We start from the raw sequence: 70888 nt of genomic DNA, 5'->3' as shown, positions 1-70888 counted from the left end.
ATACCTGCCCTCAACGCCTATATGAAGGTAACAGAGGGGCCAGGCCAGGTGGCCCCTGGGAGGGCCCAGGATGCTGAGGACTGGGCGGGGCCCAGGTACCATCCCTGGGCATGGCTTTGGGAACTAGGGCTGGCTCTCCTGCTCTGATGGTCCCCATCTTCAATCCTTAAAGGCCAAGCCTAGGGAGAGAAACAGGATGTGTTCTCAGGGTTCCGGGGGATGGGACAAGAGCAATGGAGAAAGTTCAGAGAGCCACACTTTGAACTGACAAATCTAATGGCTGTGCCGGGTGTCCTGGTACAGAGGAGAATAGGATCCAGTGCCTGCCCCAGGGTCCCCGCTGTCCAGGGGGAATACAGACAGGTGGGTCATGAAACCATAAAGGGATACGGTCTGTATAACAAGGGCACGGCGGACCAAGGCCCCGGCTTTCTCACGTAGCACCTTTGTATGAACAGGCCACAGGCTGGATTTTAGTTGCATCCAGGGGCCTTGGATGGATGCCCTTGTGTATTCCCCAACCTGTGAACTGTCTACCTCCTTAGAAGACGGGAACACAGAGGAAGGAACATCTTAAAGGCAGAGAGCCAGGCTGGTCAGGAAAGGCCTTCCACCAATTAGAGCTGGGCAAGAGAGGGATAGTTTTCCTCATGAGGTAGTGAGCACCCTGTCACTAGAGGCATGCAAACCTTGGCTTGATGGCAACCTTAGGAAACTGGGGAGAGAAGCCTCTTCATAGCCCAGAGGCATCCTCACAGACAGTGAGGCCTCCCTGTTCTACTCTTATGGGAAAAGAGCACCGAGCTAAGTGCTCTGGTCTTTGCTCTGACATTGAGTGGGTGATTTAGGGCTATTTGCTCATTCTGTCTAGGACTTGGTTTTCTTACCTATGAAATGGAGCCGTGCCCCCAGCTCTCCAGTCTCACAGGAGGGGAGTGATGTTGGGATCTATTGAGAAAAGGACAGGAAGGTGCTTTGTAAACTGTGAACCTGCTTCCAGAATGTGAGAGAGCATGACTCCTAGTGGAATGAGGGGGCAGGAGGAGTATAAAGGGGGTGGGGGAGGGAGGAGGTGGCCGGCCTGCCCTCCCCAGTGGCTGCAGGAATCCTGGGCTCTGGGCAGAGGAGAGGTAGGGTGGGAAAGCCCGTGGGCTCCAGTACTGGAGGCATCTCCCCTCCAGGCGGCGCTGTGACAGCTGCTCCTTCTGGGCAGCTGGCGGCTCCACTCTACTCCAGCCGGGCTGGAAGGAGGGAGGAGGGGCTGTGGAGCTGGAGCTCTTCCATCCACGCCTGGTCTTGGCAACCAGCAGCCTGAAGGATCTCATCTCTGCCTGTCTGTGTCTGAGTGGGTTCCTCGAAGCTCAGAGGTCAATCAGTGCTATGGTAACCTCACCCTGGGCTTGAAACATTCAGAAATGGGGAGCTCACTACCACTCTCCCCTGACCCAGGCTGCTCTTCCATTGTTGGACAGCTGTTAGAAAAGCCCGACTCCCTGTGACTTCTACCCACTGGTCTCACCTCTGTCCTCATGAAGAATAGGGCTCACGTGGTAATGACAATTGCCTAGAACTATGTGGAGTGCTCTGACTGGCAACAAGGAGGCTCTTGATATACATTTATTGGATAAATAAATAGGCTTATTTAATTCCCTCAATAACCTGTGAGTTCAATACTCTTATCCTTATTTTAAAGTGAGGAAATGGAGGCACAGAGAGGTAGAGTCACTCACTCAGTGTCACAGAGCAGTTAGGTAGGTAGGATGGGATTTGAACCCACATCTCTGTGACTCCAGGGTTGTGCTCTTACCCACTGTGCTGTATTGTAATAAAAGTAACAGCAACAATGCTAATATCCAACTTGGATAGGGCCCTTGCTAGATGCCCGATGCTGCTCTAAGTGTTCTGCGCGTATTCACTTATTTAATCTTTACACAATTCCACGGGGGATATAATATCACCTCCATTGTATTAATGAACATACAGAGGCACCCTTGCTCCAGGTCACCCAGATGAGCGGGATTCTATCCCGGGCATCGCCTGGCTCTCTCTCTCTGTGCCCTTGAACCCATCTCTGGGCTGGCCCCCTGCCCTCCCTATAGGACAACCGTGTCTTTTCCAGGCTCTGCGTTCCCAGTTCCTCTGGAGTGGAGTTCCCAGCCCCTCCCCATCCCGCTGCCCCCACGGAATTCTCTGAGGGGGTCTGGGTGCCTCTGGAGCTGTAGCACTCAAAGCCAATCACAGTGCTCCTGGGGACCCGTGCAGTGGGCAGCTTGGGGGGATGACCCTGGCAGGTCCTGGGCGCTCTGCATCCTCACAGCCTGAGGGTCGTTGCATTGTGGTGGGTGTAACCAGCATCTGATTGAGAGTCCCGGCCCCACCACTTCCTAGCTCTGCCCACCGGCCCGGGCACTTTCTCACTCTGAGCCTCAGTTTCCCCAACTGTGATATCAGATAAAGTATCAGGAAGCATTTTTTTAGGCTGTAATTCCACTAACTGTTGTTAATTTGGGTTATCTGGGGAATACTTCCCCCACCATTGTCTCGTTTTGATCTAAAGGATGAGCCTTGGTGGCAGATGGCTCTGGGTGTCACTCGCTAGGCTGCGTGGCCCTGGGCAGGTCCCTTCACCTTTCTGACCCTCGCTCCCAGGTTACTGTTAGGTGGAGCGAGGTCACACCGTGGGGCACTCAGTGCAGGGCCAGGACAGTCACCACCACATCACGTGACCTGTCGTCACCATTACCGTCGTGTCTGAAGGCCTTTGGGTCTTTTCCAAATGAACTGTTCTCGAGCAAGTTGGCCCCCTCCTGACCTTGAACCCGGGGGCAAATCTTGTGACGTGCTACCCTCAGCCTATTGAGATTTTAACATACGTCTTACTTGTTATCAGGCAGAGAACACGTTAGTGGAGAGAGGCGGGCGCAGCATGGGGGGCGGGGATGGAGCAGCTCGGCTGGGATGTCGAGAGCTTTCTGCTGACCACCCCGCCTGTCCTGCACCCTCCCCAAACGCAGCACCTCCTCAGCCTGCCCATCTGGGTGCTGATGGATGAGGACGTCCGGATCTTCTTCTACCAGTCGTCCTATGACGCGGAGCAGGTGCCCCAGGCGCTCCGCCGGCTCCGCCCGCGCACCCGGAAAGTGTAAGTGACCGGTCCCTGCGCCCCCATCAGCTAGAGCCCTGGGCCGCTTGCTCCTAATCAGGCGCTCTGTCCCAGAGGCCTCTGCTGCAAAGGCCCTTATTTTCCCTGAAAGAAGCAAGGAGTAGAGACCAGGTCTATATCTAAGCACTCCAGGGTGGTTTGGCTTGTTAGGTGAGCTTGGAAAATCAAGCGTAGGGCCTAGAGGACAGAAAGTGTGTTTGACAGTAAGGGCTGGAGGACAGGGGCTGGTGGGCCATTGACGGGGGAGAGCTTGGCGCCTCAGCAAACACTGGGGATGGTCCGAGGGCTTTGGGTGCCTGGGGAGAGTAGGGAGTGGGGAAGGGAGGAGGAATCGTTCTGTCTGCAAACACTCCTCCCAGGATCTCCTGGGATGCCTTGTCCCTGGTTAGTTTTAGTTCCATGGGGCCGGCTGTGGCGCCTGGTGTATCACACTGGCCCCCAGGGGGCGCTGCTGCTCACTCCCTTATTCCAAAGGGCCCGCAGCTCCCTCCAGCCCCTCCTAAGCTGGAAAAAGTCTTCAAAAATCCAAGCCACCGAAATAGGGTTGGGCTTCCAAACGAGAGGCTGCTGCTGCTGCTTTGGCTGCTGCTGCTAAGAATTCCAGGACAGGGCTCCTGAGCCCCGCTCTTCCACACAACTCCTCCCTCCTCCCTCTGGCCAGTATCTCTGAGTGTCCTCTCTGTGTGGTGCCTGGCCATCTCCCCTGTGCACCCAGGCAGGTGTGCTCTGAATTCCAGCTGTGCCCCACAGCAACCCTGTGTCCTGGAGTGGAGCTCAGCACTTCTTGAAGACCATTTCCTCAGCTGAAAAATTAGAGGTTGAGTGTGGGAGTAATGTGAAAGGGTTGGCAAGCTATGGCACTAAGCAAATGTATACCTGAGCCTATGCCTCCTGGTCCACAGAGGGGGATGCAATCCCTCCTCCAGGGCAGTGAAAGCTGTGGGGAGTGTGCTGGTCCAGAGGAGCAATTGTAGCTGTGTCTTTAACACCCTCTCCCTCCCCTGCCTTTCCTGCCTCTGCTGAGGGTCTCCTCTGGGCACAGAAGCAGGAGAGGTGACAAGCCCCTCTTCTCTCTCCACAGAAAGAGCGCCTCCCCACAAGGCGCCGGCTTTGACCGTATGGCAGCTCCACGAGCAGAGGTACCTCACCACTGGGCAGCAGCCTCGCTTCACCCTTCAGCCACTGAGCCCGTCCTGCTGGCGCCCGCTGTGTGCCCAGGATGGGGCTGGGTATTGGGGGGGTGGAAGGACCCACAGCCGCGGCCTTGGACACCTGAGGACTCCCAGCCAGCTGAGGGGAGGGCATGTGAGGAGCACACAGAGGCAAAGGGGAATCCATCCATCCATCATTCATTCAGCAAGCTCTTCTGGGTCAGCCCTGCCTTGGGGACTGAAGCTTCAGAGGTGACTCAGACCAGGCCCTGTCCTCAAGGGGCTCACAGCTCCCCAGGGATGCACCCTTAGAAATGGGCATTTCAAAACCAGTGTGGTCAATGCCCTGGGGGTTATGGGGGCACTGGAGTCCCCAGTGAGGCCTGGGGGATGGGGAGTTGCCCAGTCCACGGAGTTTGGCCCCTTCCCTCTCATGCTTATCCTGGCAGGCCTGGAAGGAGCACCATTCTGGAGTCAGGGAGACATGGGTTCTAAACCCGGCTCCTCCGCTAACAAATAGAGTGGCCTCAGACAAGTCACTTATCCTCCCTGAGCCTCAGTTTCCTCATCTGTTAAATGGGACACTGAAGTATGTAAAGCACTTTAGTAGGAACTCAGTGAATGTTTCCTCCCTCCCTCCTTACTCCACCTTCTCCCCAGGCCCTGTTTGACTTCACTGGGAACAGCAAACTGGAGCTGAATTTCAAAGTTGGAGATGTGATCTTCCTTCTCAGTCGGATCAATAAAGACTGGCTGGAGGTAAGGTTGGAAGTGAGGATGGAGGTGAGGATGGAGGTGAGGATGGAGGTGAGGTTGGAGGTGAGGATGGAGGTGAGGTTGGAGGTGAGGCTGGAGGTGAGGTGGAAGTTAAGTTGGAGGTGAGGTCACTTCAAGTCTGTGAGGGGATCAGAGAACACGGAGGGATCTGCGAAGGCCCTAGGGAAGAGATGCTGTCCAAAGATAGTCCTGGCGATCTGGGCAGGTGGATCGGGGAAGCCTGAGGAAATACAGTTGTGTGTGGCTGCAGCAGCAGATTCTGAGCCTACACTTGCCTTTGGTACTGACCCCAACCAACGGTCACTTTAAGCAAGTCAGTTAACCTTCTGAGTTGAATTTCTTGGTCTATAACAGGGTATCTCAGCCTGTTCACTATTGGCATTTGGGGCCAGGCAGTCCTCTGTTGGGGGGGTTGACCTGTGCACTGTGGGGTGTTTAGCGGCGTCCTTGGCCTCCATCCACTAGGTGCCAGTAGCACCCCTCCAGCTGCAACAATCAAATGTGTCCCCAGACCTCTGGTCCTGGGGGGCAGAATCACGCCCAGTTGAGATGCACTGTCCGTAATCTGGGGTAACGTTACTCACCACGCAGGGAGTGAGTGAAGGTGACGAGGGAGGCTTGAGCTCCAGAGTCTGGCGTGACATCCTAGCTCTGTTTTTAACTAGCTTTGCAACTTCGGGAAACTTACTCAACCCCGTGGTTTCCTTTCACATAAATGGAGATAACTAACAGTGGCCGTTTCTTCACAGGTTTCCGGGAAGGGTTGAAGGAGGCGCAGCTGTTCAGGGCTTGGCCCATAGGGAGCCTGGGTGTGTGGCATCTTGGCCATGCTTTGTCCCTGCACGCGGCAAGCGTGATCCATACAAGGGTTCATAGCACGATTGGAGATGGGGGGTGGGGGTCACCGGGTGGGAGGCCCTGGCCTGGTGCCAGCCTTTTGGATTAAGTCCTATAGTTATGAAAGACTCTCTTTTCTCGGGGCTCCTGGGGGGTGGGGTGTGAAGGAGGTCATGGCACAGGAGGCAGGGCCAGCCCCCGGGGGTCCTGGAACCATTGAGGGAAGGGGAGGGTCCCTGGCATCCAGGGGCTGGAGAGGAGTGTAGACCAACCGTTGGTCTCGCAACTTGGCGGTTTTGATTTTACGCCAGTCCCGGAGCTCTGTCTCAGGCAGTCTACAAGCTGTTACAACTGAGGGGTATTGCTGGGTCATTCTCCAGAAACAGGAAATGTTTGTTGACTTCTTGTTTTCTAGAAAGTTCTATGAGTCGGTATGCTGGCCGACTTCTGGCCTCAGATGGAAGGGAGGGTTAGGGGAAGAGCGAGGGTAGTACTTCAGCCTCGGTTTATACGTCTGTAAAAGGGGACGGAAACAATATGTCTTCCATAGTGTTGCGAAGATTAAGAGAACAGGTGACAAAGCACAGGCAGTGGCTGGGTCTTGGATGGAGTTTAGAAGAGAGGCCTGGCTGGAGGGAGATTTCTGGCTGTCTGGTCTAGAGCAGGTGGAATCCGTGGACAAATGAGTGAATGGGCCCCACCCCTCCCTCCTCCCTCCCCCCCCAATTTTCTTCCTGAACGCCTACCACCACCTGAGTCCCCGTGAGGTTCACCTGTTTACCTGTGCATTGTCTGTCGCCCTCCATCACAGTGGAAGCTCCAGGAGGGAGGGCAGGGATTTTCATCTCTTCTGAGTGCCCAGAGCCTGTTCCGTAGCTGGCACTCGAGAAGCCTTTGAATGAATGACTGAGTGAATAAATGAATGAGGTGAAAGCAGCTTTCCAGATGAATTCAGGTCTTAACTTGTTCTAAAATGGACGCCTTGGGGTGAACAGCTTGGTGACCTTACCCACTTTTTCTCCTCCCTCTGCCTAAGGGGACCCAGAGCTCGTCCGCCTGTCCTGTCATTATAAAGGGGCGGGTCCCCGGGGCATGGCCCCGCTACCTCTGCTGGTACTGGACAGGGCAGTGCCTTCTCCCCCCTTCCCCCCCCCTCAGGGCACTTTCCGGGGAACCACAGGCATCTTCCCGGTGTCCTTTGTGAAGATCCTCAAGGACTTCCCGGAGGAGGATGACCCCACCAACTGGCTACGCTGCTACTACTATGAGGACACCATCAGCACCATCAAGTTAGTGGCCTGCTGGGAGGGAGGGGCCTGTCCAGCCTCCCTGCCCCTCCCCCCCCCCACATCCATATCACACTCTGGGCTCTAAGACCCAAACCAGATCGCATGTCCCCCCCCAAACACACACACTTAAAAGCCCGCAGGGGCTCCCAGCGCCCTCCAGATAAGCCAAAAGTCTGTCACAGGATGTCAAGGTCCGGCGTGACCTGGCCAGCCTCATCCCCCTGTCCCCCTTCCAGCCTGCTGCCTCCCCACCCCTGCCCCTTGTCCCCTTAGGGACATTGCAGTGGAGGAAGACCTCAAGAGCACCCCACTCTTCAAGGACTTGCTGGAGCTCATGAGGTGAGGGGCTGGGGTGGGAGGCGCTGGGGGCGTCAGACACCCTGGAGGAGAGAACAGACGGGGAAACAGTGCATTCAGGGGCTGGGCGTTTTGCCTCTATTTCGCCTTCTTGTTTTATCCACAGCCCAGCCCTGAGGGGTGGGTATCGCCTGTCCACATTAGAGATGAGTGGGGGGCTGCAGAGAGGTAAAGGGGCTTACAGTTTGTGGGCCTGGATTTGCTAAAGCCTCTCTAGGTTCAAAACCTTGGACTTGGACCCTCCACCCTCAGGGAACCACCACCACCCAAGATCCAGTTGAGTTATGAACAGTCATTTTACAGAATGGAAATAGCATTGTTATATTCCTGACGGTAAAAGCAATATCTATTCATTATTTTTTTTAAAAGAATGTCAGAAATCACAGAAAACATAAAGAGGTGAAATCCCCTCATATTTTACTCCTCTCATTATCTGATATGCATTCAGATGTCTTCAGCGCACACCCCACCTGCACCCCACTCCCCCTTAAATATTATTTAATTGGCTACACAGCATCATTCTGTGGATGCACCATAACTAACGTAGCCATCCCCTTTTGTTGGCCATTTAAGTTATCTTCCACTTTTTTACTACCGTGAATAGTGTTGGGATTCACATATTTGGTGACTTGCCTGATTATTTCCTTAGGATGATTTTCTAGAAGTGAGATTTGGAGATCAAGGTGTTTGCAAGTCTGATAGGGCTTCTGACCCATTTTGTCAGATTACCTATGGAAAATTGGATGGCTTTTCGCCCATCTACCTGCACCCCAGGTCAGACGGTTCCAATCCTTAAAAGGTTCATAGCCACACACAGGGGCTGTCGCAGGGGCTTTTTTCTGCTCTACTCTGCGCCCGGCAAAACCCACTCCTCTTCCCTACGACAGTTCTTAAGTCTTCAGCACATTTATGCACAAGACATTTCAAGCTGCACCACTAATTTGTTGTGAAAGTCCCGTCTCCCCTGGAGGTCTCAGTTTCCCCATCTGTATAGTAGGAGGTTGGACCACTCGGATGATAGGGCTGGTGTCCAGCTCTGACCTCTTCTGATTTTTTAGATCCTGGCCCTAAAACTCCCTCTGTCCCCTCTCCCTGCCCCCACGCTTAGGCCTAAGGCCACTGGACCTTTCCTGAACCCTGATCTCTCCCACCCAGGCGGGAGTTCCGGAGGGAGGACATCGCCCTCAATTATCAGGATGCCGAGGGCGATCTGGTTCGGCTGCTATCAGACGAGGATGTGAGGCTCATGGTGAAGTGGGCCCAAGGTCTCCCCTCCCAGAAGCACCTCTTCCCCTGGAAGCTGCATATCACCCAGGAGGACAACTACAAGGTCTACAACACGGTCCCCTGAGCCAGCGGCATCCCTGGGGCAGTGAGGGGGCACCTAGCAAAGAGCCCTCGGAGAGGATTAGGACCAAGAAAGGCTGGGAGCACGGGACAGACTTCCTGGTTCTGAATCAGATGGACCTACTGGTCTTGGCTTGTACCATCTCTACATTTGGTCTCTGAATTAAATGAACCATTTCATCTCAAAGTGCTGGACTGAGGAAGATAGTGTCTTTTGAGGAAAGAGAGGAGAGGGAGGAAAATACCCTTTCATGAGCATCACTGAAGGGTCATGTATATACAGAAGGGGGCCCTGGCTTTGGGCCGCTGATCCAGCTGCCCCGTTCCCTCGCCCTGTGCCCAGGTGTGGAGAAACCCAGCAACACTCGTGTCCCTTCTGGTCACTCCCTTTTACGCCCTTTCCCAGGAGTGGCCGCCTGCCTCACGGAAGTCATACTCCCCCGGGAGCCCTCTGGGTCAGGCCGACACCAAGCCCTCTGCATGACCAGGGCCGAGGGCTTCCTCTGCCCTCTTATCCCTGCTGCTCTGCAGAGGGGGCAGAGACCTGGGTCGTGGTGTTGGTGGTCTCCATTGTAAGTAGGGGGTGAGCGGAGGGAAGACCCTGGCCCCACTAGGGAGGAAGAGGAAGCAGAATGACGGGCTCTTCCTCTGTGAGCTGGATAAGCTTTTTCTCTCCTAAGCAGCTAAAATGGCAAGAGCTATCACCTCCGGAATGGCTGCAGGAGGAGCTTGGTGGACGCCCCTCCCCAGTGAAACAACCACTTAACTGATGAAAAATACTAAAAACCAACCATTGAAAGTTTCTGGAAATTGTTCTGAGGGCATACAGCAAATGGAGAAGCATTTATTCTAGAAAAGCCTACTAAGTCTCAGTAAGAACAATGAGTCTGTGGCATCTGAGCCTCAGTGTGCTCCCCTCCCTTCCCCACCCCCTGCTCCATGGGATGGAAACTCGGCTCCAGATGCACGATTCTGAGTGGATGCAGCCAAGAAGATGGGGGACCCCTCTCCCCTCAGCTCCCCGTCTTTTGCCATTTCAGCCCCAGAAAGGCAGGCTGCCAGTGCCTCTCATCCCCACAGCCCTGTGCTGTGGAAGCGCTATTCCAGGCCATCACGGCCCCCTACATCTGTGTGCTGGGGCCGCCATAACAAAGTACCACAGGGACTTCCCTGGTGGTCCAGTGGTTAAGACTCCACGCTTCCACTGCAGGGGGCACAGGTTCGATCCCTGGTCGGGGAACTAAGATCCCACATGCCGCCCAGCGAGGCCAAAAATAAAATAAATAAATACACAAATAACAACAAACGGATGGCTTTCACAACAGAAATTTATTGTCTCACAGTTCTAGAGGCTAGAAGACTGAAATCAAGGTGTCTGCAGGGCCATGCTTCCAATGAAGCCTGTTGGGAAATCCTTCTTTGCCTCTTCTTAGCTGCTGGTAGTTTTCTGGCGTTCTTTGCCATCCCTTAGCGTGTAGACACCTCACTCTAATCCTCCATCTTCATGTGTGTCTTCGCATTTTTCTTCCCTCTGTGAGTGACTGTCTCTGTGTCCAAATTTCCCCTTTTTATAAGGACAACAGTCATATTGGATTACAGCCTACCCTGATCATTTTATTTTGACTTAATAACCTCTGTCCAGACCCTATCTCCATGTAAGGTCACATTCTGAGTCACTGGGGGTTCATATCTTTTGGGGGAATACAATTCAATCGTAAGAATGCACTAGAAAACATCTGTTTAAGAATCATTAAACAGACCATGCAAAGGATGTACTGCAAATTCAATTGTTTGACTTCTAACATGTTGCCTGACCAGACTCGCTGAGGGACCCTGCTGCTGCAAAGCATCGAGACCCTAGATAGCACACACTCTTCAAAGAATCATGAGCCCGATAAGAAGTAGCGGGGTTCTCCAATGACCCTCCCACCCCACCACCCACCCCCACTGAAAAAAAATCCCATGATGAGAGCTGGGGCCAGAACCCACAGCATCTGGGAGGTTGTTCTGAAATGCAAAGGCATTGCTGCTGTTAGAATGCTGAGCCCCAGGGGAGGCCGTGACATGGGGAACCTGGACCAGGGGCTCTTGTGCTAGGTCAAGGCCTGGGGATAAGGGCTGAAGTGACCCTGAGAGAGTGGTGTCCCCGCCTCCAAGCAGAAGCAGAAGAAAGTCCCCTCTGGAGTAAAGTGTCCCCAGTTGAGGCTAACAGGAGTCACTCAGATTAACATGAAGCAAAAAGGGGACTTCCCTGGTGGTCCAGTGGATAAGACTCCGCGCTCCCAATGCAGGGGGCCCGGGTTCGATCCCTGGTCAGGGAACTAGATCCTGCATGCATACCGCAACTAAGAGTCTGCATACCACAACTAAGAATTCCCCGCACCACAGCTACAGAGGATCCCGCACACCACAACTAAAGATCCTGAGTGCTGCAATTAAGACCTGGCACAGCCAAAATAAATAAATATATAAGTAAATAATAATTTTAAAAAAAAAGATGGGGACTTCTCTGGTGGCGCAGTGGTTGAGAATCCGCCTGCCAATGAAGGGGACATGGGTTCAAGCTCTGGTTGGGGAAGATCCCACATGCCGCGGAGCAACTAAGCCCGTGGGCCACAACTACTGAGCCTGTGCTCTAGAGCCCGCGAGCCACAACTACTGAGTCCATGTGCCACAACTACTGAAGCCTGAGTGCCTAGAGCCTGTGCTCCTCAACAAGAGAAGCCACCGCAATGAGAAGCCCGCGCACCGCAGCGAAGGGTAGCCCCCGCTCAGCGCAACTAGAGAAAGCCCGCGCGCAGCAACAAAGACCCAACGCAGCCAAAAAAAATAAATAAATTTATTTTTAAAAAAAAAAGATGAAGCAAAAAGCTCCTAGTCAAAGATCACTGAATCTCTGTGAGCGACAATAGGCAGTGACAATAAATAATAGCTTTAGACCCCCAGGGTCTATAGATTATTGAACTGCGTGACTAAAATGTTTAAAGAAATGAAGGATTAAATCATAAAAATGAATGAGCTAAAGTGAATGACCAGGCAGATTTGCAAAAGAAAGATGGCATATATATTGTACTTGTACATATACCTATGTATAGGAGTATGTGTGTGTGTACATCTGTTGAAACAGAAAACCCAGTGGATGAGTTGGATAGTATTATATATTACACACAGGTGATGAGAAAATTAGTGAATTGAAAGATAAAATCAGAAATTACCCAGAATATAACACAGAGAAACAAGTAGTTGGAGAGTATGAAAATGGAGTTAAGCGATAGGAACAGTAGAATGAGATTTTTAAAAAAATCAGAATCTCAGAAAGAGAAAATACAAAGAATGGCAAAGAGGCAACATTTAAATAGATGGCAGATGCAGTATTTCAAAACTGATGAAAAACTTAAACCTATGGATACAAGAAGCATGTCTGGATAAGTAGGATAAATTAAAAGTGGTCACATCTGGCTACAATATTTCAAAACTACAGAACATGGAAGTGCAAGGGAAGATCTTAAAAGCAGTCAGAGAACGGGGCGATCACTACAAAATAACAACAGTTAGAATGAGAAGCGGACTTTTCAACAACATCAATGGAAGCCAAAGCCAATATAATTGTACCTTCAGATTTTGGAGACAAAATAACTTTCAATCTAGAATTCTATGCTCAGTAAAACTCTCTTTCAGTAATGAAGGTGAAATGAAGTCAAGTATGGATACAAACTGAGAATCTGCCATCGAGATACCTGAACTATGCTGTACATCAGAAGTTAACACAACATTGTAAATCAACTATACTTCAATTAAAAAAAAAAAAAGATACCTGAACTAAAAGTATCTTTAAAGTACATGCTTTGAGAAGAAGGAAAATGGCCCTAGAGGGATAGTCTGAGATGCAAGAACAAATGATAAACAAAAAGGTGAACATAATTTTTGGACTTGTGTTGACTTAGCTAAGCTGGAGCTATATTTCCAAGAATTTCCTTCCCTGCGTGGATCCAGGTTAGCATGGGCCAGAAGAGACATTTTGCAAGAGACTTTTAGAAAGCAAATGTGAAGCAGCAGCCAACGTCTTTTTAGTTCTAATAAGAAGTGCTGTCCAGACTAACCAGACAGCATGGGTAACCAGAGAAATATCTTCTGACTGATTAGCAACTGCTTTGTGCCAGTGGTGCATATTCAGTGCAGGGACGGGGGAAAACAAACAAACAAACAAACAAAAAAAACCCACTGGTGAGATGTTATCATCCTTCCTGGAAAACTGCTATGCACACCCCCTTCCTGAACTTCTAATGAAAAGCAGTGTTTCAGTTTTTATTTCTCCCTAGTGGGATTTGTGTATTACAGTCCGTGTCCAAAGAATTTTTGAGCAAGGTTAAACATATTTTTTTCCGACTCTGTGCTTGCTACAATCACAGAGCCTAAGACTCCTTCACTCTTGAAAGTGTTCAGTCTTAAGGATGTCATTTACATAATTGCCAAGGTTGCTGGTAAATCAACATTCACAAATGCTGAAGCAGGCTCTGTCTGCAGTGATGTCAGTTCTCCCCACTCACCCACAGGGATCCACGAGTGTAATCCAATGAGAAAATACACTCCAATAATTGTTTTGGTTTTGTTTTTTTGTTTAGAGTTTCATAAACTTATTCTAGAATTGATATGAGAAGAGTAAAGGACTTGGAATAGTCAATGTACTCCTGAAGAAAATAAAGTGACGAGGCATGCCCTCTGGAGAGCAAGACTTATTGTAAAGCGATGGAAAAGAAAATGGTGTGATATTGGGACAGTGATTGACAATCTAGCAACGGAGCAGAACAGAGAGCCCAGGAATACCATGCATACAAGGTATTTGATGTATGATAGAAGTAGCTTTGCAGATCTGTAGGGGAAAGGAGGAAGAAAATCAAAGAATGGTACTTGGGCAAATTGCTAAACCGTATGGAACCCCAAACAAATGAGGCTGAATCCCTAAGTCAAACAATTCCCAAAAGCAGTTTTGGATATATTAGGTTGTAGGAAAGAAAAGCAATGCTTTGAGAAGATATATAGAATACTACCAACCTAATCTTGGAGTAGGGAAGAAATTCTTAAATAAAACAAAAATAAATATTAATACATTTGACTATGTTAAACATACAAAGTTCTGTTCATCAAAAGATGCATGGGAAAAGATAAGCCAAAAACTAAAAGATATTTGCAAGATATATTAATGACAAAAGATTAGTATCTAAAATATTAAAGAATTCCCACATCTAGGAAAGAAAAATACAAACAATTCTATAATATTTAAAATGAGCAACAAACATGAATATGTATTCCACCAGGGAGGAGAAAATACAGGGTGAATGAATATATGAAAAGATGCTCAGTAATAATAAGAGTAAAGTAAAGTAAATTATAATTCAGTTTCTTTGGAAAACCATTTTCCATTATTTTGGAGAGTTGAACATTCGTGTATTTTATGACCCAAGAATGAACTCTTGCATGGGACCAGGAGACGGCAGCTCTCTTTGCACTAACCCCCAACAAAGGTTATCCATCCAAACACTCGTCCAGAGAATAGTAGGTTCATTCATTGATTAGAGCACAATGGTGAAACACACAACAATACGAATGATTTTTAGAAACATAACTGAATGAAAAAAATCAAGTCTCAGAAGATAGGATTCTATTTTTATAAAGCTCAAAAACTATGAAGAAAAAATAGCAAACACAAAATTCAGGATAGCAGTTGCTTCCGGGAGGGAGGCAGGGAATACATAGGGGAGGAAGACAGGTGGATACAGATGGTGGGTAATGTGTTATAGTCCTCAGGGTGTGAGTGGTAGGTTCACAGCTGTTTGTTATACTTTGTAGCTTACATACATGTTACACATGTTCTTTTCTATGTATCACTAAGACATTAAGGATATACTAGAGGTTAAAAATTTAAGAGGGGGAGGGATAAATTAGGAGGTTGGGATTAACATATACACACTACTATATATAAAATAGGGAACCAACAAGGACCTACTGTAGAGCACAGGGAACAATACTCAATATTTTGTAATAACCTCTAAGGGAAACAAATCTGAAAAAGAATATATATATTCACCTGAAACTTTGCTGTACTCACACAACATTGTAAATGAACTATACTTCAATTAAAAAAACGTTTAAAATCAGTTTCCATGGGAGATTCATATTCTCCAGTCTTCAGAACTTTGGGTTCATTTTGTGTTAATTATTTGATCTATTATGCTAAGAGAGCATTGGCTCCCTCCCTTGTGTCATTTTGTACATTTTTGGACATGAAGTGACACTGATCAATTCTTTCTCTGCCGGCTCCAGAATGGGCATGGCAGGACTGAGGGCTGACATTTCCTGTCTCTATAATAATTGGAGGATGCTGATTTTCTGGGAGGGAGTGACTTCTATTCTTTGCAGTGCCCAAGACTGCAGTCCGTGAATGTGACCTTAATATGTTTTCTCGACTCTTCTGGCTGACGGACGTGATAGAAATGGGGTTTTCCGGGATGAGGGTGTGGATTTGTGAGCCTGGCCTTGGAGAAGAAAGACCAAGGCAGGAATCCAAGTAAGCACTGTTGTGGTGAGAGACTTGGAACCCTCTTCCCAGGCTGTAGACTTTGGGACTTTCCTCTGAAATTCTGGCTAATGTTCCATTTCCCCGGAAGCTGGTGCAGTAAACCCTCACAATAGCCTTGGTTTGGAGCTTTGTCTTTAGGAGCAACAAGGAATGGACAAAAGGAAGGCAGGGGGGCCAACTGGGAAGGGCAGAGGGGGAGGGGGAGGAAAGTGAAGCAGCTGCCAGCTGGGGGGAGGCTGTGAAGAGAGTGAAAGCAGGGGAGGCGCCTGGCTCAGTGAGTGAAAACATGGGTCCTGTCTCCATCACTTCCTAGCTGGGTAACTTGGGTAAGAGACTCAGTTTCCTCCTGTATAAAATGGGCTCACGATAATAGTACCTCCCTTTGTCATAGGGTTTGTGAAAATAAGGAAATATATCTTGTACATTCCCTGGCATACAGCACCCACCCAAAAAATGCAGACTTAATAAAAAGAAGACCACCTAAAAAAAGTCACTAAGCTTTAACACAAACTCTGAGCATTTGAGCTGGGGCCCATGGTCCAGCGGGGAATTGGGGTGCAGTGCAGGCTGGCTGGAGTCTGGAGGGAATCGCAGACACTTTGATCATATTTTCCCACCCCACTCCACCTACCCCGTCCCATGACAATTCCCTCAAGGAAGAAAGATGCCCTTATAAACACGAAACCATCCAAGCACTGTGCTGGTGACGTGGTTATTACTGTTAAGTGGACTTTTATGAGCCATGTCCTTTTCCTCTCATGCCTGTCCAGAATACATCAGGAGGTTTCAGGTAAGGCTGGTTTGACTTTTTCACCCATTTGACATTAAACAGTGTACACTTGGACCCAAATAACACCTGTTGGGATGTTTGGTGACGTTGGTCCGGGGCTTATGTCCTTCCTGTTTGGAAACTGGGACCTTTCAGAAGCAACATTAGCTCTTGTGGATGCTGAAGTCTTATAACCTCAGAAACCTGGGCGACTGGAATCCTGGAATCCCCATGACTGAGTCACAGAACCTCTGAAGATCAGGGTGGTGTTTGGAAGAGGCGGGTGGGGCAGAGGCTTCCCAAACAACAAACCAACGTGGGACGGGTGAGATCAAAGTCGTACAGAAAGGACAAAACATTTCTGCAACCTGAAGCCAAAAGATACCTGGTGATGGCCCATCATTGGTGCTACCTGCCCCCTTGTCCCAGGGAAAGCAGAGGTCATCTGGTAGAAGCCACTGCTGCCAGCCTTCTGTGAATGGGTGGCCAGAGGATGAAGCCAGATGAAGCCAGACTTTCCTCTGAATATCTCGTCAAGGCTGTTGGCAACTGTCCTGCAGAGTTAAGGAAAGATGTAAAGGAAGTCAATGAAAGTTTGCAAGTCAGAAATTATCAACAGCTGGAAAGTGTTAAGATCTCTTGCCAAAGGGGAAAAGTAAAGTTCTTTTGGAAAAATATAATTTTTTTTTTGGTAATAAGTAAATAAAAATTAGTAAAATATTTTTTCTATGCACTGAAAGCATCCACTTCTATCAGGTGAATGGTTCAAAGATTAAAATATACTTGAGGAATAGCAAACGATTTGCTTGACTTAATTAATCTGACCATACGGAAGAGGTAAAATTGCTCCCAGTCAAAAACATCCAGGATTTGGACCTAGAGATTATCACACTAAGTGAAGTAAATCAGACAGAGAAAGACAAATACCATATGATATCACTTATATATGGAATCTAAAATATGACACAAATGAACTCATTTACAAAACAGAAACAGACTCACAGACATAGAAAACGAATTTATGGTTACCAAAGGGGAAAGGGAGTGGGGGAGGGATAAATTAGGAGTTTCGGACTAGCAGATACAAACTACTGTATATGAAATAGATAAACAACAAGGTCCTACTGTATAGCACAGAGAACTATATTCAATATCCTATAATAAATCACAATGGAAAAGAATATGAAAAAGAATATATATATGTGTATATATATATATATGTAACTGAATCACTTTGCTGTACACCAGAAACTAAAACAACATTGGAAATCAACTATACTTCAATTTTAAAAAGGCTGTACTAAGATATACACTCAAAAACAGTATAGACAGATCAAAATTAAATTAGAGAAAATTCTAGAATGTGACCTACAGAAAAGGAAGGAAGAAAAAAGACAGAGAAACAAAAAATAAAATAAAACAAAACCAAAAACATCCATTGGGTGGGATCATATATTGAGCACGTACTTCTGCCCAGGGCCAGCTCTAAGCACATTCCATGGATCATCCCACTGAACTTTCAAAGTGGTCCTGTGTAAAAAGGAAAATAGCATCCCCAGTTCGGAAACGAGGAAACAGAGGTATGGAGAGACTGAGTAACTTGTTTGAAGTCCCGCTGACAGTAGGATTTGGACCCAGGCAGTCTGTCTCATTCCTTTAAACACTCCTGATCGCACCACGAGAGCATCTGCCTTTATTTTTGGAATCCAATTCTTTGAATGCTTCAGTTCCTTCCAATATTTTCCCTTAATTTTTGAAACATCATATTTTCTCCTGTCAAACTCAAGGACTGCACCATTCCTGGGTTTCTTGACATTGTGATGGGGTTAGAGAGAGGTCCACTGTAATTCCTCTAATGTTGAGTTGCGGATGTTTGCCGTGTTTGGAACAAGTTCGAGATGTTGTTTTTACCTCTGGTCTAGTGTCAGAATCTCCTTGGTTAGGCAGATGAGGCTACTGGCTTCAAATCCACACCAAATGTGCTCTCATGGGGAATGACATCGCAAAAGGGCTTCCTCCAATTGTTCCTTGGAGTTGTTGCATTTGAAGATCATGAAATTTAAAGAATATCTCGACCCCTGGGCTTTCAGTAGTGTGTCAGAGAATAAACTTACCTCCAAATACTTTTCCTGATCTCTGCATGCAGACACCCAGAAGCCAGGTGGCCCTTCTGGTGGCCCATGGGTCTGTTGTAGGAACAGAAAGAAACTGGAGAAATAATGATCACAATGACCATTTATTGAACTTTTACTATGTGCCTGACGCTGATCTAAGCGCTTACCATCCATCAGCACCTTCCCTCTTTGTGACACCCCATGAAGTTCAAGAATTGGAGATATAGGGGGCTGTTAGGAGTTTTGCCCCCAGTCTCAAGCTGGGGAACAAATGGCTCCAGGAGAAGAACGTTTCTCCTTTGTGATCCAGTGTTTCTTTCTGTCTTAGAGTTCTGAGAATTTATTCTTTTGCTTAGAGGATGAGGTTACATTACCTTGGGGAATAAACTTGTCTTTGATGACAACTCCAGGCAGTGGCTGGAACTTGCTACTTCCTAGGGGCCCGAGGTCTTCCATTAACTAGCCCACGTGGTGGCCTCACGGGTCAGGGCAGAGAGCAGTGGCCCTGAGAGCCAGAAGCTTCAGGCCAGACCACGCTCCCTTCCCCCTCCTCGTCACCTCGGCTTATCAATTTACAGCAAGAAATATAATTGCAGGGGCACGAAACACTTGCAATCTCTATCCCCAGTTTGGAAACGAGGAAACAGAGGTATGGAGAGACTCTCTCCGAGCCATCCTGGGGAGATGAATTCTAATCCTCAAGGCCTGGAATGGGGAGATAAGTGGGTGATTAGCATGTTTAATGATTTAGCGTGATGGCTGATGGTGTCCATCTTACAGGAGAGATCTGTGCCTTAGTTTCCCCAGGGTCCCATCCTCTGAATAGGACTTGAATGGCTTTGGACTCCATAGCTGCCCTTGCCTGTCTGCCCTGCCAAGGGCTCTACACCTCCTTCCTGATGGGCCCAGCTGTCTTTAGATACATCAGCAGTTTCAGTGACCAGTAAGCTTTTGCTTGTCTTTTCCTGCCCTGTTCATAAATAATACATGTTGAGGGCTTCCCTGGTGGCGCAGTGGTTAAGAATCCGCCTGCCAATGCAGGGGACATGGGTTCGAGCCCTGGTCGGGGAAGATCCCACATGCTGCGGAGCAACTAAGCCCGTGTGCCACAACGACTGAGCCTGCGCTCTAGAGCCCTCGAGCCACAACCACTGAAGCCCGTGCGCCTAGAGCCCGTGCTCTGCAACAAGAGAAGCCACCGCAATGAGAAGCCCATGCACTGCAAGGAAGGGTAGCCCCCGCTCGCCTCAACTAGAGAAAGCCCGTGTGCAGCAACGAAGACCCAACGCAGCCAAAAATAAATAATAAAAACAAAAAATTTTAAAAAAATACATGTTGAAAAATTAGGAACTACAGCTAAGCAAAAGAAGTAAACAAAAATCACCCATAGTCCTATCCAGAGAAAAAAACTTTTGACATTTTTTGATGTATGCCCTTCCAGTCTTTTCCTTTTATATTTTTATATTTATATTTCCTTTTATGTTTGCAAAAATACATGATTTATAATTTGAGGACAAAAAGTATTATTTTTCAACCAGCATTTTCACTTAACAATACATTGAGAACATATTTTTATGGATGAGTAGGCACCATTATTGATTGACCTAATATTCTCATTTAATATTTAGGTGGTTTACTTTTTCTTTTTTTTTGCTATAAAAAGCACTTCAAAGAACTTCTTGGTACAGATCCATGCACTTCTCTCTAAGTAGCTCCTTCAAATAAATTCCCAGAAGTGAAATAGCTGGGTGAAGGGATATAAGTATTTTGATTTAAAGCTATTGATACTCATTAACAAGTAGCCCCATTGAAAGTTTAAAACAATTTACACTCTCACCAACAGTGTGTGAGAATTTGAGTTCCTCTTCTTTTACCGACTTTTGCAAACACTGTATGTTACTGTTCCATTCAATCTTTGTCCTTCTTATTGAGAAAATGGTATGGAGTTGCATCTTCTTGGTTAAACATTTTTTCACATTTATGGGGTATTTGCATTTCTTCCTTTAAGAATTACTGTTAATTGGTATGCTTATATTTTTCTTAGGTATTTGTAATATCTCTGTTCCTATGGAGATCAGCTCTGTGTCTAGCATGTTTTGCAAACTTTTGCCCTCAGTTTGTCACTTTCTTGCTGTCTTAGAAGGTGGCTGGCCACATCTTATCACTGTGCAATTGTACAGTTCAGCTCTGGGAGGTGTGATCTGCTTTTTAAATTCTGGACGAATGTCACTCAGCGGCTCTGAGAAAAAAACAAGGGCATAGATAACCAACAAGGACCTACTATCTAGCACAAGGAACTCTGCTCAATACTCTGTAATAACCTAAATGGGGAAAGAATTTGAAAAAGAATAGATACATGTATATGTATAACTGAATCACTTTGCTGTACACCTGAGACTAACACAATATTGTTAATCAAATCTACTCCAATATAAAATAAAAATTTTAAAAATAAATAAAATTTAAAAAATAAAATAAAATAAAAAAACAAGGGATTCCCTGATCAACTTAGCCATAGGAATTCAGTGTTGGGCTTTTTTTTGGTGGGGGGGGTGGTGGGGGGCAGGTAGGGAAGATTTTTAAAAATTGTATCTCCTTCAAATATACAATAAATATATAAAATATATAGGACATAACTTGCCATTATAAGTGCACAATTTATTGACATTAATATGAAATTCGTCTTTTGATTGGACAACCCAGCCCCTTCCCAACCCACCCTGCCACACACATTTCCTTATTTTCCTCCCATATCGATAACCTGCCTGTGCTGGTTATTAAGCTATTGTCTCTCAGCTCCAGATCAGTCCTTCTGTTCTCTGCTTTGCTGCCATTTTGAGCCTGGGACTCCCCAACCACATTTCTGCTTTTTCAGCTGGTACCCTCTTAGTGTCTGTTAACAGGGACCCAAGAGAGATGCTTTGAGGCTGGAGGAGGAAGAAATGACTTGCTCCTTCCTGCCTCCTAGCTGTTCTAATGAGCCTCACTCTGGGAACTCTACCTCACCCCAGCAGTGGCAATTCTTTCCTCTCCATTTTGTGGTTTTTCCAGCACTGGCAGTACCAGCTTCATTGGGCAACTCTGCCCCCCACCTCCCAAGACACTGGCACCAGCTGAACAATGTCCCTTCTTCAGATGTCTGAGCTTCACCTGAATGGGGTCCCTTCTCTCAATTTCTACGTTTTTATAATTCCAATCTCTTCCCTTTTTTCCCCCAGCCCTTGGGCTGCTAGCTACATTCTGCAGTTGCTACCTCCATGATACCTTAAAGTTCTCGCTCTCTCTTTTTAACCTTTTAGTTACCAAGTTAACAACTTTATACTTAACAATTATTTATGTCAGATTCTCTCTGGTCAAATAAATCGTGTAATTTCTTTTTTTTAAATTTATTTTAAACATTGTAAAACAACTATACTCCAATAAAAATTAATTAAAAAGTAAGAAAAATAAATAAAAATAAAGTTTATTCTATCGACGTATAGTTGATTTACAATGTTGTGTTCGTTTCTGCTACACAGTAAAGTTAAATATGTAATTTCTGTCTCTGGATCGGACCTTGACTTATACAATAAATATAAATTAATTTTATTTATTGCATTGTCATTTTCTGGGACTTAGAAAGTCTGTATTCCAGACCTGATTCTACCATTAGTGTATAAAGTAGTCAGTATATAAAGTATATAGCATATAAAGTAATTAAGTAAACAATTCCTCAGCTTGTCCTCTCACTCTGCTGTCATCCTCTTGGGATACAAAGTTCTACCTGCTAGACTGCTCTTATTTCCAGGCTATATTAATACTAATACTAATACTACTCATTTATTATGAGTTTTTTACGTGCCACATAGTTTCTTAGTTGAATGTTCTAATTTAGTCCTCAAAACAGCTTCATAAAGAAGACACTAGTCTTATCTTTACTTTATAAACAAAGACACTGATACACAGAGAGGTTAGAAGATGTGCCCAAGGACTCACAGTTCTAGGTGGCAGGGACGGAAATCAACCCCAGGTAGATGGACTCCAGAATCCAGGTACTTCACCTGTTGGCAGTGGGATTGTAGAAAAAAACAGGCTCTGAACCACAGCTCTGCCACTCATGTGATGAGTGACCAAGAGGCTGAGGTACTGGATGGATTGGATCTTGGAAATGATGCCCTAAGGAGTGGAGGGAAGGAGACAGCAAACCAGGTCCTCAAGCCATCAGTGATTGACAGGGGTCGACTGTAGCGTCAGCAGATGCCAGCAACATGGAAGGAAGCTGGGTAGAGTCTGATGCCGTGAACTTCAAATGAGCTGGGGATTTTAGAAGACAGGAATGGGCGAAAAAATCCTCTGCTGGAGAGAGCTGTAGAGGAAGCAAATGTCCTCAGGGGAGGGCAGGCTTGAGTCAGAGCTAGACGGCTGTCATAGTTTTCCGGGACTGCCTTAACACAGTAGCATAGACTGAGTGGCTCAACCAACAAAATCTGTCTTAGCTCTGGAGGCCAGAAGCCTAAAGTCAAGTTATTGGCAGGGCTGTTTCCTTCTAAGGACTGTGAAGGAAGGATCGTCCCTGGCCTCTCTCCTTGGCTTGTCGATGGCAGTGTTTATATTCACAGAGTGTTCTTTCTGTATGCATGCCTGTTTCCACATTTCCCCTTTTTATGAGGATACCAGTTCTATTGCCTTAGGGGTCCATTTTGACCTCCTTTGACCCCTAATGACCTCATTTTAACTTGATTACCTCTGTAAAGACTCTATCTCCAAATAAGGGCACATTCTGAGGTCCTGGTGGTTAGGACTTCAGCATATGAATGGGAGTGGGGGGTGGGGGATGCAATTCAACCCTTAACAGGAATTAAGGGAACAGTCAGAGAAGAGAGCCTGAGCTGTTGCTAGACTAGGAGTTCCCAGGAGTGCAGGGTAGGGTTTGGAAAGGCTGAGGGATCAGACAAGGGGTCCAATTAGGAAGCATACAGAGAACTTGGGAATGAATTTCTGGGTCACAGGGGAAGCCTTGGGAGCCTGGAATTCTGGCAGTGACTGGGGTGAATCAGAAAGTCAATGTGCTGGGCCTGGCCCTGATGGTCTCTTGGGGAAGATGGTAACCAGTTCCAGCTGGCCTGGGGCCACCAGACAGCTGACCTCTCTTCCATTCTTGACAGTTCAGGGCCAAGTTGGGAATGAAGGCCTCCTCAGGGCCCTCTCTCAGGCAGCGTTGAGGCTGGGTGAGGTTTCTCCTCCTAAAAACAAAAGGACAAGGGACCTTCCGCAAGGCCATCAAAGCCGAGATAACATCACTGAGCACCACTGACAATTCTGTGCAGAGGAATGTCCATGGAAGTTCCAGAACCTTTGTGACTTCCCTCGATGAGCCAGATTTATTACCCCTGTCAAGTTTTATCTTGTAATCAGCAGGGAAACAAAATCCTAAGAAGGTGGAACGCCCTTATGGCAGTTTTGAGGCCTCCTGCCCTAGTGGGTGTTGAGGGAGAAGGAGGCTGCAGAGGGAGTGGCCCCTTGAAGAGAGACAGTGATGCAGAGAATTTCTGAAGCCTACAGGAGAACCAACTGCAGGGAAAGCCACCCCACTGGCCAGGCTGGGAGGAAGGATCAGAGCTGGGGGTCAGGTCTTGGGGCAGCACCCAGATGGGAGAGGCCCTGATGGCCTTGTACCCCAGGGCTGATGAGCCCATGCAGTCTGAATCTACTCAGCTCTCCTCATCTGCCTTCCCACCAAACTCCAACAGCTCCCCCTTGCCTGAGACCGTCTGGTGTGAGAGAACCCATGTGTCCTGTCAGCGCCCCCATTCCCATGCTAATCACCCCAAAACACATGCTTACCATTTCCTCTGTCATACTCAAGAAACCATCAATTCAACAGAATCAAATTATGCAAGAGAGAGAGCAGTCTAGAGATAAGACTAACACCACAGTCTAGAGAGAAGCAGAATCTCATGCAGGACCCCGGGGAAGATGTGTCTGAATCTAGGAACAGAGTCTAAGCGCTCCCTGAGTCTTGGGCAGGTCCCTGCCAATGGTGGGGTTGGATGGCGGTCCCCAGGATGGGAAAAGGAGGCCATGTGAGCCTTGAACTCCCTCCCATCTCTCTGTTGGCTCCCTCAACCAGTGCCAGTGGCCCATGTTCCCCAAGGCTGTGCAGGATCCCAGCCTAGGCTGCCATCTCCGAGCCCAGCAGTCCACACCCACCTCTCCTGACTGTTCCATCAGACTTCTGCCTTCAGAATGCCCTCGATCAGAGGCAGCTTCATGCCTTGTGTCACACTCACAGGATCTGTTCGTCTAGGCCTCTCCCCAAGATGCCTCCCAGGGGTCCCTGCATTCTCTCCTGGAGCATGGCCTTTAACCTCACAGGACAGTGGTCTCAGAGATAGTCCCAGTTCCTCCTTTCCCCAAGGCTGAACTTCCTCACTCCCCAGCTGGAGGCTCAGATCCATCCTCAGCCCTAGAACCATTCCTAACCCACAAGAGGAGGGATGAACAGGGTCACAGCTGTTCCCCAACCCTCCTTGAGGCTCTGTTCTCACCTCTGGGTCCAGCCTTGTTTCTGAAAGCCAGGACTCACTTATGCCTGACAGCTGAATTCCTACGTTCCTCCCCATGACAGAGTCTCTAACCTAAAAAGCTCAAGATGATCCTCAACTTGATAAAGAATATCTACCAAAAGCCTACCACTAACATCACACTAATGGTGACAAACTCAAAGTTTTCCCACTAAGATCAGGTACAAGGAAAGGATATACCCTCTCACTACTTCTTTCCAACATTGCACTGGAAGTTCTAGGTTATGCAATAAGACAAGAAAAGGAAATAAAAAAGTATACAGCTTGGGAAGGAAGAAATAAAACTGTCTTTGTTCGCAAATGACATTATCGTCTATGCAGAAAAGCAAAAGAACTCACCAAAAAAAAATCTCCTGAAAATAATAAGCAATTACAACAAGGTTGCAAGATATAAGGTTAATATACAAAAGTCAAAAGTCAATCACTCTCCTGTATATCAGCAATGAAAATGTGGACTTTGAAATTAAAAACACAATATTGTTTACATTAGCACCCCCAAAATGAAATACTTAGGTACAAATCTAACAAAATATGTACAAGATCTATATGAGGAAAACTCTGATTAATAAAATCAAAGAACAAAGTAAACAGAGAGATATTCATGGATAGAAAGACTCAATATTGTCAAGATGTCAATTCTTCCCAACTTGATCTATAGAGTCAATGCAATCCCAATCAAAATCCCAGGAAGTTGTTTTGTGGATATCAACAAACTGATTCTAAAGCTAATATGGAGAAGCAAAAGACCCAGAATAGTCAGCACAATATTGAAGGAGAAGAACAAATTGGAGGATCGACACTACCCAACTTCAACTCACTGTAAAAACTACAGTAATCAAGACAGCACAGCATTGCTGAAAGAACAGACAAATAGATTAATACAACAGAATAGAGAGCGTAGAAATAGATCCATGGAAATATAGTCAATTGATCTCTGACAAAGGAGTAAATGCAATGCAATGGAGCAAAGATAGTCTTTTCACAAATGGTGCTGCACAAATTGAATCTAGACACAGACCTTCATCCTTCACAAAAATTGACTCAAAGTGGATCATAGACCTAAATATAAAATGCAAAACTATAAAATTCCTGGAAGGTAACACAGGAGAAATTCTAGATGACATTGGGTTTGGTGATGCCACCAAAGGCACAATCCATAAACGAAAAAATTGATAAGCTGGAAAATTAAAAAACGTCTGCTCTGGGAAAGACAATGTCAAGAGGATGAAAAGACAAGCCACAGAGTGGGAGAAAATATTTGCAAAAGACACACCTGATAAAGGACTATTATACAAAATATGCAAAGAACCCTTCAAACTCAACAATAAGAAAATGAACAACCTGATTAAAAAATGGGTCAAAGACCTTAACAGACACCTCATCAAAGAAGATATACGGACATCAAATAATATGTCATCGGGGAAATGCAAATTAAAAAAACAATGAGACATTATTACACACCTATTAGAATGGCCAAAATCCAGAACACTGACAACACCAAATGCTGGTGAAGATGTGGAACAGTAAGAATGTTTATTCATTGCTAATGGGAATGCAACATGGTACAGCCACTTAGGGAGACAGGCGGTTTCTTCCAAAGGAGTTGAAACCTTACGTTTACACGGAAACCTGCATATAGATGTTTATAGCAGCTTCATTTAGAGCTGCCAAAACTTGAAAGCAATCAAGATGCTCTTCAGTAAGTGAATGAATAAGTAAACTGGGATACATCCAGACAATGGAGTATCATTCAGTACTAAAAGAAAAAATGAGCTATCAAGATGTGAAAAGACATGGAAGAAACTTAAATGCATATTACTAAATGAAAGAAGCCGATCTGAAAAGGCTACATACTGTGTGATTCCAACTCTATGACATACTGGAAAAGGAAAAACTATGGAGACAGTAAAAAGATCAGTGATGGCCAGGGGTTAGGAGAGGGATGAATAGGCGGAGCACAGACGATTTTTCGGGCAGTGCAGCCGCTCTGTGTGATACTGTAATGATGGATACACATCTTTAGACATTTGTCCAAACCCAGGATGTACAACACCATGGAGTTTGGGTGATAATGATGTGTCAGTGTAGGTTCATCACTAGTGACTAAAGTCCCACTCTGATGCAGGAGGGTACCAGCAGAAAGGGCATGGCAGTTGCACTGCAGCCCCATTGAGGAGTGGTCTTGAAAGACCAATGAAAAATCCTCCCAATGGGCATTTTTGAGCAGAGCATTTGGCTATTTACTTAGTATGGAAAGAGAAGTGGCCCAGGGCTAGAATAAATATAGACTCATGTGTAGGCTGTGGTTGGGCCAGCCTCAGAGCTCAACTTCTGCTGCTATCCTGCTTCCTCTCCTTCCCTCTTACAGGCTTTGATCCCAAGGACAGATCTTAATAAACACCCCACAACACGCTAAACACCATCTCAGAGTCTGCCAAACAGGGAGCCCCGCCTAGGACATAGAGAGAGAAAGCAGGTGAGAGGGACCCTGCGATGGAAGAGCCCGTGGGAGCCATGAGTAATACAGGGAGTCGGGCTGAGGGTGCAAACAGGCAGGGACAGGAGGGAGGGGGCAGAAATAGAGGGGAGTGGTCACAGTGGTGGCAGGTGCTACTGCTCAACAGCTGACAATGTAACCAGTCCCTAGAGCTGTCTCAAATTCTCAGCCACATACAAGTCCCCATCTACTTTCCCAGTTCTGAGAAGCTTGGCTCTATGGGTTCCCGAGGATGCCCATCATCCTGCAGGGGGCAGAGACTGCGCGTTGTCCCCCAGTGTCTGTATTTCCCTTTTCCTAATAAAATAATTTGTGCTGGATACAGAGTGTAGTGGGTTCCCCAAAAGATATGTCTGCATCCCAACCCCCAAAACACGTGAATGTGACCTTATTTGGAAAAGGAGTCTTTGCAAATGTAATTAAGTTAAAGATCTTGAGATGAGACCATCCCGGAATATCCAAGTGGCCACTAAATCCAATGACAAGTGTCTTTATAAGAAGAAGGCAGAGGACAGACACAGAGAGAAGGGAAGACCATATGAAGACAGAGGCAGAGATTGGAGTTTTGCAGCCACGAGCCATGGAACGCCTGGAGCTGGAAGAGGCAAGGATGGATCCTCCCTAGAGCCTCCAGATGGAGCACAGCCCTATGACACAACAATTTTGGACTTTTGGCCTCTGAAATTGCAAGAGAAAAGATTTCTGTTATTGTAAGCCACGAAGTTTGTGCTCATTTGTAACCGCAACCCTGGGAAACTAACATACATAGTTGCCATGAATAAAGACTGAGTTTCCCAGTTTCCCTTGCAGCTGAGTGTGGCCATGAGACAAAGCCCCATCCGTGGGAATAAGCAGAAGCCATGTGTGCCTCTCCCAAGCTGTTTCTACCAGACGAGGCAGCTTTGAGAAACTTAGAATCCAGGAATAGAACAAAACTTACCTGCAGAGATACCCTCACAGGAAGAGGGTAGATAAACAAACTGTTCCCAAATTTGTGGCCCAGATCAAGCTTTCACCTGTCTGAAGTGTAATGGGGAAAATTAAAACAATTGTATTTAAAATTTATGACTATTTATTCTGAGATTATATCCTTTCCTTAAAAAAAACAACAACAACAAAAAACAAGATTCTTTCTCTAGTGAAATCAACAGTGGTAGGTGGTGTGGTGAGTGGTTTTGACTTTTTTAAATTCCATAGTTCCTTTTATTTACCTAACATTCCAGGAAGGGAACTAGAAAAAAGATGAACACCCCCAATGTAAGAATCAGGAATTGATGGCAAGCTACACGAGCAGCCTTGAAGAAAAAGGGAACTGACTGACCCGTGGCTGCTTTTGAAAATGTCCGTACCTAGCACTGCCCTTCCACCCAAATACTGGCAACCCTACGGTGGTCACTATAATAATCTGGGGAAAACTGGGATGGGAAACTTTACCGGTGTGTAACTTTTCAAAGTCTGAGACGTCTGAGGTAGAGCACAATGTAGGGCAGATGTCAAGGGCCCGACAACATCTTATTCAAAGAATCCATGCCCTTAGAGAAGAGACTTGTGATTGCCAAGAGGGAGGGATGGATTGGGAGTTTGGGGTTAGCAGATGCAAACCATTATATATAGAATGGATAAACAACAAGGTCCTACTGTATAGCACAGGGAACTATATTCAATATCCTGTAATACACCATAATGGAAAATAATTTTTAAAAGAATGTATGTATATATATATGTATAACTGAATCACTTTGCTGTACAGCAGAAATTAACACAACATTGTGAATCAACTATACTTCAATAAAAAAAACCCAAACAAACAAAGAATCCATGTTTCTGTGAGGGTTAAAGATGGGGAAAGCTGTCTGGGTGGGGAATTAAGGAAAGTTTCATGGAGAAATGGAATGAGTTTGAAATGGGTTTGAAATGAGCTTTAAGGATGAATAGAATTTATATTTTTTGTAAATATTTTGAATAGGTAATACAATCAAAAATTAAAATTATAAAATTATATTCAGTGAAGGTTCTCACTTGACCTCATAACAATCTCCTTCCCATCCGAGGTGATATTTAAAAATTGAGATTTATTGTAATTTTTAAATGATTATAAAAGTAGTACATCCCCACAGAAAAATTTGGAAAAGTCCATCTAGTTTATATCTTTCTACCTGTCTACCTACCTCCCCATTCAGTTTCTCCTTGGAGGGGAGAGAGAGTTTGTTTCTTCTCTGGAGACGTGGGAACCCAGGACCACTGTTCATGCCTCCACACAACACTGCCACGGTCACGAGGCCATGCTGGGTCCTAAGGTTCGGAAAGCCAATTTGCAACGCAGTGCTTTGTCCTTCAGGGGAAGAAAGCATGGAAAAAAGTGGATATCTGGGATCATATCAAAGTGAATGACAGGCTTATGATGCTGCCCATCTCGTGCAGTCCTGTCAAAGTTTCTCGGCTGGACATACTAAGTGATCAAGGAAAAGATACCCCCAATTCCTTGCAGACACACAGTTACTTCCTCATAACTTCTTGGCTGCCTGTACAGAAGAAAAAATTCCTGTTATTTTCTTTTCTTTTGTTTTCTTTTGTTTATTATATTTTCTGGCCACACCTTGAGACATGCAGGATCTTAGTTCCCCGACCAGGAATTGAATCCATGCCCCCTGCAGTGGAAGCACAGAGTCCTGACCACTGGACCGCCTGGGAGGTCCCTCCCGTTGTTTTCAGATTGTAAGGAAATTATGATCATAGCTGCTGCTTCATGGCAATGTTTATTACTGATCAGCTCAGGCATCATGCAAAAGAGCTGAATGCATGAAAAACTTCAGATACCAGAATCTCTTCAGGAATATCAAAGTAATACACAGAATTTCAGGGAAACATTTTCAAAACAAGTGAGTTTTAAAAAATGGTGTCCCTTGGGAAGACACTGGCCTGTAGTCATGTCTCACGGCACCTTTGCACAAGGCTGTGTGGGAGGCTGAGGTGCTGGAGGTCTGAGGCTCACAGATGGGGTTGCATCTGAGCACCAGACACGAAATACCAAAATGTTAGGGGGATGCATGGGGTATTGATCAAATGGCGCTGTCTATGATAGAAAGCAAGGAAAAGCATCAAGTTAAATAGGTAAATTCAGTGGTGTAAGTTAAACAGGCTTAAGTTAAGGAGTTTAAGTCATGCCTTTGCTCTGCAGTCTGATCTTGTGTGGAAAAAAAAAACAAAATGAGGCCAGAAAACAAGCAATCACTGAGGATCAGCTTACGTTCTTCTACCCTCAGGAGTGAGGGGCCCTGGAGCAGAGCTCCAGCCTAGGCTGGTAGAGTCAAGGAACTCAGGGCCACCCTGAACATGCTCCACTCTGGCTGCCCTGCCAGTGGTAACAGCGGCATTACAAGGAGAAAAGTTAAATATACATGAAAGAGACAAGTAGTCAAGGTGAGGCACCATCTGGAGTCATTCTTTACTCCTCAAGCTTTGATGCGCTTACACATCACCTGGAGAATCTCGTTAAAATATGGATTCTGGTTCACTGGATCTGCAGTGAAGCTTGAGATTCTGCTTTTCTGATAAGATGCCAGGTGATGCTGCTGCTGGTGGTCGAGGGACCACAGTTTGAGTCACAAGGACTTGGTTGACATCACTTTGGGGGAAGATCTGGGAGGGTTTGTGGAGCAAAGAAGGATGCCATGAATGGGGGAAGAATATATAGTATATAAAAGGGTGCAGCAAAGAGGGCCCCCTCAGGTGCAAGCAACCAAAAAACCACTGAAAGTAGCTGAGCAGTAAGACATGGTGCCTGAAGGGGGGACAGTACCGTGTGAGTCAGTGCAGGGTCTCGACCTCATCAGGAACCCATGTGCTTTCCCTCCTTCTGCTGTAACAGCTCAGAATGTGGGTGATGATGGCTGAGGTGGCTCCAGACATCATAGGCAGAGGACAATGTCAGGAGGTAGGAACGATGTCTTTCCTTGGAAGGCAAGGTTACCCTTCATGACTCTTTGGCCAGATTGAGTGCACATGCCTCTTCCCTAAGCCAATCTCTGGCAAGAGGAGAATTACCGTACATAATCAAGTTCTGCCTCCTTGGGACTTGGGACTGGGGACAAGAATATATCATATCCAAGATCTGATTATTCCAATATCTTTGGTTCTTGAGGGTCCGTATCTATTGTTTGTTGTTTCTGGCTCATTTCTTTGTGACTATGGTGATTGTTAATTACGGGCTTATGTGGCTAGGTGGAAAGTCAACATGGTTTGGCAAAAAAAATGGTGTCTTCTACAAACAGTCAACTAGAGCTTGGTGTCTGAGAGGCATTTGGGGTTCAGCTGTTCCATTGCTCCTCCTGGTCAAGTTGGTGTCATAATAAGTCACATGGTTCCATATCCACACTGCCACACCTGCTCCCTCTTTCATTATGGCTGCCCGGAGGGAAACCACAGAAAGCAAAAACCAAGGGCGGACAGAGCAGGATGTTCTTTCTTCTAACACCCTGTGCTGGGGTTCACAGCAATCTAGGCAACCTGCCTTTACCATGACTCCAGGGTTGGAACAGAACACACCACCGAAAATGGCCATTCAGACCCCAAGGAGCTCTCACTGGTGGTCTCTCTACTTGGGCTTCACTTGTGACCATATTTACAGGGTCTCTGCAGCCCACCACAAGCCTTCTCCTATTCCTCCTCTTACCCTAGACCATGGGCTCTAACCTAAATCCTCCACTGCCTTCTTCCTGCTCTGCCAGGGATCCTTCAGATTCCTGCAACTTAGTTATGCTCAGCAAGTTTCTGGCAAGAGGGCAAGGGCTTCACCTTTCCTAAACAGAAAGGAGCCTGTAGATTTCTCCAGAGTTCAGGGATAAAACAGATTTGGGTTTCTCAGCATGTTATATGGATGAAACTTTCTTGGGAAAGCAGCTTGAGCTGAGCCGAGGGCATGGATGGGCCTTGGAAACGCTATCACTTAAGGGGTGGGCAGAGAAAGAAGAGATGATGAAGGAGAAATAGAAGAAAATAGAAAAGCGTAGTGTTCCAAGGCCAAGGCACGAACTTGCATCAGGTACTGAGTGTTCCACAGTGTCCAAGCTCTATTTCCACAGTGAGGTGACCATGGATTTGGCAATGTGGAGGGCCTTGCTGGCCTTGTCAGAAGTAGTGTTTATGGAGCAGATTTCCCTGGGCTGAGGAGTAAGTGGGAGGTGAGAAGTGATGGTGGTGATTGTAGACAAGATTTTTAGAAATGGCAAGTGTCTCTTCTGCCCAAGGAGATGGACCCGACCATCACATTTAATGCTGCCAACTGCTCTTCCCTCACCCACCCAATCCCCTTACCCTGCTCCACCTATTTTTCCCATGGTTGCATTTATCCCCTTCAAAAATATTACATGCCTTTATCCTTCACTAACTTATGATCTTTGGTGAGTGTATCTCTCCCCTGTGAGACCAAAATGGTCCCGAAGACAGAGACCCTTGTCAGCTGTGTTCACTGACACATCCCAAGCGCCTAGAACAAAGGGTCGGCACCCAGTGGGTGTTCAAAAATATTGGTTAAATGAATGAAGATGGATGGAGATGGAGAAGGATGGTGATTGAGAGGGATGCTGGGGCAAAGGAGGGGGTTGTTTTTAAAGCTGGCAGCAGCCTGTTTATGTTTATGGCTTAGAGGACCAGTTTGAAAACACAGAAGAGAGAAGTGAGAAATAATGACTCAAGGTCTTAGAAATGATGAGTTTCAGAGTACACTTAGAGAGGACGGTCTGGTTGGGGGGAAGTTGCAAGTGGTGACATGTAAGTCTGGAAGGGTAGATCCATGGAGTGTTTTAAATTACTCCGATGGACTCAGAGTTAATGCCCTGGGTAGTGGAAATCCCGGGGTTGATGCTTTTTTTGAGCAAGGAGGTGACAGATTACTCTGGTGACCACTCGGGGTCACGGTGTTGCAATGTCTCAGGACATACCATTCCAAATCCCATACAGCGCAAGTGAATGGTGCCTTCTGGAGTTGTACAACATGGCAGCCCTGTGAGGAAGGGCTGGCACTGAGAGTGGTGCAAGGCAGGACTGTCTGATGGGAAACTCTTGGAGACATAATAAGGCCTGACTAAGGTGTGGCAGAGAGGCAGGTAGAAAGTTCCAGAAGGCTGAGTTTTTGCCAGAGCAGAATCAACGCAAATTCAGATCTACTAGCAGGTGGGAAGGCAAGAGGGTCAGAAGTACTGAATGTAAATTGTTTATGGAAAGACCTTCAGGACGGGCTGGCTGGACTGAGGAGATAATGAACTGAGGTTTTGGTAGTTGCAGTTGCTCAAGAAAGAAGAAGGAAGTCACTTAGATACCATAACATGTTTTGTTAAAAGTATGATGGTAGATAAATTCCCAGACAAAACCCACAAAGGGAATTTAGAACTTACCCAAAAAAGGACGATTGGAAGATCCTGTGACCTTTGAGATTGATGTAGGGAGGCCACCTATGTCCTACTGAGATCGTCTTTTGGTGCCTTTACTATTCTTATTTGATTCAATCCCATCCTGTCCCCTCTGTTTGATTTAACTACATTTTAGTCCATTCAATAGATGTTAATTGGGTATATACCAGTCCTTGGCATCAGAGTAAGAAATAAATGGCAAGAAATAAACGGTATGGTCCCTGCTCCTGACTGGCTGTCAGGCTTCCAAAGAAGACAGAAATGCAAGCAACTGCTGTAGACCGTGGACAATGCTAAAATGAAGATTCTGCAGGGATGGGGGAGGGCAGAGGCAGGAGAAGGTCGGGAGCATTATGGTTCCTCCTCACACTGAGTTTCCTAGTGAAGAGATGGGGCGATGTTGAGTTTTCCTTGGTCATCTTTCTTCCCGAGGCCCCAGGAGCTGGAGTGTGCAGTGGGAGGAAAGGGTATAGAAAGTTCAGGATTTCACGTTTGCTCCTGGGATCCCCTGACTCTCCTCAGAGTCATCAGAGGTAGCGTTGGCCTCCACTCAACCTCTAAGTAGCTCTGACCTTGGGGTGCCACTCATTGCCGGGGAGCCTGGAAGTGCGGGTGTGGACCCAGTCCTATGTGGAAGCCCTTTTGACTGCTTGGTGCCCTCCTAAGTGAGCCAGGTCAGTGAGTACACCCCAGAGACGATCAGTAAAAGCCTTCACCTCCAAGAAGCCTGCCTGGCAAGAGCCTCCATAAACTCCAAGATCTAGCTCTGTGGGCACCTCCTCTGTGGAGCCTTTTCTGATCTCTTAGGAGATGCATCTCCGGTTTCCACGTGCTTCCGCTGTGTGTGGGAGGTCCTCACAGTGCATAGGAGGGAGAGGTTTGCACAGGACCCTCCCTGGACTCTGAACTCCACGGGGCTAGGCAACAGCTTTTACTCATCTTCAATACCTAGCCCATGGCAGGTGCTCAGTGCTATTTGAATGGATGGATATGTGAATGAATGTCAAAACTTTACATCCTCCTTCACTCCGTTGTCACTGCCCCTGGAAGCCTTCCCTTGCCTCGCTGGGCAGAAGTCACCACTCCATCCCTCATACTCTCATCAGATGCTCTTTGACTATCTACTACAGAACAGGGGCTGGCAAAGTTTTTTTTTATAAAGGATCAGATAGTATATATGGCTTTGCAGGCCACACAATCTGTTTCAACTACTTAGCTTTCCTACTGGAGCACAAAAAGAGTGGAATAATTAAGAACATGGCCTCTGGAGACAGATGGGCCTGTATTCAAATTCTGATTCCAGACTCCCTCCCTCCCTTCCTTCCTTTTCAGTCAAAGTTACTAGCTGGCCTGATGAGGGTGGGAAGGCAGCCAGGACTCATGCAAGGAGGGTGAATTCCTTTCTTAGGGCTGCAGTAACGGAGTACCAAAACTGGGTAGCTCAAAACAACAGACATTTATTGTCTCACAGTTCTGGAGACTTGAAGTCCAAAATCAAGATGTCAGCGGGGCAGAGCTTACTCAGACGGCTCTAGGGGAGAATGCGTCCTTGCCTCGTCCAAATTTCCAGTGTTGGCTGACAATCCTTGACGTTCCTTTGCTTGGAGATGCATCACTACAGTCACATGGCCGTCTGCTCCCTGTGTGTCTATACATCTTCCCTCTGTGCGTATCTCTATGTCCACATTTCCCTTTTATAAGCAAGCCAGTCATATTGAATGAGAGTCCACCCTAATGACCTCGTTTTCACTTGATTACTTCTGTAAAGACCCTATTTCCAAGGAAGGTCACATTCTGAAGTACTAGGAGTTAAGACAGCAACATATCTTTTTTGAAGGGCCCAGTTCTACCCTGTAACAGTGGATGTCAGAGCAGGGTAACAGCCCGGCACAGAGGTGGGCTACACGTGGGCCGGTGAGCAAATAAGGATAATGAAAAAAGAAAGAGAAGAGAGAGGGAGGGAAGTTAGGAGAGAGAGTGTGTGACTACAGATTTTATCTCTTTCTTACACATATATTTTACGTCCAATATCTGATTATTCCAAAGTCTTTGTTTCTTAGGGGGTCTATATCTATTGTTGTTTCTACTTACTTTCTGCAGCTTCTTTTGGTGAGCTTGGTGATTGTTGATTGTGAGCTTATAGATGGGAAACCGAGATTGCTTTCCTCCAGAGAGATTTGCATTTGTTCCCGCCAGGAGGCAGAGGCTATCCTACCCTAGAATGGATTGCGGTCTCCTCCAGGGCTCTGAGTGTAAGGTGAGAATCTTGAGTTCAGCCTCCCCTGTTGTTGGGAGCCGAAGGCATCCATTCCAAATGGTCAGAGCAGTTAATCAGCATTTGCACTGATCGCAAACTCGACACCACATTTCCAGTTTGCTTAATACTCGGGTTTCAGCTCACTATTTTTGTTGAGTTTTGTTGTTGTTTTGGCTTTTGTTTGAAAAGCAGGGGGTGCCTTAGAGAATTCCTTCTCCCCTCAGGAGTCCAGCAGTGCTCTTAAAGACTAAGTGGACCCAGGATCTAGGGGTTTCGTTGTGAAAGGCACCCTCGTCATATCCAGAGCATCACACCAACTGAAGTCATAGATCTTGTGTTGTCTTTGGCTGTTTGACTCACTGTGGAATGTCACGTTGGAGCTGCAGAGGCTGGCCTGATTTTTCTTTTTGATCCTGTGCAGGTGGTATGCAGGAGCCTTGGGGGCCGTTCCCCAGATTTTTACGGGGTGTCTACTTTGCCCCTTGACCAGCTCCTCTCCACTTTGAAGGGCATTTCTGTTCAGATTTGCTGATTCACCCTCTTTCTCAGTATTGCTTCTGACTGAAGGGCCAGAGGAGCTTCCTGTGCTGGGTTGCTGGCCTCTTCGAGATTTCCTTGCTTCTATGTCATAAAATCGAGAGCAGAAGGTCACTTCCACATCCTCGATTGGTTGCTACTGGTACATTTCTGTCTGATTTTCATGTTCATTTTGATTAGCATCTGGGAGATATAATCTGTGGTTTTGCTTCACTCTCATTTTATCTGGAGGTCTGATATCTACATTTTCCACAGCACCTCAGAAGTTGCAGGTGGTCTTTAGACCAGAATTTGAGAGTCAGGGGTTGCCCATGGCATGAGCGAGTTAGAATGAATAAGCAGAACAGAGCAGGCTGTGGACGATTCTGGAGTCAGAAAGCTTTTGCCTACCACTTTGTTTAATTGAAGCAAGTAAGATGCAACTAAGCATAAAGTGATCCCATACAAGTGAAGTTCAAAAACAGGCACAATTCAGAATGGTAACTCCTCAATCATTTAAACAAAAGTACTATATGCTCATCAATTCCACTTCTGGGAATATTCTCAAAAGAGGTGAAAGCAGGGACTTGAACACATATGCGTGCATCAGTGTTCATAGCAACATTATTCACAATAATCTGAAAGGTAGAAACAACCCAGATGTCCATTGACAGATGATTGGATAAACAAAACATAGTCTATCCATACTATGGAATGTTATTCAGCCTTAAAAAAAAGGAATTCTGACACATGTTACAATGTGGATGAAGCATGAAGACATTATGGTAAGTGAAATAAGCCAGTCACAAAAGGATAAATATTGTATGATTCCACTTATATGAGGTACCAAGAATGGTCAGTTTCATAGAGACAGAAAGTAGAATGATGGTTGCCAGGGACTAGGGGGAGGTGGGAATGGGAAGTTATTGATTAATGGGGACAGACTTTCAATTCGGGATGATGAAAAAGTTCTGGAGATGGATGGTGGTGATGGTTGCCCAGCCATGTGAATGCACTTAATACCACTGAACTGTGCCAAGTGGTAAAAATGGCAAATTTTATGCTATGTATATTTCACTCCAATTAAGAAAAAAAAGACGACTAATTTGCAGTGAGAGAAATCAGAGTAATGGTTATCTTTGAGAGAGAGTGACGGGATGGAGGCACAAAGGAGCCTTCTGGGGTCTGGGAACGTTCTGTATTTGATCTAGTGATGGTTATAAGAGTGTATAGATGTATTAATAATCCCTAAACTGTACGTTCAGGATTTCTGCATTTTAGAGTACGGAACTTTAAAATATTTTAAATTCAGGGACTTCCCTGGTGGTGCAGTGGTTAAGAATCCGCCTGCCAATGCAGGGGACATGGGTTCAAGCCCTGGTCCGGGAAGATCCCACATGTTGTGGAGCAACTAAGCCCGTGCACCACAACTACTGAGCCTGCGCTCTAGAGCCCGCGAGCCACTACTGAGCCCAAGTGCCACAACTACTGAAGCCGTTGCACCTAGAGTCCGTGCTCTGCAACAAGAGAAGCCACCGCAACGAGAAGCCCACGCACCGCAACGAAGAGTAGCCCCCGCTCTCTGCAACTAGAGAAAGCCCTGCTCAGCAACAAAGACCCAACACAGCCATAAATAAATAAATAAAAATAATAAAAAAATGAACACAAACAGAAATGCAAATACAGTAGAGAATTTTTTTTTTTAATTCTACAAGCAAAACGTCTTAAGTCCCACCCAGAGAGGAGCTGGGCTCCACGACACTCATGGCAGTTGAGAAAAGAATCACAGAGTTGAGAAAAGCCAGCCTGCCTTGAACTGGGTGGGATGCGGGCATCCTCCACCCTCCCATCAGAAAAATGCTGAGTAACCACACGCCCCATCCTGCCCTCTGGGAGCTCACACTCACATCATAGCCACGCTTCAGCAACGTAATTAAGCTTCTCTTGGTTTATTTTTGCGTAACTTCTTGTTGTTGTTGCTTGTTGGTGTTTATATTATTGGCAACTTTATTTTTAGAAGTGGACCATTGTTAACCTCTGGTGTTCCATGCTCAGGCCACCTCCCTGCTGAGTCCTGGTCACACATTCCCATCAGTGAGTCCTCATCACACAGGGAGCCCCGAGGCTGAGGGGCACCTTTGCCCACTGAGGAAGGAGTGTGGCCTTTGTCGGGAGCTCAGCTGAGCGGGGAGAGGGAACTGGGCTGCCAGGTATCGGAGCGCTGATTACAACAACAAGCCGACGACTGAGAGAGTTAACCTTCATCACTTACTGCGGTGCTGTAAGATGCTATAAGATGGTATAAGCAAGATTGTAAAACTGGAGAAAGAGCCGACTCCCCCTTCCCCCATAGGGTCAGATGGATGCTCTCATTGTAGAGGGAGCCAGAACACAAGGCTCCAGCCCTTTTATGGACCTTGGGTTTGGGGGAGGACCAGGGCTAGGGCTTGGCGTGGAAAAGCACAGGGTTCTTAGTCAGAGGGGGGAGGTGTCCTCCCCTGCCCCCATAAGGAGGCCTCCACCCAAGGCTTCACCTAAGAAGCCTAGGAATGCAAAGATGCAAAAGAGCGTGACCGGCCAGGGTGCCTGAGTCCTTGACCTCAGCTCCCCCAGAGCCGGCCCTGCACTGCATGTACCCAGTCTGAGGCGGAGGGCAGCCAGGGAAAGCTTGGTGCTTGCCTGTGCTCAGGGCTGAAAAGCACACACAGCTTTTTAACCGGGAGCCAGACTTCTCCGCGGTGTGGGTCTGTTGCCCTCTCCAGGTAGGGGAAACAGGGTGGGGAGGTGTTAGGCCTTCCCCGAGGTGACAAATGGAGCCCCTCATGCTCCCTGGAGACCTGGAGAGCCCAGCGCGTGTTGATCCCAGGTCACAGAGCTCGGGCCAGTGAGCCCACACCACCTCGATTTCTGGAAGGGCCTATCTCCTCCCACTAGTGACCAGGCCTGGGGTGGCCCCTTCTGGGTGGGGTTCCCACCCCCCAGACCACAACGGAGGAGCACAGCCCATGCTTTCTCTGCCCCGTGGGGCATTCCAGGCACTTCCCGGCCAGGCCCTTCTTGGCAGAAGAAAAGCAAAGAACAATCAGGCCAGGAATCCAGTGGCCACAGGTTCTGGGCACTCCCCGCCCCTGGTCCCCACCCCTGCCCTGTATCCTCTTCCTTCATTTCTCTTCTCTCCTGTCACTCTGTCTCTGCTCAGGAGAAAAGGCACTGCTTCTTCCTCCTGCCAGACTCCAGCATGGCTCAGCCTGAACTGTCACCAAGCCTGTCGTCATTTAAAATTTTATATTTTGTTCATCATGGATTAAAAATTTTTTTTTACAATATTGTATTAAAATATTATCTTGATTACTGAGCATTTGGGTGTCTCCTGAAATTTTGCGCCCAAGGGAATGCCACACTCACTTGGCCTTAACCCCGGCCCTGCTGTGCTCAGGGAGTCATTCATTCATTCGTTCATTCATCCGTTCCACACACAGTCGCTAAGGGCCCCATCAGTGTCAGGGCACAAGCTGGGTACTGGGGAGAGAAAGGGAGCCCTACACGACAGTGTTGGGGAAAGACAGCTGTGCACCCCAAGGATTGTGGGACAGTGAGGGAGGGAGGTGCAAGGCAAAGGGACCCCAGGGGAATCAAAATCATAGCGGCTAACACTTAGGGTTATCGTGCCCCAGGCTCTGAGCTGAGGTCTTGCTCTGTGACATTTCAATGGCCCTTCGATGTTTGCAGATGCCTGTAAGTCACAGAGGCGGGTCCGGAGCCCTGGTGAAGTTACATGCAGGTAATTTGCACAAGGTCACACGCTGAGCAGGTGGCGGTGGGAGGCCAGGTCCCTGTGGCTCTGGGCTCTCACCTGCTGTGGGCACTGCAGCCGCTTCCCCCTGCATCCCCCTGGGGGTGTCAAGGAAGGCTGCACGGAGGACCTTTGCATTGAGCTGAGAGAGTATGCGTGGAAGTTTACAGGAAGACCAAGGATAGAAGGTAGAAGTACTTCTGGCAGAAGGAACAACGTTTGCAAAGTCAGTAAGGCTCAGAAAAAAAAATTGATATCTTGGTGTCCACAATTCTAAGAAGCTGGGCAATCTCCTGAAGAGTCACTTGTACAGAAAGAGGCCAGGGCCAGCACCGCTTCCTCTTTCAGCTTCTCTGTTTCCTAATGACGTCAGCATAAATAGGAAGACTGAGAGGCTGGCTGGCTGCCGCCTGGAGACTCCAGCAGAAGGTCCGTCTGTCCCGGCACAAAGAGGTACGGCCCGGCTTTGGGGGTAGGCTAAAGGGCAGGGTGGGGAGCAGGGGTAGCGTAGGAGTCTGGGATGGAAAGGACAGGGAGAGCCTGGGGGTGCTGAGCAGACAGGTGTCCTCTGGGGACTTGAGAGGTTAGGGCTTGGCCTCTTGGGAAGTCCTGAACCCAGACTCGTAGGCAGCCAGTGGACGAGGAGACAGTGAGGGCCGACCTGCCTGGGTTTTGTATGAAGGGCTTTGGGGAGGTCCAGGCCTCACTGGAGGATCCTACTGTCCTGGCAGCAGAGAAGATGCCTGGGGAGGTGGAGAGCTCAGGCCTGGGAGTCAGACCCCTGTGTACTGTTGTCTTTGCTTTGTCACTAAGGTGTCACGAAGGTGTTTGTGGCAGTGAGAATATCCTGCCCTGGGCTTCTGTCTCACGTCTGGAATGGGGAGAGCACTGATAGTTCCTGACATCCTGGTTCAGAAAGAGAGAGAGAGAGAGAGAGTGTGTGTGTGTGTGTGTGTGTGCGCGCGCGCGCGTGTGCATATGCATACGTGGATGTCCACAAGGATGGAGAGGTACTGGGAGACAGAGGATGAAGCCGGGATCCTTGCTGTGGCCAGGCCCAGAGCTTGATGCGGGTTGAGAAGCTCACTTTGGAAGATAAGAAGACGTCCAGTCCCTTACTTCCTTAGAGACTTGTCTTCCCCCCTCCAAGAATGTTTTCTTTACGGTGGCACTCCTCCCTGACACACTGTTGGTTAGTTGGGTTTGGGCCCAGGTGTGGATGCCCTGTACTGAAGTGTGTTGGCTGAGTGGGGGGCGTCTGGGGGTGTCTGCCTCCGGGTGTGTGCAGGTGTGTGCACTTGCCCTGTGGATGGGAGGGCAGGGGTTTCTGTGGGTCCCCGCTGGGGTACAAGCCTGTGGACACTCGCCAGACAGGCTCCAGCGACAAGTTGCAAATGTGTGATGTTAAGTCTTCAAAGGCCCCGCTGTTATACTTTTGTATAAACAGATTCTAATTTTCTCTACTTATCATCTTCCCTGTTTTCTAATGGTTTTATAATGAGTAAAACCTTTCCTATTAATTTTTGGTCACCCTTTTTTTCATTCATTAGTTTTACTTATGTTGTGCTATATCCACTAATACTACAGGATACTTCATGTGTTCTTTAATGAACGTATTTAATACTAACCAAGTAAATATATGGATATCTTCTTTGTTAAAAATTTAAAAATTGGGAGTACATAAATGAGATAATAACATACATATTGTTCTATGACCTAGTTTTCCACTTAATATTACATTTTGGACAACGTTCCAGAATAACACATGGAGATTTAACTCATAAATTAGCCCCAAGAGATGCATAGCATTTATTAGTATAGACACCCCACAGTTTACCCAATCCCATGTTGCTAGACCCTTAACGTGATTTCCAATTTTTCTGCACCTGTGCAAGTATTTCTGCAGCCCAGATTCCTAGAAGCAGAATTGCTGGGCAAGAGATTGCACGTTTAAAATAGTAATAGATATTGTCAAACCATCCTCAAAGTAGCTGAACTAACATACACCTCACAGTCGTGCATAAAAAAGCTGATTTCTCTTTAGGGAAACAATCTTTTAATTGTGTCCAATGTAATGGATGAAAATTATCTGGTTCTTGCTTGGATATGTCCTTTCCCTGATGATGGGTGCCATACCCTTCAATGTTCCCTTCAATTCCTCATTTGCCAAGGTTTATTTCTTTGCCAATGTTCCCTTCAATTCCTCATTTGCCAAGGTTTATTTCTTTGTTTAATCAGGAATGGCTTTTGTATTACCAAAAATTTAGGAGCAACTGTCAAGATAAACTTATCCTTTTTTTCCTTTTAATCTGTTGATCTATTACTTTTAATCATGAATAGAGTTGATGCATTCTTAAAGTCTTTGTCAGATTGTCCTATGAAATTGTTTTTGTCTGGAGTGAATTTGTGCTTTGATTTTTTTTTTCCTTTTCCAGTTTTTACTTTTATCATTAAATTTCTTCATGAGTTTGGGAATTTTTGTGTTACATGTTTATTTTATTTTGAGTGAGAAAGCTTTTGGCTTTTCTCACCTCTTTCTCCCTCTCCCTCCTTCTTCTTTGCCCCTCCCTATCATCCTCTTGCTCCCATGTTTACCCCTCACTCTAAGTGATTTTTAACCCTTACATTTTAAATACACATATTTAACTTATATTTTCCATCAGCATTTGGGCTTACTTAGAATATATACGCTCCTCCAAAACCAGACAAGATCCTTAGCAAGCTTTCAGTTCTCCTCTGCTTTTCACCCTTAACCTCACAGCCAACTCCCATGTTAAAATCATCTTAGTTTTACTTCAATATTGTTACCATACATTTATTTATTTTCACCTTATACAGTAACAATTCTTCTTTACTTAACTATAAGTCTTATTGGTTTCTTCTCTCAACACTGGTTCCAGTATCACATGCTATCTTTCTTTCCTAGTCTGAAATCCACACTAGACTAATTTTCTTAGAAAACATCTGAAAAGCTTTCATTGTCCTTACATTTCCAAAATGTTGTGGGTTTTTGCCCTTGAACTTCAAAATAAGCTTGACTTTTTAAGATTCTAGGTTCAAACATATTTTCCTCTCAGTATTTTCAAGACATTACTATCTGTTTAGAGTTCCAGGTCACTTGTGAGAGAATCTTGCCAACCTGATCTTTTTTCATTGAAAATAACTTGTTTACTTGTCTTTTTCCTTCTGGAAGCTTCTAGGATTACCCTTTTACTCTTTGATGACAGAAAGCTCATTAGCATGTGACTGAGTTTGGTGCTATTAAAAAAAATGAATCTTGCTTTTCACTTAGTGGATTATCGTCTCCTTTAAAGCCCTGTGAATTTTTCTTCTGTTTCCAAGTGTATCTCTTTGCTTGCACGTGGAAATCCCCAAATAACGGTGGCATAATAACATAGAAGTTTATTTTTTCCCTCACATAGCAGATGTTCAGAGGTAGGCAGTCTCAGACTGGTATGGTTACTCCACAGCGAGAAGAGGGATCGAGGTTCCTCTTTTTCTGTTGCATATGACTTCCACTCTCAAGATAACCTTATAATCCAAAATGGCTGCTGGAGCTCCAGCCATCATTTCCAAATTGCAGACTGGAGGAAAGAAAAAAAGCAGGAGGGCAAAAATGGATTCCTCCTACCTGAGCCAACTTCCTTTAAGCAGCCTTTCTTGGAAGACACACCCAATGATTCCACTCACATCTTCTTGGACAACATTGTGTCACATGACCACACTTAGCAATAGGAGAGTGTAGGAAATATAATCTTTTATTCTGTGCAGCAATAAACCTAGCTAAAACCTGAGCTTCTGTTACCAAGGAGGAAAGGGACAGCTAGGTAGCTGCCACTGTCTGCCATACCTGCCCTCAATTCTCTCTGTCTTCTGCTTCTAGGTGTTGGAACTCCTGGATTTCTTTTCTAGGTCTCAACTTTTCTCTAAGACTTTCCATCTCCTTGCTTATTTGCTGTCTTCAATACCTACCTTTGTAACATGACAGTTTATAGTGTTAATTCTGTGATTTAGCCCATTATTGAGTTGTGGTGTTTGTTTCTTTGTTTGTTCATTTGTTTTTTATGGATCTCATACCTTCAGATTCCAAGAACTCTGTTTATTTGTTCTTTGCATAGCAGTCTGTTCTTAAATGGCTATGATTTCTCAAATTTCCCTGAGGATGTTAATTAAGATGTTTTAAAGTTTTGTGTTGTCTTTGCTGTATCTGTGCATGTCTGTAGAAGTGTCTACTGGGTCAGTATATGTCAGAATAGACACATATGATACCAATAATTGGGAAATACCACCACTATTGGCATAGTGGTTAAGAACATAAACTTTAAAGCCAACCTGCTGTGGGCTTCAATGTCAGCCTGTTCCTTACTAGCTGTATGATCATGGACCCTATACTGATTTCCTCAACTACAAAGTGGAGATTTTAACCTACACATTGATGTATTAATATCTGTAAAGCCCTTAGTACAGTGCCTGGCTGATAGTAAGCATTTTATAATTGTTAGCCACTAATATGAATTCTCTGCATGTATGTGTCTTTTAGACGTGTGTCCTTTGATGCCATTAATTTGTTTGAACTATTTACAGTGTAAAGGTAGTCACCTGTTCTCCATACTTCTAACACATTTATTTTGCAATTTGTCCTCTGCTTTACGGTTCAGTTATTTTTATAAAATACAGAAGGGTTCACTTTTATGCACTTCTGTCAGCCTTTGTCTCTCTGATTTCTTCTAGTGCTTTGAAACTTAAATAGTTCAAAGATTCACTTCTACGGTTTGTAAGTTTCATATGATTTAACTACATACATTTCATTGACCTGATATGTGGAGAATGGTGTGAGGTAGGGATTTAGGCTGATATGTTTTATGTTGTTATTCAATTGCCTCAACACTTCTTATTATTCCATCACTTCACACTGATTTGTGGTTCCTCCTTTATCACAGAGTACATTCTCTGGTGAAATAGAGTTTGTCTGGTCAGTATGTCCATTGATTTATCGTGTGTGTGTGTGTGTGTGTGTGTGAAAACCCATTGCTTTACTTAGACCTTTGCAATAGATTTTGCCATTAGGTGGAGACTCATTATTTTTATTGAAGTACAGTTGATTTACAATATTTTGTAGGTTTCAGGTATACAGCAAAGTGATTTGTTGGGACATATATATGTATATATCTATATTTTTTTACTTTTGATTCTTTTCCATTATAGTTTATTACAAGATATTGAATATAGTTCCCTGTGCTATACAGTAAATCCTTGTTGTTTATCTATTTTATATATATATGGTAGTGTATATCTGTTAATCCCATACTCCCAATTTATCCCTCCCTCACTTGCCCTTTGGTAACCATAAGTTTGTTTTCTACGAGACTCCTTATTTTAAAAAATCTCATTAACTGTCCTCACATATATATGTTTTTTCTTCTGAGTTCCCACACACAAAAAAATCTTGTTAATTTTTGTTTAGAATTGTGTTAAACCTATAACTGACTTTCAGATGAATTGACCTCTTTACACGTGCAGTATTTACATTTGTGCTAAGACCCAAAGAGAAGCTCTGAGTTTTTAGGCAAGTTACAGGTAGGCAGAGCAAGCTGCACCAGCTCACACAGACTCTCCCAAGCCTGCCATGGCATTGCCCCCTGCAGGACCTAAAGTGGACAATACTGTCCCCCAGCTCCAGACAAACCCACTCTTCCTTCCTGAGCATTTCCTGGACTAACCACCCTGTAAACATCATTGAGTTTGGTTCTCCTCATGACCACCATGTGAGATACGTTGGGTTGTGCTTATTTTACAGATGCAGAGAGCAAGGTTCAGGGAGCATTGGTGAGTCAGCCAATGCATGGGAGGGGCACAGCCTGTGTTGAAAGTCAGTTTGGCTGAGCCCAGGGCCATGCTTTTCCCAGCAAGACAACTTCTGGTGTGCATGTGTACAGCTTGAGTGAAGTTTTAGACAATCTTATGGGCGGAAAAGGAGTCACAGTCGTCTCTGTTCTACTCTCCTGGTACTTCCCAGGGCTGGAAGAAATGAAAAGAGGAAATCCCCAATCTTCTGCGGAGAAAAGGGAACTGGCATTTCAGGGGGTGGTGTGGGAGGAATGAGGTAAATGGAAAAGGGCGGGGAGAGCCCCAGGCCCCTGCGTGTGTGTGAGTGAGTGTGTGTGAGCGTGCATGTGCTCACATCCAGAGGAGGATCACACTCCCAGCACCCAGTGACTCCCCCAAGCAGATGTGGGTCAGTCCCAGGGGGACCTGGGGACAAATCAAATACCAGGCCTCCCTCTTACATTTTTCTCAGCACCCGTGCACGGGGTACCCAATGTGCGATCCAGCAGGAACCCACATCTTCAGAGGCCATTAAGTGCATCTCCCTCACGGTCACGTCCCAGGCACTGAGGCTGAGGAGAAGGGACTGTCCCAGGCGCCAGGCTGAGGCAGCAGTGGGAGCTGGAGCCCAGGCATCAGGGCCACTCCTGGGTCCGCCCCACCACGTGGGCCGAGTCCCAAGGACTGACGCTTCCTTCCGCAGGCCTAGAAGAGGCAGGGTCCTGGAGAGAGGATCCCCAAGGGCAGAGGACATGGGCCTGGCCGGGGCCCCAGCTGGGGAAGAACACAAGATTCTAAAGCAGTGAGGAGCCCAGACCCTACCCAGACCTGGACCCACCTGAGCCAGCCTCCTGCTCTTCCAGAGCCGACTCCAGAGATGGCGCTGACCCGGGGGCTGCTCCCCCTCGCCCTGCTGGTGCTCTGCTGGGGGCCCTGCGTGGCAGGGGCCCAAGGTGAGCCCGATCGCTCCCTCCCCCTCTCCCTCCCCCTCCCCATTGCTGGGCCCCATCCCAGAGGAAGCTCCAGACCCTATGCTCCAGCCTTCCCTCCCTTCCTTCCTTGCCCCCCCGCAAGCCCTGCTGGTTCTCGTCTCTCCTGGTCATCCCTGGAGTCCCCTCTTCCCTCCTCCCACACTCCCGCTCATTCTTCTCTGGCCTCCTGTAAAGACCCTCTCCGGTCGTGTGGCTTCTCTGCCCACATTTCTCCCTGTGGCATTTGAGGCCTCTGACCTCCTGGCTGGCCGTTCCAGTCCTTTCTCTGACCCTCCTTCGCCCCCAGACACCAGCACCTAGACGGCCTTAACCAGTTCCCACCTGGGAGCCCTTGCTCCTGGGGACCCTCGGCCTGGGGGTCTCTCCTCCTGCCTGGAGGCCCTGCTGAGATGCTCCCCGGGCTCTTCAGGCCCGTGAACCCCCCTCCCCAAGGGCTCGCTGAGAACTTGGCTCCCCTGATAACCCTGCAGACCACGCTCCCTTTCCCAGCAGCTGACCACGAGAGCAGGGTGGGGACGTCCCAGAGTAGGGCCCTGCCACACTGCCCCTTAGGGGTGGGTCTGTGCCTCTGCTCCCAGGCTGCACCCACCCAGGGGCCCAGGGGCAGGGCCTGTGCCTGATGCATGTCCCCACCCTGGGGTGGGAGGGACCCTGTTCCAGGAGCACGGCAAGGCAGGGGCTCAGGACGTATACTGTGAATCAACTAGACTATGTGTTTCTGTGCAGACAGGAGGGTCCGCGGCTGGCACCCTCACAGCTGCAGAGCCCCCAGCCCCGCCCAGGGCTCCTGGGGACCTCTGTCTGGCCTCCAGGAGCCTCTACGGGACTCTGGGAGACGCCTCCCCAGTGCCACACACCAGGAGGGGCTGGGAGGGGCGGTGACAAGGGACATCTGGAGGGGAGAGGTGTGACCCCCTTTCCGCCTCCCCCTGTCAGGGACCTTCCCCCTGCAGACCCTGCGCTGCCATAACGACTACACCAGCCGCATCGTCTGCAGGTGGGCGGACACCCAGGACGCCCAGCGGCTGATCAACGTGACCCTCCACCGCAGGCTGAACAGGCGAGTGAGGCCGGGCCTGGGGCCAGAGGGCAAGAAGGGCCTCTGCTGTGGGGACTGTGCCGGGGTCGGGGCTGGACGGGGGGCGGGGCGGGGAGGCCCCTGCCCAGGAGCTGCTGCCCCACCAGGCGGCCTGCCAGGCCCGTGGGCTGGTGTCTGACATCAGGTTTGGGGGAAGAGCCTCCTGTGTTAATATCGTTGTTATGATGGTGATGGTGATAATCTTCTCTTGTTTCGTCACAACTGAACAAGATCACCAGGCAGAAATCGATCTTGGTTCATCCTCCTTGTGAGGCGGGCAGGGATGTGATGCCCAATTCACAGATGAGGAAACCGAGGCCGTGGAGGTGAGGTCCCTCCCCCAGGCCACACGGTGGGGAAGTGGCCTGAGCGGGACCAGTGTCCTGCGTCCAGCCTGCATGGCTGGGCTCCACGTGCCCCCCGGGGCCTGCCACCTCCAGAGTGGCGGTTTCTCCTCTCTCCTCACCTGGTCTCCGGGGCCTACCCCATTAGGGAAGGTGCTCCCACCATTCTGGGATTTGGTGAGAGTCTGACTCACCATAATAGAAATAATGAAACAGCTGGCATCACAGGGTCTGGGGTGTCCCCTGGAGGCCGCCCCTGGGAAGGAGCCGCTCTCACCCCACGGCGTCACTGCCCTCCCGCTCTCTCTCCTGCCCTCCCGGGAGCCTCAGTCTTCCTTGTTCGCTGTCCTCAGCCCCCACCCCACCCCCCACCCTTAGCTGTGACCCACTTCCTTCTGCTTGGGGACAACAGATCCTCCACCCTGACCCCTAGCCCCCCACCCCACACGTCTGCTGCCTTCCTGGCCCCGCCCTGCAGGGTCTGCCCTGTCCCAGGCTGTCTGAGGCTGCAGCCGGGCTCCTACCTGGTCTTGCTGCTCAAGGACATCGCTGCCACCACAGTCCCCACTGTCCCCATGCCATCGACAGGCCCGCTCCCGGGATCCACTTACAGATGCCAACCAGGCTGCAGCTCCGGAGCCTCCTGAGCCCCATCTCCTGCAGCCGGGCCCTTCTGTCCTCTGCTTCCCTCTGAGGCAACCTCCTCTAAAGAGTTGTCTAGACCCCTGTAGCCAGTGTCTCTCAGTTACACCCTCCTGAACCCACTCCCCCAGGACTCTGCTGCCCCCACCAGGTCACTTAAACTGCTCCTGCTGAAGTCAGCACTGCCCTTCCTGGTGCTAGATCAATTGTCAGTCCCGGCCTTCTCCCTACGGACCTGTAGGCAGCACCTGACTGGGACTGACTGGGCCTGAGCATGGGGTCCTGCTGAGGCACCTCCCTCCCCCAACCCTGGCCAGCATCCTGGTCCTTCCCCATGTCTCCCTGGCCCACCTTTTTCCATCTCCTAGTCTGTTCTCTTCTTGTGTCTCTTCCCCGAAGCGTGAGATGTCCCAGGGCTCTTGGACCTCCACTCTTGTATCTGGATCCAGTGGCAGAGATCCAGCCTCAGACTATGGCTATGACCCTTACATGCTCTCTCCAGCCCAGATCTTCCCCCAAGTTCCAGACCCGTAGGTGCACTTGCCTCTCCACATCATCCCTTATAGGTGTCTTCAACCCCAAATGTCCCAAACCACATTCTTGCTCTGCCCCCCAAAGAAGGTCCCTGTTCCAGATCCTCATCTCAGTTCACTGGATGGGAGCTCCTAGGGGCTCAAGCCAGACAAATGGGAGGGTTTTTATTTTTTGGTTTTTGTTTTTCAGTCGCCTTTCCCTCCTTTCCTTCTCCACCACAGCATTCAATCCATCAGCAAATGCTGTCAACTTTATCTTCAAATAGAATGTGAATCTGGCTAACACCATGGTTCAGAACACTTCCTATCACTGAGATAGTCCAAAAGCCTCCTAACTGGTCCCTCCACTTCCAATATTGCCACCCCCTGCAACCCAATCTATCCACAGCCCAGGAGCCAGAGGAATCCTTTTAAAGCATGCCAAAATGTCACTCCTTTGCTCATAACTCTGAATTTTCCCCAGTTCCAGTGAAATCAAAATAATCAAATTTCCTTAAATTCCTTTTGAGCACTGGCCTCCCATCACCTCCCACACCTAGGCTTCTAGACCTCCCACCCTTACATCTCTACTCTGTGCACACTGGTTAACTGCCTAGTTATACAGCACTCCAAACCTGTGCCTACCCCAGGGCCTTTGCACTTGCTGTTCCCTTTAACTGAAATACCTTTTCCCCGAAATCCCCTTTCAGAATCCGCATGGAGTCCTCTCTCATCTCCTTCAAGTTTCTGCTCAGATGTCACCTTTTCTAAGAGACTTTTCCTGCCTCCCTTATTTCAAATTGTATCCCCAAACCAGCCCTTCTGGCCTCTTCATACCTCTTTTCTTCTTGACTTGTCTATGCACAGTTTTCTCCATTTGACACACGACCTAGTTTCTTCAGTTGTTTCATGTGTGTCTCCCTCTATTAGGATGTCAGCTCTGTTGACAGGGATTTGTGTGTGTTTTGTTCCCTGCCAGGCCCCCTGATCCTAAACAAAGCCTTACACATGGGAACCACTCAATAATGTTTGTGAATGAGTGATTCTTCTTCTCTCTGGGCTAACCTGCGTCTTCTCCTGACAGGGGCCTTCCACATCCAGTGTCCTGCGATCTCAGTGATGGCATGCCCTGGTTCGATGGCCATTGTCCTGGCTGTGTGCCCAGAATATGTGTCATTCCCTACGAAGTTTTTGTCATTGCTGACCATGACTACTTCTCATTCCGACCGAACCAGCCTCTGGGCGCCCAGCTCACCGTTACTCTGAGTCAGCATGGTGAGGCTTGGGGGCCCTGGCCAAGGGTGGTCCCCTGTGTGGACAGGGGTGTCCAGGCTGCAAGAGATGGGCCAGGGAGGGAGATCCTTCAAGGGGTGTAGACACCGGCTTGAGTTGGGTTTGGTTCTTGGGGGAAGAGGATACGGTCTCCTTAGACGGAGGCATTGGGGCAGGTTCAAGGTGAGGAGCCCCAGCCAAAGGTACCCACCGCCTCCCGGATGCTCCAGCACCTGCCAAGTTATTGCCTTCCAGACCTGAGGCTTCCCCTCTAGAAGAACAGTCCTTCCTAGTCAGATACAAACTTTATTCTTTCATCAATTTGGTCTCATGGAACGTCTGTGACAACCCATTTAATAGATGAGGCATTTGAGACCCAGAGCAGTTACGTAACTTTTCCAAAGTGCCACCATGAACCATCATAACAGTGATGGGCTGGACTTGCCGAGTGCTCCCTGCACGTTGGTGATGGAGGTCATCCCCTCACTGCCCTCGCTGCGTGGCCCCCAGTGTGTGCACTGCGTGTCCACAGAGCCTAAGAAAGTCAATGGTCTTGGGTGGGAGTCGATGATCATTTTATATAAATAGTCGGGCTTCATTTAACTGTACCTCAGACAGAAATATAACCAGCACTTTCATCACATTAATTCAATTATATTTGTGCTTAGAATGACACTGAAATAAACATGAGGTCATTTTTAAAAATTAGTATTCACATGGCAAGAAATCTGCAGGAAAAACTACTTGATCTTATTTAATCATTACAATAATGTGTGGTGTCATGCACTACTTTTTACCCCATTTCACAGATGATGAAACAGGCTGAGAGAGCAGGAACTTGCCCAAGGTTAGGTACTCAGATGCTAGTGTTTGAATTTATTGTCCTGGATCCCAAACCCTGGGCCACCTGCTGCTCCTTGCAAGTGTCGGATGGGGAAGGGGCTCCAGCCTTTGCTTCCTGCCTCTGTTCATCACAGCAGCACAGAGCTGTTGCCTGGAGGACGGGATGGGTTAGGCTGTGATGAATTCACTCCAAACAATATCTCAAAACATGTGTCTGATGGATGAGAAGGAGTCCCGTCCCGGTGGAGCTCAGAGCGTACAGGGCAGGACACACCAGATGTTGTCGGGTGTGATCACTTACTGAAGGTGGGTGCATGCCACGTGCCGAGGGGCAGTGGACAAGGAGCCCCTGGGAGGTCAGGACAGGCTTCCCCAAGCAGGGAGCTTTGCAGGGAGATCTGAAGGGTGGGAGGGAGGAGAGTGGGAAGAGCATCCTTGGCAGAGCAAGACGTATGTGCAAAGGCTGGGCGACTCGGGAGGACGAGGCAGGTTGGGAAAACCGTAAATAATTGTGTCTCAGAAGCATCAACTTCAAGAGGACTGGGCAGTGGTAAGGAGGGGGTCAGGGAAGGCAGGGGCCTGACCTGGAGAGGCTTCTGTGTTCTGCAAAGGAGTTGTTTAGGGGTCAACATCTAGGCAATGGAGAGCCACTGAAAGGGCACGTCATGATCAGATGTGGGTGTGAGGATGTCAGAGGTGGGTGATGTACAGTGTAGATGGCAGGGGACAGGAGGGGGTGGGAGGATGGAGCCGAGAATGTGGCCTAAGGTACCCATCCCAGAGAGAAATGGTAGGGATTCATTCGCCTTATGGCCAAGGGATGGGAAATTGGAGGGATACAAATCAAAGTTAGGATATACAAGCAAGTCATTCATTAAACTGCTCTTCAATAGAACACTTGCACATACAGGAAAGCAGTGAACGAGCCATCAGTGTCCTTGGCCCTGTGAAGCTTATGGGGTGATGACAGGTGTCATGGTTGAGATGGGGACCACTTAGAAATGGGGAGGGCAGTGTGGCATTTGCCTGCTGGAGCATATGTTGCGTGGGAAGTTCAGTTTTAGCCCAAACCATTTAGGCAATGAATAAGGGAGGCCTTGAGGTGCTGGGGAATGGAGAGATGTGCATCTGATCTGCTCTGAGGTTGCACATGTGGGGATCTGAATATTTCACTTCCTCTGTCACCTCCATCTGTGAAATGAGCTCATGGACTACATCTCTCAGGTTGGATGAATAGGTTTTCCATTGGTTTCCCAGTCTGTTCAGTTGGGAGCAGCTTCCTAGAGTTTCAGGCTGACAAGAAGGAGTCCCACTGCATGACAGGCTCAGGGGCTAGGAGTGCATGATTGATTAGTGATGCCTGCTGTGGCCGGGGCTGGGGCAGCGGTGCTCTGGATCTGCCATTCTGGGCTGAAGATTTTCTGAGGCTCCAGCTCTGACACGCCCTATCATGCCCTGTCCCCTGTCCGGCATAGAATATTGACACCTGGTTTAGCTCTTATGGAATTTTTTGTGTTGGAAAGTCATCTCTCAGCATTCAGATATAGAAGCTTCAGGAAGTCTGCAGCCATGCCATTCATGGATGAATCTGCGCACCCAACCCTGTAGGTCCCAGCAGGTGTCTGCTTGCTGTTGGTGATGGAATGATTTCATGAAAAGTCTCTGAAGGTGGACCTACATGTACTCATTCATTGATTCCTTCATTGATTCATTCACTTTGTCCCCATATTCAATGAACCACTCATCTCAGGCCCTGGGGAGAGGCAAGGGGGTCAGGATCCCACCCCTGACATCCACAAGCTCCTGGACTACTTGAGGGGACAGATGTGGAAGCATCTATATCCTCCAGGGCTATAAGGATCATACAAAGGGCTATGGTAGGGCAGGAAAAGGAGCAAGGGATTCTGCCTGGGGGAGGGGGTCCAAGAAAGTCCTAGGGGAGGAGACATGTCTGCTGGGCACTGAGAAGTGCAGGATGACACTGGACACTGGAAATAAGAAAGTGTGGACAGGAGAGGGAGTAATATGAGTCGCAGCGCCCTCTGCTGGGAAGGAGGCCACACAGAGCTCCTCATGGGCAGTGGGGACAGAAGGAAGCTCCACTTGGAGTGTAACTGCCGGCACTTTGTACGGAGCTTCTGTTCTGTGCGCCCAGCAATCTGCACATCTTCATTCACATACACATTGAATCCTCACAATTTAGCAGATGAAGGTCTGAGGCCCACAGAGGTGAGGGGTCTGTCCAAGGTCGCTCAGTCCGTGGGGGCCGTGCTTGGCCTGGAACCCAAGTCTGTCCACACATGGGCCCTGCAGGCCCTGAACCTCCCACACAGTTGTCCAGCCCCTTAGGGACCCTCTCCTTCCTCTCCCTCCAGTGCAGCCCCCCGCACCCAAGGACCTCAACATCCGTGCTGCCGGGGACAGTTTCCTGCTGTCCTGGAGTGTGGCCCATGGGGGTTCCCAGAGCCACTGGCTGTCCAGCCTGGAGTTTGAGGTGGTCTACAGGCGGCTTCAGGACTCCTGGGAGGTAGGGACCCCACCAGCTGTGCCCTGCGCCCACGGGGACCTGGCCCAGCCGGCCCTGCTCCAGCAGCCCCTCTCTCCCCCAGGACGCGCCCACCATCTACTCCAGCTCCTCCCGGGCCATCCTGGGGCCAGAGCACCTCATGTCCAGCAGCACCTATGTGGCCCGAGTGCGCACCAGCCTGGCCCCGGGCTCGGGGCTCTCGGGACGGCCCAGCCAGTGGAGCACGGAGATTCGCTGGGCCTCCCAACCAGGTAACAGAGTTGGAATTGGGATGGCGCCCCCCTGTGGGGAGGGCAGCTCATTACAGCTCCTGGACAGAAGGCGTCCAGGGGTCCGCACCATGGGATCCACGGAGGCTCTGAGCCATGTGTTCAGAGTGACTTCCCTGGCCCACCCCGTCCCTACTGTGCCTCTGCAGAGGCAGCGGCTGCATCTTACTCACTTCTGGGCCCCAGTTTGCTGCCCACTTTCTGTGGAGGAACAATTACAATTTAATCACAATGGCATATGAGCGTCTGTGTTTTCGTGAGAGCTGCACCATACGCAGACATACCAACATGATTGTGTTAAATTCCCAAACCCTGAGGCTGACATGCCCTCCCAGCTTTGCACAGCGGGGTGTGAAGGCTCACAGAATTCACTCTCTGACCTGTGTTTACACAGCTGGCCCTTCGGGCTGAGTTTAACCCCTGGTCTTTTTGGCCCCAATGCCCATAATCTCTCTGTGATGAGCCTCATGGTGGGTCCACTGAGGGTTAGGGAATGAATGAATGAGGACTGAATGAGGGACTGTCTCCCTCCCAGGGAATGAGTCCCAGCCCCAGAACCTCCAGTGTTTCTTCGACGGGGCTGCCCTGCTCACCTGTTCCTGGGAAGTGAGGTCCGAGGTGACCAGATCGGTCTTCTTCACCCTCTTCTACAAGTCCGGCCCCAGTGCAAGGTGAGTGTCCCCTGCCTCTGTCCCCTCTGCTCCTCTAGGCCTAGCCCTCTCCAGGCCTCCTCCTGCCCCTGGGGGCCCAGCAGAAGCCACAGTTCATCTAGAGGTGTCATCCCTCTTGTGGCCCTGCCTCCCCCTGCCCTCGCCTGTGCTGTGATCCTCAGGGAGGAAGAATGTTCCCCAGTGCAGACGGAGGAGACCAGCAGCCCTTACGTCCGGCACTGCTGCCAGATTCCCGTGCCTGACCCCAGGAACCACAGCCAGTACATCGTCTCTGTTCGACCAAAGGAGGAAGAGAAACTTATAAAGAGCTCAGATAACAGTGAGTTTGCCCCCAGCCTTCTGCATGGAGAGTCTTGTGACAGCACTGTTTCCTTTGTAACCCGTGTAAACTCAGGGTTCCTCATGGCCCAGTCTTCATGTTTGTCACTTTCAGTGAAAAGTCCAGGGAGCACATTGAACAAACATGATTCCGGTCGGTCCTGGAAGTTCTCAAGTAGCAATAATGCAACAATGACAATGGTAAATAACATGAAGGAAGATGCAATTGATATTCTCAAGAATATCAATATTAAAACCTTTGACCTCATTCTTTTAACTCTATTTTCCCTTCCAACTTTGCAGCTGCTCTGAAGTTCCCACTGTTGCCCATGGCCTCTTGGTCCTCCCACCAAATTTTCCCTTTCGTTCCCTGATTTGATTTTTCTCTTTAAGGTTTCCAAAGTCCTCCCTTGACATATTTTCTGTCTTCAAGATAATTGATCTATGATTTACTTCTTCAGTTGGGGACTAGAGTGTGTGCAAATGGACGGTAGTTCCTTACAGGTTAATTTTCCTGATTCCTGGTACATAGCAAGGACCTTATGCAAAGGAATCTCCTGCATTGCTTCATGATGATCAAGTTCTTCTACCCTGTCTCTAGCGTGTGTCAGAGACAGCAGCCAATTTGTCCTAGTCCCCTGGGTTTGAATTCACTACTTACTCCTTGGGATCCTCCAGGTTGCAATCTTTGTCTCTACCACTTGTTAGCTCCTTGTCCTTGGCAAGTTACCTAGTCATTCTGGGACTCAGTTCTCTGTCTGAGAAGTGGACAAATTGAGTATTTACTACATAGGGTTGTTGTTAGAATTGAGAGAAATAATTCATGTAGGTTTACCATTAATAATAATGCTTAGAACACTGTCAAAACTCTAGATTAGAAAAAATTAATAGTAATTTTATTTCTACTTAAATACTAGGGGTAACCCATACTTTTGGTCACTTCACTACAAAACAAGTGTATCTCAGCATCTCCCAAGAGAAGGGTGGCTCAGGTCAAAATAGGTGACATGGTGAAGTGGGGCTGCAAAGACCCTGAGATGGTGAAACCTGGGGTCCTGGGTCAGTGGAGAGAGCACCTGTGACCAGCATGGAACACAAGGGATATTCCACTGGAGGAATGTTAGAAATGATGTTCTCTAAAACTTTCCCTCCCTGCAGTCCAGATGGCTCCTCCAACCCTCAACATGACCAAGGGCAGAGATGGCTACATCCTGCACTGGAAAGAAGGAAAAATGAACTATGAACACATAGCTTGCATCTTCCAGGTCCAGTACAAGAAAGAAGCAGCCTCATGGGAGGTGAGGGCCTGTGCCCGAGGAGTGGCCTGGATGGGGGAAGGGGGAAGCGAGAAAGACCAGGGAGAGTGCCACCGGCCAGGTTCCTGGCTCCCAGCAGGTGCCCAGTCACAGGGAGCCACTGGGACTCGGCGGTCATGTCCCTGTGCAGTCAGCAGGTCACCGTCCCTTCCCTTGGTGAAGGAACTGAGACTCACAGAGGTGATGCGAACTTGGCCAAAATGAACACGTGATCCTGAATTGCAAAGGAGGTGTAGACATCAGGACGAGAGACAGCTGGAGGAAGGGTTTTCAAAAGTCATAAAGGGGGCATTTCTTCACGAGAATCTCATCCAGAATGCAAACGTGCAGCTGCTAAGAGGAGAGCTGCTCCCTGCGAGGCGGGCAGAGCTCCAGCCTGGGACTCAGTATGTGGCCCCCACCCCCAGGTATCCATCAGGGCCTGTGGGCAGAATCTGGGGCTCCACAGAGGCCAGTTCAGAAACCTCGGAGCCAGCCCCGGACCTTCAGGCTGGAAATGGGGAAACTGAGGCCAGAAGGGAGTGTGTCCGTGGTGGAGCTGGAAGTGGCCCCTGGGCTCCTGAACATCTGTCTAAGGGTCCAGAGTCCATTCATCCTGCACTGCACTCCTGGGAAGGCCATAATTAGGGTCCAGGCTGTCCCAAGAGGAGCTGGGAGGCTGAGGGGGGACATGGTGACTGACTCCTCAGGGTTTCTGGGCCTCGGTGTTGTCATATGTCACGGGGTGCATTGCAAGAGGTGCTGTCCCGATCCTGTCTGGGTGCTGTGCCTCTGTGGGCACTGGAGTGTGGTCCTCCGCGGTGGGAGTGATGCTGCCTCAGATCTGGGGATGTGACTACAAGGTGGTGACTGATGGGTAGCAGGAGATCTGGGGTGCTGAGGCGGGAGGGCTTCATAGCTGTGCCCACGTGCACCAGACCTCAGCACACCTGCTCACACACCTGCACCCACAGGAGACCAAGACAGAGGACTTCCAGAACGCCCACAGCATGTGCCTGCCACCTCTGGAGCCTGCCACCAGGTACCAGGCCAGAGTGAGAGTCAAACCTGACCCCCAAGGCTACAACGGGATCTGGAGCGAGTGGAGTGAGGAGAGCTCCTGGGACACTGAGTGGGGTATGTCCTCCCGGCCCCCACTCACCCCTCCAAGCACAGCCCCACTGGGCAGAGGACGGGGATGATGTGGATGTGAGATGTAACCCCACCCCAGGCTAGCATCCTTCCCTGCCAGGTGTCATTAGAGATGAGAAAGTGACACCTGGTGTGCACACAGACTGCAGGTGAGGTCTCGAGAGGGCAGAGGAGAGCACGTCTCACCAACAGGTCTCCCTAAGCCTGGACCTTAGCCCTCTATTAATATGGCCCATGCTTTCATTAGCTTTTGTGGCAGCTACTACCCAGGGACCACTCAGCCCGAGTTTTCTGTTACCATGAGGAACTACTGACTGGGGCCTGGGATTGGAAAGCTTTGGTCTGATTTCTCAACCTTCCCTCAATCTGCACTTGCTAATTTCATTTATCTGTCACCATCACCATAGCGGCCACCAGGAGACAAGTACAGAACAAGGTCCGGGAGGTGGTGGCAGAGAGAGGAAAAAGTGTTGGCAGCAAGGTCCCCAGTCCCAGCCAGCCGTAGCAGGGAAAGAGCACGAGGAAGAGGACCCCAACCAAGCAGAAAGAAGGGCTGGGCCACTGGACCTAGGGGAAGGAGACCAGAGGAGTCCTGGAGGCGCCCAGCCTCTGACGGGCTTGAGGCCAAGTGGAGAGCTGTGAGGGCCCCTGATGGGCCTTTGCACCTTCTGGTTCCTCCACCATCACCCCTTTCCCCGTCTCGGCCTCTCCAGCCCTCCCTGTTCTTGACGACCACCTTCTATGCTGCTTCCTTCAGGAAGTGCCCTATGATTGCCTCTGGCTGCAGTCACTGCCCACGTACAGCAACACCTGCTACTGGACAGGATCTAACCCTCTGTGTCCTGCCAGCAATCCAGCACTGTGGGTGGCTCAGACAAATGCCCTCTTCTTCTTAGTCTGTTTCTGGCCTCTTCTTCCCCTCTGCATGCCAAGGCAGCAACTTCACCTCATCTCCTGAGCCCCCAGCCCCTTCTCTCCCCAAAAGTTAATGCTCCTTTTTCCTCCTGGCTGCCTGGAAGTGCTGCCCATGTGGGTCCTGGCGCTCATCCTGGTCATCAGCACCTTGATCCTGCTCGTGTCCCTGCGCTTCTGTGGCGTCTACGGGTACAGGTAAGGCGACTCCAAGATGGGGGAGGGCGCTACCCAGGGCCCCAGACGATGCCAGGGACCCCACAGCTGACTTTCTCCAGTCTCTGCTCTGCAACTCACACCCTGTGGGGCCTTGGTCAAAGCTGCCCTCTCCCTGGGCTTTAGTTTCACCTCGGTCCATGAGCACGAGGCAGCTGCCCTGAGGTCTTGGGCAGCGGACACCTCCCTGCTGTCTTTCCAGGCTGAACCAGAAGTGGGAGGAGAAAATCCCCAGCCCCAGCAAGAGCCACCTGTTCCAGGTAGGGGCTGGCTGTGAGGGCGGCGGAGCTGCCGGGCCCCTGTGCTTCTGCGCCCTCGTCCCCACGCCCGTGTCCTCCTCCCCTTCCGGTGGGCCCTGAGTAGGGGTGGTATGTGGCCAGGGCAGGGGCTGGGAAGCTCTAAGAGCCGGGCCGGCCCCTGCAAGCCCAGCACTGCGATCCCCTGGGCCCCCCCGATGCACAGGGTACCCCGCCCGCGGGGACTCCCGTGGAGCAGCAGAGAGGGTTGGCGTGGGGTTGCCAGGACCCAGGGGGGCGCAAGGAGAGCCTTAGTCACATCGGGGCAGGGGGGATGGCGGGAAGCCGCGTGGCTTCCCCAGGACAGGACAGCAGCACTGAGCTCTGGAGGATGGAGGGTGGTGGCAGGTGGGAGAGGCCACTGCTGGCAGAAGGCGAGTGGAGGGTGGAGACAAGACTCCTTGGAGAAGGGACCTGAGGGGCGTGGGCGGTGAGTCTGGGGCGCAGCACGGGAGGCTGAGAGGACCCCGGGGAGGGCGCTGGCATGTGGGGAGCGGGAACCCTTTGATCAGGCAGGCAGGGCCAGGACTGCCTTGGGAGGGTCTCACGGCCAGTGCGGAGGAGACTAGGGGTGAGCATGGAGACAGGGACAGCCCAGATGGGCGTCCTCGTGGGAACAGGCTGCCCGTCCTTGACGTCCCAGGGCCCCTGCGAAGTCCCAGCCCCTCTCTGGCCTTGTGTTCCTGGTGTCAGGAGGGCGTGGTCGGTCCTGCCCATGCTGAGATGCCGCCACGTCTGGGGGCTCCCGAACCCTCGCCACCTTCAAGGCCCTCCTCCCACCTCACCTCCTGGGGTGCCCCCACCCCACAGGCACAAACGCCCTCTCTTCCCCCAGAACGGGCGCGCCGGGCTCCGGCTCCCACACAGCATGCGCGTTGTCGGCAGCGGGAGCCACGCACACGGGGGGCTCTGGGGCGGCAGCTGCCCTCAGCCGGAGGGGTGAGTGTCGCGCGAGGGATCCCTAAGAGGTGGGACGGTGGCTCCCTCCTGCACATCGGGGGCTCGGGGGAGGTGGCCTCGGCCTGGGGCTCAACAGGAACAGGTCCTTGGAGGCTGGCTGCACTAAAGCAAGAGGTGTCCCGGGTGGATGTCGGGAAGAGCTTCCCGATTCCCAGGTTAGGGAGGGTCGGGGCCAGAAGCAGGAGACTGGGGCAGATGACCTCCCCCGGCCCTGCCACCCAGGGAGACGCCACGCTGCCTCGGCCCCACTGGGTGGCAGAGGATCTGCGAAACCGCGTGGCCTCAGCACCTGAGCGGCCGGCTCACCACTCACCCGCAGGTGGGGCAGGTGAAGGCCGAGGGCACGGCCGAGCCCAGGCTGGGCGCTGACGCTGGGTGACGGCAAGGAGCGGGAGGTGGGAGGGGCCACAGCTGGCAGAGCATGACCTTGAAGGAGAGCACGGAGGCTGGAGGGGGAGACCCACAGGGAGGCTGAAGGAGCGCCCGTTGCCTGTTCCGGGCCAGCTCCCTCCCCTCACCCTGCTCTGCGTTTTCTGTGAGCTCTGGGGGGAGCCCGGCCTCCATCCCAACCCCTGGCTCCCTGTGCGCGAGCTGAGGCGTCCGTCCAGGGTGGTGCCAATGTCCCTGCCCTTGTTCTCCCCACAGGGCGTCCCCTGTAGACTTCGGGCACAGTGAGGTGTCACCTCTCACCACAGAGGACCCTAAAGATGCCTGTGACTCATCACCTGAGCCTGACATGACTCTGGTCACCTCGAACCTCCCCACGGAGCAGCCGCCCCGGCCCCCGCCAGAGCTGGCCACCCCCTCGAGCCGGCCTGAGAGCCAGGCTTCCAGCTTTGATTTCAATGGCCCCTACCTGGGGCCGCCCCACAGCCACTCCCTGCCTGACATCGTGGGCCAGCAGGGGCCCCTACGGACAGGCGTGAGCAGGAAGCCGCAGCCCCCAGGGTCCCTGAAGTACCTGTTTCTGCCCGCAGGGGGGCAGGTGCAGCTGGTCCCACTGGCCCAGGCGATGGGGCTGGGCAAAGCCAGGGATGCGGACCTGAGGTCCAGCCCAGGCACCGAGGGGAGCCCTTCCCCGGAGTCAGGGGCAGACCCTGCCCCTCCTGAGCCTGAGGTGATGGTGGGTGGTCAAGGCCCGAAGGACAGGGCCCCCCCAGGTCTGCCCACTGGCTCTCGGGGTCCTAGGGAAGGCACTGTGGCCACTGGTTACGTCACCACTGCAGATCTGACATTCACTTTGCCCACAGGGGCCCCATCTGCCTCCCAGGCCCCCCCTCTGGGCCTCCCCTCAGACCAGAACCCCAGCCTCTGTCCTGGACTGGCCGCTGGTTCCCCTGGATCCCTAGCCCCACTGAAGCCAGAGTTCGAGGGCTATGTGGAGCTCCCTCCAAACACAGGCCAATTTCCCCAGTCCCCTCTGGCCAGCCCTGCCCCTCCTGCAGCCAGCAGTGCTGTCGTGAGCCCAGGGCCGCCCCGGGCAGATGTGTTCTCAGTCTCCCCAACCCCTGAGGGTCTCCTCGTCCTGCAGCAAGTGGGTGACTACTGTTTCCTCCCTGGCCCAGGGTCTGGCCCTCTCTCACCCCAGAGTAAGCCCACTTCCCCAGGACCCTGTCCTGAGATCAGGGACCTCAACCAGGTGTTCCAGGCCAAGAAGCCCCCATCTCAGGCCATTCCCCAGGTGCCGGCCATTCAGCTCTTCAAAGCCCTGAAGCAGCAAGATTACTTGTCACTGCCTCCTTGGGATGTCAGCAGGCCTGGGGAGGTGTGCTGAGACCCTGTAGACGTTGAGGGAGGGGAATAGAAGGAGAGGGTCTGCCTTTCCTCCAGCCCTGCCTTTCCCTCCTGCCAGCCCCTGGTCCCTTCCATGGTCCTTTCCGCAAAGCCAAGGAGAAGTTTCCATGTTGTAACATGGAGACCAGAAAAACAAGTCAACCATCTACCTCCTCCCTTGACCTTCAGCAAGGTCAAGCTCCTCTTTCTCTCCCTCCCTCTCTGCCACACACGCGCGCGCGCACACACACACACACACACACACTGTTCTTTCAAATTCACTGCTTTTAGGTTCTGAATTATTAGAGCTTTATACACATACTCATTTCATTTGCCCCCATTTCCCTTTTTTCCCAGTTTCCCTGCTTTTCCTATTGTCTTCTCTTTCCACTGATTTATCATTAGAGTGAGTTTGAGGTCTGGGCTAAGCCTATTCTGAGATGCCATGTCTCAGTCCGAGCCTATTCAGATGCTGACATGTCTGGTTTCGTGGAGGACTTCTGTCTGTCCCTGGCAGGCATGAATGCACACGACAAGATACCAGCCCGGGGACTTCCCTGGTGGTCCAGTGATTAAGACACCACCCTTCCAATGCAGGGGGCGCAGGTTTGATCCCTGCTCAGGGAACAAAGATCCCACATGTCATACCCTGTGGTGTGGCCCAGTGCGGGGAGGGGAAGAGATTCCAGCCCTGAGGCGGGAGGCAGAAGGCATGGGGTGAGGGCTTGGGGGTTTCGGGCTTGGAAGAGCAGCTCTGGACTCCGCATGATTCTGTCGGGCGCTGCAGGCCCAGACATGGTAGCAAAGCACCAACCTCCATTGTCACTCCGAGAAATGGGCATGGCGTGAGAAGCACTGTTCTGACCTCACAGGAAGCCCTGCTAGTCTCACGGAGGTGACCGGGGAGCCTCAGGGACCCCAGGCCCTGCATCTTGTAGAGGCCACTGACCTGAGCAGTGGGCAGTGCCAGCTCCTGGTTGAAGTGATCTCCTTCCTACATCCAGGCTCGTGGGGCCTGGAGAAATTCACAAGGGGAGGGGAGTCCAGAACCCACGTCGACTGCAGAAAAGTTGGAAAGAACTGCTCAACAAGGGAAAAAGGAAAATGACCCAAAGGCATGTACTCTTGGGCTTATAGTCCAAATCTCGCAGCTGCCCTCCCTCCAGAAAGACCTTACAAATCCCATGCCCACCAGCCACGTACGAGGGGCTTTTGGTCTATGGCTTGGCTTACGCTGGGGATCATGGTTCTTTTAAATCTTTGCCGTTCTGATATGCAAAAAGAAATGGCATTAAATTGTTTTAATTTGCATTATTTGAGAACTAGCGTGTTTGCACATATTTTCCTATTTCTTGGGCGTTTGTATTTTTTTTTACTGATCTAAGCTCGTTAAGGTCTTCGCTGTGTTGGATGTCCCCTTTTTTCTGATTAAGCTTTAAAAACTATTTAGCTCCTGCCTTTCATAGATGGTGTAAATTTGTTTTCCTCATTTGTGGTTTGTCTCTTAATTTTGTACATGACGCTTTTGGGTGTATTCAATGTAGACTTGTCTGGGTGATCAGATAGATCTACGGGTGAACTTCTTCACGCTTCCACTTTGGGTGTCAAATTGACAAAGCCCTTCCCCACTTCAAAATTGCATTTGTCCAGAGTTATTTTTTTTCTGGTTCTTTTTGTGTTTCAAGCTTTTCATGTGACGTTATAGTGATTTTGGAATATATGCATGTGAAACGGAGAGCCAGTTTTATGTTTCCCCTAAACGAGTCGCCTGGGTGTTCTGGCATCATTGATTGAATTGCCCATTCTTCGTCCATGTATCTGAAAGGTCACATTTATGATATAGAAAATCCATGTGTATGCTTAGTCAGTTTCTAGGCTCTCCTTTTTATTGTTGTCCTCTCCATGGCACCCCACCATTTTAACTGTTCTAGCTTTATAATATGTTTTAATAAGTGGCAGAGCAAATGTTCTTGTTCCTTTTGTCCACAAATCCCTGTTCATTACAGCATTGTCTGTGGTCGAAGAAAATGATAAACAATTTAAATCCTCACCAACAGTGAAATTAATCACAACATTTGAGTCCATTCTAAGGTGGAATTCTGTGTTCAAAATGAATGAGGTGGGGGACTTCCCTGGTGGTGCAGTGGTTAAGAATCCGCCTGCCAATGCAGAGGACACGGGTTCGAGCCCTGGTCCGGGAAGATCCCACATGCCACGGAGCAACTAAGCCGGTGCGCCACAACTACTGAACCTGCGCTCTAGAGCCTGCAAGCCACAACTACTGAGCCCATGTGCCACAACTACTGAAGCCTGCACGCCTAGAGCTAGTGCTCTGCAACAAGAGAAGTCACTGAACAAGAAGCCAGTGTACCACAACTAAGAGTAGCCCCCGCTCGATGCATAGAGAAAGCCCGTGCGCAGCAACAAAGACCCAACACAGCCAAAAATAAAAATTAAATAAATAAATTTTTTAAAGAATGAATGAGGTGGACCTACATGCATTAGAAAGAAGTCCAAGATATGAATTCCAAAATGTTTGGACATTGTTAACTGAAAAAATTGCAATAAAATATTTTTATTATAAAACATTAAGATGTGTATATGTGCTGGGATAGATGGGCAGGGATGCTGTTTGAAAGCACAGTTGCCCTAAGGAGGATGGATTCTGTTCAATAGAAGGGCCTTCGGTCTGCTACAGTGAGTTAGGAGCAGTTTCGATCAGAACAGAAATGCTAGGGGTGACGGAGTGAGAAGCGGGTGGTGCTCCCGGGACAAGCCAGGAGGGAGGGAGGAAAGGAGAAATACAGGCTGCGGGAGAGAAGTATACAAGACGCACTCCCTCTAAAAAAAAGTATTCGATGTAATCTGAAATTTGAATCTAACTGGGCATCCTGTGTTTGGTCTCTAATGAGAGTGGAGAAATAAGAAAGAGAACGAATTCCCTGTAAAAATAGAGGAGAATTAGTAAGAGCTTATGCCTGTCAGACCCTGCTCCATTGATTTAGGGGACCACAACCCTCTGAGACAAACGCTACCTTTATGATACTCTTTTTGTAAGTGGGGAAACTACAGCACAGAGAGGTCATATAACTTGCCCCAGGTCAACAAGTTGGTGGGTGGAAGAGGCAGAATTCGAACCTTGGCCCTGTGGTTCAGAGCCTGCCCTCGAAAGCAAGGTCTCTCACCAGAAGATCCACACTTGAATGCGAGATGATCCATGTTGCTTGGCAAGACAGAAAAGATTATAAACCGAGCAGGTTTGGTGGTGGAGGCAGATGGAGCCAGAGGTGAGCAGAAAAAATGTTTTTATTTCTTTGGGAGCCAAATATTAAGGGTGTGGGTTCTCACTCACTGATGTCCTGAGAGACCTTGCAGGTAGGACCCCATCTCCCTCACCTGTCTGCCCCTGGGAACCGAGCCCAGAGCCACGCATGTGGCAAGGGAAAATTGAGGGGTTGTCACGGCTTGAGGGCTCCAGGAAGCTCTTCCCGAGATGGAGGGAGACATTCAAAAGACATACTGGGGATGACAGCACAGGGGAGGAAGCAGAGCTGAACAGGAGAAGCTGTCAGCGCTTCCAGACCCGGATAAACATCCGCCAGCCCACGGGGAGCACCAGAGCCAAAAGGGCCCCACGATGGACAGAAGTGGCCAGGTCCTAGGGCCCTCATAGTGTCAGTCATCAGCTGGGGTGCCCTGAGAAAAAGAAAGGAGCCAATGCTGGAGGCCGTCAGCAGCTGGGCTGCTGGTCCTTTCCTGATTGGGAGGCTGAACAGTGTCTGAATCTTTCAACGATTATTTATTACACAGAGTCATTGCTCCAACAGATTATTTGCTCCCAAAGGAAACCTTTCCATTGTTTTGAAACATTCATTTCCCAGCTGGACAAAAGTGGCCTGCATGCCACTCACTCAATCAATCAAGGTTGGGCAGCCAGGGGAGGTGGTGTGGCCAAAGGGTTGAAATGCAAGTGATTTGGGCAACGTCATGGGCCCTGTGCCGCGGTGACCTCATCGCCCATATTGTTAATTTCTTGCTTATATCTTTGTGTCTCGATGAGACTGAGACCTCCCTGAGGCCCAGCCACCATCTGACTCATGACAGGCTTCATGCGGGACTCAGGATCCGACACAGTGTTTGTTGCTGGGGACACTCTGGAAACGTGCCACTCTTTCTCCTCCTCCCCATTGGGGTGATTCAACTATTCCACTAAGGGCTGTGGAAGATGAAGAAAGTTGACTAGTTGCTGGGTGCCAAAGCAAATACATACACCTACAGCCTGGGTTTCCATAAAGACCATGCAACAGCCAGCAAGAGGGGAGGTGGTTGCGTCTTTTCAACATTGTTTACAGCCTTGGGAGAGACACCAGGATACTCTAGTGGCCTGGGAGGGATTATGCCTATGGTGTAGCATCCACTTCCCCTAAATGGTTGCCAGACTTAGTAAATAAAAAATACAGATATCCAGTTAAATTTGAATTTCAGATCATCAACAAATAGTGTAAGCTGTTGATCTGAAATTCAAACTTAACTGGGTGCTCTGTACTTTATCTGGCAACTGTGTTCTCAGCTCACGTTTGCACAAGGATGTTCATTACAGCATTGCTCACAACTGAAAAACCTAAAAGACCATCCAAATGTCCATCAACAGGGGAATGGTTTGAATAAGTTTAATTAATTAATTAATTAATTAATTAATTAATTAATTAATTAAGGGGTACATTTACATGGGGGTGAATACTAGGAAGCCACTAAAATGAGGAAGGTCTACTTATAACAAGATTTTCAAGAGGCACCACGTGAAAGCAAGCAGCAAGTTGCAGGCAGCACCTGAATGATGACCCTGTGCTGTGTGTCCTTAGAAGTCCTCTGGGGTGGGGTGGGGGGAGCAGGTTGTGAATGCAGGGTCTAGATCTTAGTGCCTTGTTAGTTGAATCACTGTCTCCCATAGACCTGTGGGTGCTGACAGCGCAGGTAAAGATCCCGAATTCTTACAGACCCAAGAGAAGGGTTGATTCAAAGGCACCCCAAAATAAATTTGGAAAGCAAGTGATAAAGTATGAGTAAAGGTTTTGACGTCTATGTAAAGATATAAAAGAAACTGTAACTCAAAAGCCCCCAAAGATGGATTTGATAAGCCTTTTGGGGTGGAGGGTGAGTCCCAGAAGAACACATAGAAGCAAAATGATATCCTCCCTTAACTACGGCATTGGGAGAGGCAAGATAATTCTCTTGCTCCTGAAAGTCAAAAGAAAGGAAAGATGGAGAAGAGGAGAAGGGAAAAAGAGAATGAAGGAACCATGGGTTAGTGGAGCGCTCTGTGACCCTACTTATCACTGAGGTTGACAGAAAACTTCACACAAGTGGTGTGGGCTATCATTGGGGAGAGATTTGGTCCAAGTCTGGATTGCACTGGATGCGAGATGAGGCAGAGTCCGTGTGCACAGCTGGGAAGGCCTGAAGGCAGAGGCTCCAGGAGGCTGGGTGCCTCTTGGAATGTAGAGAATTGGAGAGATGGGGCACGGGGATTGGAAGCAGGAGCGATAACTTCACTGTACTCAGGAGTGGGGCTTTGAGGCAATTGTACCCAAACAGCTCAGGACAGTGTAGCTCCAGCCAACACTGGGCTAGAGATGGTAGAAAAGGGGTTAGCAGCCATAATAAAGAGGCTCCACAAATCAATAAGAACCCAGTAGGAAAAATGGCCAAAGTACCCGAATGAGTAATTTACAAAAGAAATATAGATAGCCAATAAACAAAACAAAAAACTTACCCTCACTAATAATCAGGTATATTCAACTTAAAATGAGATACAGTTTTTTATTCACCAGATTGGCAAGTACTAGCAGGGAACTTGACTGGCAATATCCAGAACTGAGAAGGGTATGAGATATAAGTACTCATGCTATTTTTAATAGACTTTATTTTTTAGAGAAGTTTTAGGTTCACAGCAAAATTGAGCAGAAAGTACAGAGATTTCTCATATATTCCCTGTCCCACATATGCAAATCCTCCACCACTAGCCACATCCCGCACCAGAGTGGTACATTCGTTACAATCAATGAACCTACACCAACACATCATTATCATTCAAAGTCCAGAGTTTACACTGGGGTTCACTCTTGGTGTTGAACATTCTATGGGTTTGGAAAAACATGTAATGACATGTATCCACCATTAGAGTATCATACAGAGTAGTTGCACAGCCCTAAAAACCCTCTGTGCTCCACCTATTCATCCCTCCCTGCCCCCTGACTCTTGGCAACAACGGATCCTTTTACTGTGTTCATAGTTTTGCCTTTTCCAGAATGTCATATCGTTGGAATAATATAGTATGTAGCCTCTTCAGATTGGCTTTTTTGACTTTGCAATATACGTTTACGTTTCCTCCATGTCTTTTCATGGCTTAATAGATCAATTTCTTTTAGCATTAAATAATATTTTATTACCTAGACGTACCACAGTTTATTATCCATTCACCTACTGAAGGATACCTTGGTTGCTTCCAAGTTTTGGCAATTGGGAATAAAGCTGCTATAAACATCCGTGTGCAGGTTTTTTGGTGAACATAAGTTTTCAATTCCTCTGGGTAAATACCAAGGAGCATGACAGCTGGATCATATGGTAAGAGTATAGTTAGTTTTATAAGAAACTGCCAAACTGTCTTCCAAAGTGGCTGCACCATTCTGCATGCCCACCAGCAATGAATGAGAGTTCCTGTTGCTCCACATCCTCGCCAGCATGTGGCGTTGTCGGTATTATGGATTGCAGCCATTCTAATGGGTGTGTAGTAGTATCTCATTGTTGTTTTAATTTGTAGTTCCCTAATTACATTTGATGTGGAGCATCTTTTCATATGTTTGTTTGCCATCTGTGCACCTTCTTTTGGGAGGTGTCTGTTCAGGTCTTTTGCTCATTTTTCAGTTGGGTTATTCATTTTCTTATTGTTGAGTTTTAAGAGTTATTTGAACAGTTTGGATAATGGTCCATTATCAGATATGTCTTTTTCAAATATTTTCTCCCAGTCTGTGGCTTGCTTTTTCATTCTCTGGAGCAGGTACTCTTATACTATTCTGGTGGGAAGTAGTTTTTTAGACAATATGGAGCAAAATGAAAAATGCATACCTTTTGACCTTGCAATTTTGTTTCTAAAAATATTTGGGAAACATGACCAAAAAGATAGGTATATAAATGTTTATTGCAACATTGTTTGACTTTCAGAAACAGAAACCACACGAAGGCAACAGTGTGTTCCCTTAGCCTGGGGTAGGGAGAGATGTGGATGTATGTATTACACCCCATGGAATACTATGTAGCCATTAAAAAGAAAGAATATTATGGAAAGATCTCAAAGATACATTAACTGGAAAAAGCAAGGTCCAGAACAATCTGTTGAGTAGAATCACATTTTGTAGGTGGGGGGCCTAGAAGGAAGTAGTCAATCTAAGCTCAAGTTTATAAATGCAAGGGGGCACTTTGCAAGAGCACAGAGCAACCCACAGCAGGGGTTTCCTCTGGTGAGGAGATGGAATCAGGATATTTTTATTCTACACCCTTTCAAACTGACTTTTTAAAGTTTATGTGTTACCTGTGTAAAATAAAACCATTATTTTAATAATTATATTATTGTATCAAAAGCAAGGGAAGTGAAAAAGAAAAAAAGAAAGAAAATCAAATATCTATTTGTTATCACCATAAAAGCAGAGAGCCATAAGGTCACGATTCTCAGATTGGATTACATGTGTTTTAATGCAGCTCTAGCCTGTTTTCAAGACACACACCCACACAAAGGGATTGAAAGTTGAAAATAATAGGATGGAAAAGGCAAATGCTAATAACAACAAGAAAATGCAGATGGCAGTGTTAATATCAGATTAAACAATATTTAGGGCCAAGTGTATTAAATAGGACAAAGAAGGATACTTACCATAAAAATAAATAACAACCTTGAAGATACAATGATCACAAACCTTTTAAAACTGAACGGCATGGGATAATCCATAAGGCAAATCCTTATAAATTTAAGAGAATCTGATAAAACTAAAATCTCAGTTTGCAAATGTAATATACTTGCTTCGTATTTGGCAGATCACATAGATAAAATATACTTACAAGGATTCAAGGAACTAGCCCGGTACAAGGCACAGAGTAGACACTCAACAAATATGGGTGAGTGAATGAGAGAAATTATTTAAGAGCTGACACTTAGATAACATTTGATTTTATACCAGGCACTTTACTCTCTTAACCCTCCTGGGCACCTTGCGAGACGTGTGTGATTATCATCCCATTTTACAGATGAGGGAGCAGAGGCCCAGAGAGGGTTGGGAACTTGCCTAAAGGTACTAAGCTGCTGAGTTGGGGTTTGAACCCAGGCAATCTAACTATAGAATCGGAGCTATTTCCCTCTACTGCCTCTGGATATAACTTATATAAAACAATAATTAATAAGTGAGATTATATAGGTGAATAAGTATATTTGTAACTGTATAATATACAATATGTATAAAATATATAAATAAAGATTATCTTTTCTTGCTTTTTTCTTTTCTTCCTAGGGAATAGATAAATAGATG

At 48.4% G+C, this 70888-nt stretch overlaps 2 protein-coding genes across 2 annotated transcripts in view; both read left to right on the top strand.

The window, feature by feature from the left end:
- NCF4 (neutrophil cytosolic factor 4) overlaps positions 1 to 9116 on the top strand; it is a 17753-nt gene extending 8637 nt beyond the window's left edge. The window contains exons 4-10 of the mRNA XM_061205360.1: positions 1 to 27; positions 3015 to 3142; positions 4245 to 4302; positions 4975 to 5073; positions 7087 to 7217; positions 7491 to 7556; positions 8730 to 9116. The exon at positions 1 to 27 is cut by the window's left edge and continues 44 nt beyond it. Coding sequence (XP_061061343.1) covers positions 1 to 27; positions 3015 to 3142; positions 4245 to 4302; positions 4975 to 5073; positions 7087 to 7217; positions 7491 to 7556; positions 8730 to 8925 — 705 coding nt within the window. The 3' untranslated portion in view covers positions 8926 to 9116. The remainder of the gene's footprint in view (positions 28 to 3014; positions 3143 to 4244; positions 4303 to 4974; positions 5074 to 7086; positions 7218 to 7490; positions 7557 to 8729) is intronic.
- A 31685-nt stretch (positions 9117 to 40801) lies between these two features.
- Positions 40802 to 64857, top strand: LOC133101020 (cytokine receptor common subunit beta-like). Its single transcript, XM_061205573.1, has 14 exons — positions 40802 to 40867; positions 46944 to 47193; positions 48169 to 48292; positions 50893 to 51083; positions 54299 to 54450; positions 54533 to 54701; positions 55255 to 55390; positions 55552 to 55709; positions 56867 to 57006; positions 57978 to 58140; positions 59175 to 59265; positions 59486 to 59543; positions 60415 to 60518; positions 61185 to 64857. The coding sequence occupies exons 2-14, from the start codon at positions 47118 to 47120 to the stop codon at positions 62311 to 62313; spliced, it is 2691 nt and encodes an 896-aa protein (XP_061061556.1). The 5' UTR covers positions 40802 to 40867; positions 46944 to 47117; the 3' UTR covers positions 62314 to 64857.
- Positions 64858 to 70888: the final 6031 nt, after the last annotated feature.

Source organism: Eubalaena glacialis, chromosome 11, assembly GCF_028564815.1.
Source record: "Eubalaena glacialis isolate mEubGla1 chromosome 11, mEubGla1.1.hap2.+ XY, whole genome shotgun sequence".
Taxonomy (NCBI): domain Eukaryota; kingdom Metazoa; phylum Chordata; class Mammalia; order Artiodactyla; family Balaenidae; genus Eubalaena; species Eubalaena glacialis.
This window is presented reverse-complemented; position numbering and strand designations above follow the sequence as displayed.

Coding starts and splice junctions, on each gene's coding strand:
- LOC133101020 (XM_061205573.1), top strand. CDS start 47,118: ATGGCGCTGACCCGGGGGCTGCTCCCCCTCGCCCTGCTGGTGCTCTGC. Junction 55,710..56,866: donor TATAAAGAGCTCAGATAACA/GTGAGTTTGCCC, acceptor CCCTCCCTGCAG/TCCAGATGGCTCCTCCAACC. Junction 58,141..59,174: donor CTCCTGGGACACTGAGTGGG/GTATGTCCTCCC, acceptor GCTGCCTGGAAG/TGCTGCCCATGTGGGTCCTG.